The sequence below is a fragment of the Clinocottus analis genome, unplaced genomic scaffold (assembly GCF_023055335.1).
Source record: "Clinocottus analis isolate CAN_PGR_092001 unplaced genomic scaffold, fCliAna1.0.p SCAF_21, whole genome shotgun sequence".
NCBI lineage: Eukaryota > Metazoa > Chordata > Actinopteri > Perciformes > Cottidae > Clinocottus > Clinocottus analis.
Window position 1 is genome coordinate 9,476,547 of NW_027175943.1, and position 62,189 is coordinate 9,538,735.

General features: G+C 43.5%; 5 protein-coding genes and 3 non-coding genes across 10 annotated transcripts; 5 read left to right on the forward strand and 3 right to left on the reverse strand.

The window, feature by feature from the left end:
* Positions 1-2,142: 2,142 nt before the first annotated feature.
* On the forward strand, positions 2,143-8,615 carry snx15 (sorting nexin 15). The gene is made up of 7 exons (XM_068587886.1): positions 2,143-2,353; positions 2,925-3,081; positions 3,741-3,856; positions 3,970-4,252; positions 5,340-5,513; positions 5,974-6,171; positions 8,004-8,615. Exons 1-7 carry the CDS (start codon positions 2,255-2,257, stop codon positions 8,135-8,137), a joined length of 1,161 nt encoding a protein of 386 aa, XP_068443987.1. The 5' UTR covers positions 2,143-2,254; the 3' UTR covers positions 8,138-8,615.
* trnal-aag (transfer RNA leucine (anticodon AAG)) lies at positions 6,624-6,705 on the forward strand. Its single transcript has one exon. It is a non-coding gene; the product is annotated as a tRNA-Leu (tRNA).
* Positions 7,650-7,731, forward strand: trnal-aag (transfer RNA leucine (anticodon AAG)). The gene has a single exon. It is a non-coding gene; the product is annotated as a tRNA-Leu (tRNA).
* A 5,378-nt stretch (positions 8,616-13,993) lies between the features above and the next one.
* Positions 13,994-24,555, forward strand: prox3 (prospero homeobox 3). Its single transcript, XM_068587895.1, has 6 exons — positions 13,994-14,409; positions 17,827-19,676; positions 19,813-19,920; positions 21,027-21,139; positions 21,387-21,492; positions 23,315-24,555. Coding segments are annotated over exons 1-6 (2,352 nt in total). The 5' UTR covers positions 13,994-14,408; the 3' UTR covers positions 23,489-24,555.
* Positions 22,551-22,624, reverse strand: trnai-aau (transfer RNA isoleucine (anticodon AAU)). The gene has a single exon. It is a non-coding gene; the product is annotated as a tRNA-Ile (tRNA).
* A 2,896-nt stretch (positions 24,556-27,451) lies between the features above and the next one.
* tmem179ba (transmembrane protein 179Ba) lies at positions 27,452-30,854 on the forward strand. The gene is made up of 5 exons (XM_068588041.1): positions 27,452-27,568; positions 28,532-28,728; positions 29,107-29,244; positions 29,859-29,937; positions 30,081-30,854. The coding sequence occupies exons 1-5, from the start codon at positions 27,473-27,475 to the stop codon at positions 30,267-30,269; spliced, it is 699 nt and encodes a 232-aa protein (XP_068444142.1). The 5' UTR covers positions 27,452-27,472; the 3' UTR covers positions 30,270-30,854.
* Positions 30,855-34,592: 3,738 nt separating this feature from the next.
* brms1 (BRMS1 transcriptional repressor and anoikis regulator) lies at positions 34,593-39,212 on the reverse strand. 3 transcript variants are annotated; one of them, XM_068587748.1, is made up of 10 exons: positions 39,064-39,212; positions 37,491-37,707; positions 37,310-37,400; positions 37,052-37,179; positions 35,937-36,016; positions 35,738-35,834; positions 35,421-35,510; positions 35,188-35,252; positions 34,998-35,037; positions 34,593-34,909 (listed from the first exon to the last, which is right to left on the reverse strand). In XM_068587748.1, exons 2-10 carry the CDS (start codon positions 37,699-37,701, stop codon positions 34,902-34,904), a joined length of 810 nt encoding a protein of 269 aa, XP_068443849.1. In that variant the 5' UTR covers positions 37,702-37,707; positions 39,064-39,212; the 3' UTR covers positions 34,593-34,901. The 3 variants fall into 3 exon arrangements, with proteins under 3 accessions (XP_068443849.1, XP_068443850.1, XP_068443848.1); XM_068587749.1 differs by having other exon boundaries at positions 37,491-37,703; positions 39,064-39,208; XM_068587747.1 differs by lacking the exon at positions 39,064-39,212 and having other exon boundaries at positions 37,491-39,046.
* Positions 39,213-40,370: 1,158 nt separating this feature from the next.
* Positions 40,371-60,160, reverse strand: ppp1r14bb (protein phosphatase 1, regulatory (inhibitor) subunit 14Bb). The gene is made up of 4 exons (XM_068588368.1): positions 59,561-60,160; positions 43,630-43,713; positions 43,495-43,527; positions 40,371-43,348 (listed from the first exon to the last, which is right to left on the reverse strand). Exons 1-4 carry the CDS (start codon positions 59,759-59,761, stop codon positions 43,280-43,282), a joined length of 387 nt encoding a protein of 128 aa, XP_068444469.1. The 5' UTR covers positions 59,762-60,160; the 3' UTR covers positions 40,371-43,279.
* Between the last annotated feature and the right edge of the window lie 2,029 nt (positions 60,161-62,189).

The following is a 62,189-nucleotide window of genomic DNA, read 5'->3' on the forward strand; positions in this document are numbered from 1 at the left end:
ATTATGATATAATTATAATATGATCACATCAATGATAAATTTAAAAACATTATATACAGCTCGGAGAGCTTGTGGATTTTTCTTGTATTTGTTGATAATATGTTGTATTATTCATCTGAATCTGCAAAGTAACCTCAATTATCCAAACATGGAGTGTAAAAAGACCAATATTTCCCATCATAAAGATAGTAGAGTGTATTGTACCTTAGTACATTACTTGAGTTAAAGTACCACTGGTATATAAACACTAAATTGTACCCTGAACACTCACGAAACATAACCGGTTTTTGAATCTGCAACTGAGCTTGTCAGATTTTTTGCCAGTCAAGCCAAACCAGCCGTCTAGGTTATCTCAGATTAAACATTTACCTCATTTGTGTGCGTTACACGTGTTCCGTTCAATTTAACAGGCAATCACCGGAAAAGAAAGCAGCACCAGTGACCTTTGAGCTCCAGCTGTTAAGTATAAACTTACACTCAGGCTATATCTCGCTCAAGGTCTTGAGGTTTTGATGACATATTATAAAACACAGATAAGAGGATCTTCTGAATAGATTAACCATTTCCAGTGTCCTTATTGTGCTGTGAACAAATTAATTAAATTAAAGAAACAAATAAATCGAATGATGTCCTCTGACCTCAAAATGATTGTGTCGTAGTAGGACACAGCTGGGATATAAATAACAGCTTGGGAAAGGTTTGTTGAATGCACAGCTGGAAGTTCCTTTGCGTTAATGTCCGTGTTTGCTCTCTTTGTTGTATTGTTTCAAACAGGGCAGAGACGAGGTCTTTTTTTTATGTCCAGTTCTTAATTTAGCATCTTTGACACAGAGACGATTCATCAGAAAGGTATCGTCAAACAAAAGTTATTAAGAAATATGATTTATGTATTAGAGTGTACAAGGGCATTAACAATATATATATATATATATATATATATATATATATATATATATATATATATATATATATATATATATATATATATATATATATATATAGAGAGAGAGAGAGAGAGAGAGAGAGAGAGAGAGAGAGAGAGAGAGAGAGAGAGAGAGGGTGATTTCAACAGGTGTTTGACACAAAAGAACAAAAGTAGAGAAAGAGTACTGTCTTAAGGCATTGGTGTAATGACATGTTGTAGCTAAAATATTATTCAAAAAAGATTATCATGTCATTAACCAAGACAGTCTTTGATAGCATGGATATTGATGTACAGTGTGTTCTAGCTAAACATATTCATATGAATCTAGTGTCAATTTGCAACATCAAAACTAGATCTGGAGGTGTGCTTATTTAAACTTTGTTATAAACGTAAAACGGTATCTGTTTGCTACCACTGTTATTTAAATATATGGGTAAATTATATTACACTTTAGTGCCCCCTACAGTATTTAAATGGTCCTTACATTGATAATAAAAGTGGAGCAAAGACGACGCTGATGATGCCACATTGAGGTACATTTGACACATTTCTATAAATTTGACTTTTATTCTAATCAACCATAGTTTTGATACTACATGCATTCAGGAGGTAATTCATGGTTTTATATGTATTCTCTGTACTTGAAACATAAACCTTCAATTTCATGTGGCAAATTTAGGTATTTTGATCCATCTACTTCTGATATATTGAACTATGGTTCTTACAACTTGGTTGATTACCACAGCAAAACAATATGTCAGGCTCCGATTTTTTGTCTTGATTTACCCCAATTAGTGCATACATTGTAAATAATGGCTATTGTTTGAATGAGATTATCCTAATTTTAGCAGAACTTGAATTGCAAAGACACATTGACTGTATTACAATTACAATATAACAGAACAATATATACAAGTCTTATGCAACTTTGTAGATGTCAGTAAAGGAAAAGAAAACTGCATTTATTAGGTTAAACAAATCATGTTGTTTATATATATATATATATATATATATATATATATATATATATATATATATATATATATATATATATATATATATATATATATATAAATGTTAATGGTACTAATAATAAGAATTATATTCTGAGAAATAAAGGGAGAAAATGTTTTTAAATTGAACAAAAATGTAATGAAGTTGAACGTCACAAAACGTAATGACGCATTCGTAAACGTCAGCAACACGGAAGTGAGCGGACTGGAGGGACCGAAGAATCACAACAGAGCAGCTCCGGCGTTGACAGTTGTGTTTTGTGCCACTGAAACACGCTGTTTTTTATTTTGTTCCACCTGGCCAGCGATAACGGACATGTCACGAAAACCCAAAGATGAATACTACCGTTTCTTTACCGTGACCGACCCACGCACACACGAGAAGGGACACACTGAGTACAAAGTTACAGCAAGGGTTGGTTTCCACTCTTTATCTCTCTTTAGCTAGCGTCACAATGCCGGGCAGCAAACTATGTTGTCACCATACTCAATAACTAGCTTTTCCTGTCAAGCTAACTTTCCTGTTGTTTTGTGTGTTGTGCTCTTTGGACAGAAGCAAGTGCCGGTGTGTTGTATTCGTTTTATAACGCAATGAAGTCACGTCAGTAACGTTATTAGTCATATAGGAACAAACAGCGTAGGCAGACATATTCACAACGAGGCTTTTATTTGAGCCTGTGGTGCACAAAGAGCTCTCAAGTGGAGCAGAGCGAACTTGTGATTCGGTGCATGAGTTCCCCTCATGACCACTAATACCCTGTGGTCTGCACAGGCATGCACACAATATCAATATAAAGGTCACATCTTCATAGACCTTAGCCTTCATCACTCTCCTCCTTACATTTATACACAACCCCACTGACAAAAAAAACTGAACTGATGCACAGCTTGTAGAAAATGTGTACGCTAAATATATTTAAAATTGTAAATCATAAATATACAGTATATCATAAAGCTGGCGCCATCTCCCCTCTATGGTTTTGCAGTTTGTGTCCAAGCGTCATCCAGAAGATGTGAAGGAGGTGGTCGTGTGGAGGAGGTTCTCCGAACTGAAGAAGCTCCACGGGGAGTTGGCTTACACTCACAGGAACCTGTTCCGAAGACAGGAGGAGTTTCCGTCTTTCCCCCGTGCACAAGTGTTTGGTAAGAGGCGAGGAGGGCGTGATGCACCCAATCTCTGCAAGGTGGCCAAGTGCTACAACTGACTGGGTTGTCTGATTTGCTGCAGGGGCCGGATACAGCAAATAGCAGAAATAACTCAGAAATACAATATGTAGGTTTTCACACTGTCAGAGATAATAATTTAACTCAACTGTCTTCTTTTTTTATTTTTTAAGCTGTATTTGCAGCTTTTCTAAACAATCATCCTGTCAAATGTCCTTCAGTCATTTCTAGTGAGAACTGACTTTGGCAGTTTTTTTAGCTCTTGCCTATCACCCCTCTGCCTATTACCTCACCTTTCGGCGGTTACCAATTCGCAACTGCAAAGCCAGCAACATTGTTAAGTGAAATGCAGAGCGGCAGTCACCATTTGTTGTCAGTTTCAAGCTGCTGTGCTGCATTGGATGAAAGCACGAGGGCAAACTGGTTCTAAACCCTCGCAAATGCTCACTTGGTGGTGTATTTCCTCAACAACAGTGGAAACTACAGCCTGACAAATGACAATTAATTTGAATAAAAGCATCTAACAGTCTCCCCAAAAACATTCAGTTTATCTTCCATATGTTGTGTTTTCCATGCGACGTAAGGTCCCAGCGTTGTCATCCACAACGTCGTTCTTACATTTTCTGCCTCTGTTCCAGGCAGGTTTGATGAGGCCGTGATTGAAGAGAGGAGGAATGCCACCGAGGCCATGCTTCTGTTTACTACCAGCATACCCGCACTCTACAATAGTCCACAGCTTAAGGACTTCTTCAGAGTAAGATGCACACCTGAAGAAAGTGAAACGGATATTCGCACACAAAACATATGCTAGGCCAAGAGCCAATCTGTAAGAGTGTTTTCCTCCTTTTTCTGCTTCCTCTTTCTCAGGGTGGCGAAGTCACAAGGCCTCTAGATGCCACTCCTCTGTCCTCTGCCGGGCCTCTGCCTCCCCCTCTCATCCCTCTACCAAAGCGAAGGGACTCAGACTGTGAACCAGCAGAGGAGGAGGAGGGGAGGGAGGCTCCCACCTTACCCCAGGACCTGGGCACCAACCTGGACTTAGAAGTGGGAGAACCGGAGGTGGCGGCTGAGGCTTACAGCGAGATGGGAGGCTCTCCAAGAGAAGAACCAGAAGAAGATGAGCTCAGCGATACAGAGCTGGATGACAGAGGTACGGAGGGGACAAAACAAATAATAAACAGCCCACATTTAACAATGGTGTGTAATTTTCTTTCCTTTTTAAGTGTGGCTTCAGCAGCATAGGGTCAGCTGCAAGCACACTTTATGTTCTTCTGCTGGCTTATACTAAATCCAAAGTAATTTATATCTAAATCAAAGTAATGCTTAAGTTACGAAAACATTCACAGAAGTCTTGTGCTTATTGCGATTATGTTATTTTTGCGATTGGGAACCATGGTTGTCTGTCAAATACAATAATTTGGAAGACTGTTTTTCAAAAATCTACAGTCCGGTCTCTGTGACACAGTGACACAGGTGCATCGAGTTAGCAAGTCAGGCGGTCACCACGACAACCGTTGACACGCATGCACACAGGCAGGAGGAGCGAAGACAAAATGGCTGACTGTGTGTCTATGTACGCACACACACACACACACACACACAAAAGCAGACACACAGGAAGTTAACTACCTGAAATGGCTGACTGTTTATGTGTGTCTAAATGGGCGTGTGTGTGTAATTACGGTCGCGTGAACGTGAGACACAGAGAAGTTAATTTGATTGCTAGCATGTAGTTAGTTTCGTTTCAGACAAAGCTAACTGAATGTGTGTGTCTATGTGAATGTGCGCACACGAACGACCACCGTAGTCACGTGTGTGCGCGTGCATACTTGAGACCGAAGGGAATATAGCTATGAATTTTACAAATCGCCCTCTTTAAAAGGGAGCAACATTTAATGTGTAGAGTTATAAGCGCAGTGGTCGGAGCTACTTATTTCTCAGGAATAGAACTTGACTCATGGTTTTAAAAAGATTTACACCGCCAAAATGAATACTGTGTAAAGCCCGGCCACTCAGTCGCACAGGAGACGTTTCATAGGACCCAAGGGAATGTAGGTATGAATTTTGTCTAAGTCCTTCCCTGTTATGCTTCCTAACACACCCTGTAAACCAACCAACAAACAGCTGCTGGCCTTTTGCAAGCAAGTTCACTACAGCATGCCGTGATGTACCGTGATACTTGCGAAATTTTCTAGTTAATCTTGGTATTAAGTTTTGGTCCATGTTTCCAACTCCAGTTCCGACTCCTGACCAATGCCCAGCTAGAAACCACCAATCAGAGGAGTCACAAGAAGAATTTGATTCGCTGTTTGACTCAATGGCAGAAGAGCAAGTCCCTTCCCAGAAAGAGGAAGGTCCACCTCCTCTGACTGATAATGACTTGGCTGTCTTTGATCCCTGCTATAAACAAGGTGAAAACACATGTGAATGGATACACAAAACAATACCACTGCTCTAATTATAGCCTTCTTTTTCAGGCGTTGGTGGTTTTGTCAGAATGTTTCTGTAAGAGCTTCTACTTACAATTTATTTTTAATTCTGTGATAATGTCACACTGTATTTACAGACTGTCCAAATGTAAAATTGCTAATGTTGAGGCTTCCTGATACAACCTACTCTTGTACTAATCTGGTCCCAGTAGGTGAAAATAAATCAATATGGGCTCTGTGGTATGAATATTATTACTGCAAGCCTAAATAGTTGCTCGTAGGTTATCTTCTGCTCTCAAAATCACATCTTGGCAGAATCAGATCTTGAGTCTTGGCAGTGTAAAGCGCTTTCAACAACAGTTTTAACTCTGCTGTTGTAATTGTTCTCATTAATTTCTCTATTAGTGAATAACTTATTCTGCTCTCTTTCTACCTATTTCAGATACATCCAATTCCTCCAATGACCACTCAGAGTTGTTCTCACTGCCGCCGACCAGTCTGGACGGAGTGGACGTGGGTTACCTAAACCAAGCCGCCACTGAGCTAACAGCTGCAATGGCGAGGGAAAAGGATGGAGAGTTTAGTTCTGCCATTCGTGGCTACAGGACAGCGGTGGATATCCTAATCACTGGAGTGCAGGGTGAGGAGATAGTTTGGTGCTAAAATGTTCAGTTCAGCAGTAGTCCAGTATACTTCCATGTATTTATCATGCCCATTCCTGAACAACGGTCCATGTGCAAATAAGCTAATTACATAGTGCATTTAACTGTTAAATCTTATATACCATATTTATTCTGCGCTACATACTCTGATGTGTGGCTTACACGCTCCCACACTGACAAATGCAATGTACACAGCTGAGACACACGCACACACACAAATGTACGCAGACGAATGCACACACACAGACACACACAGGCAAATGGACACTATACTCAGCAGAGCATGTGTAACAGATGACCTCATCGTTTGCCCGAGTGTTTACTGTCCTGCTTTTGCAAAAGCAAACAACCTGTTGCTCTGCAATGTATCTATTTTGTCAATAATGGATAACTTATTCCTTGAGTTATCTCCATGGAAGTAATGACTTCAGGTAGCGTGGCCGAGCGGTCTAAGGCGCTGGATTAAGGCTCCAGTCTCTTTGGAGGCGTGGGTTCGAATCCCACCGCTGCCACTTATTTTCTTTCAGCTCTAATAGGCTTTCTGAGGAGCTGGATTTAAAGCTTGAAGGTTTCATCCCTATTATGCTAGTGTAACATTTTATTTTTTTTTAAAAGTATGAATGGCTGCAGATCATGTAGGTCATGGCATTTGAAGTAGCATGCCAAAGGCATTTGGGCTGTCTGTAGATTCAGATTAGTTCTTTCAATTCTATTCTGTCTCTGAAAGACACAGAAGCAAAGAATCATGTGCAGTTAAATAATCTAGAACCTCCAAACCCAGATTCTCAGGTGATTGGCCTTTTTTACTTTTATACAATAAAAGATTAGATAGCCTATTAGATAGTTGAAGATACATCTTAGGTTTCCAGTTTTGTTTTTACCAAGACGAAAAGATAGGAACAACATTGGACATCATCGCCAATAACATGTGAACACCAAACTACCGTAATAATGCAGTGAGGGGTTAGAGAGGTCCGGAGGGACACATTGCAACTAAAAAGTAAACAATTATATTATATTTTATTATTATATTATATCGGATACTCATGATAATTAAATACAAAGGGACTAAAGTACTTTGCACTTTATTTCTTTTGTAAATGACATAAGGACAATATTAAACAGGACGTCGCTATATTATATCATGCTGAACTAACTTCTGTGGATTTCTCAGTTTGTGAGAAGAAGGAGCACTTGATGGACACATCAATTGAACCAAAGAAATAACTCTGGACCTCCTGGAGCGCTGTCGACAACAGAGTCCGTCATGCACAGATCTAAACAAGCTTCACAGGCGAACATAAGTGTGCACTGTGCTAACATGTGACAACCCCCTAATGGGTTATCTATGGCTACTTTGGGCCTTCCCAGTGTCCCAGATCTATTTTCAGCCGGTGGAAACATTGACCTACCTTCCCCCATGAGTTCTCTGACAGCGAATTTGGCAGCGCAATGAGGTAGCGTGGCCGAGCGGTCCAAGGTGCTGGATCAAGGCTCCAGTCCCTTTAGGGGTGTGGGTTTGAATCCTACCGCTGCCAGGGAACCTTTTCAATACAAATATATTTGATGGCTTTGTTTATTTTTGCGCTGCCGTTTAAATTGTTGGATGACCACAAGTTATTTTGAAGCATCACGTTTGACATACACTTTGCTTTTTCCTTCCTTCTCTACCTCCTCCTCTCTTTCGTCTGTCTTCTTTACCCTTTAGCGGCAGCGGCTGGAACTCTGACCGGGACACTGATGCCATTACCCAACAATAATAATGAAAATAACCACCTTCATCTTCCTGTGTATGTGTCTGTCTGTCCAGGAGACCAAGATCCGATACGCAGGGACTCCGTGATGAGAAGGACAGCCCAGTATTTAAAGCACACTGAGATGTTGGTCGACAGGCACTCCTCACCCACACACCCTCACACACCTACACACACACAGGACCCTTAGGTGCACACACACGTTTTTATATACATTGTTCACACAGACAGCTCAAAGACAAAGAAGCTCAGGGTTGTGACATACCAACACACACACACACACACGCACACACACACACACACTCACTTTCCCTCTCTATTGAAGTACTCATAGCCATACTTTGGCCACAACACAGTAAGATACAGTATGTTGACACACGTACATGCAGTTGGAACACTTACTGATTCAGAAATACATTCAGGTGCAAAACTATCAACACACACATAAACACACACTCCTGAGGTACACACTACAAAGCAGACTGCTACTTTAGCGTCCTTTGCATAGTGAAAAATGTGTGATTTCTTGAATCTAAATATACAGCAACCGTAAACTTAAATGGATAAATAATCCTTCATCTCTTTCTCTTTTTTATAATGTTTTCTTGTTAAATACAGCTTGCATTTTGCACAAATAATGTTATGATTAATAAATGTGATTAATTTAAGACTGTAAGATATCCGTTTTGTTGTGGGAGAGGGGGGGGGGTTGCTGCAAGACCTTTTGATATCTGAGTAGGTCTAATCGCAATAGTTTTATGACAAATGGTGCTTCATAACACAGGAATTGCTAATTCATTTCTTATTTTATCAATAGCCTTAGCCCAATAATATGACTGTAGTTCACAGTGACTACTCAACAGTGTCACAGTGTTGCGGGTTTGAAAGCTTGCAGTAGCAAGGTAGTAACTTCGAGAGGCGCTGTTGTATATTTCATCTCGTCAGTTACACTCCAGTGCACTGACTCCTCACTCCTCTGTTCTCCACCCGTGGAACAGCTAAATCTCACATTAGATTTTCTCAGCTGAGCAATTTTCGACAGCAAAGCAGCTGTTAAGCTTAAGCACTTACTAGAAATAAGCCGTTGGACTGGTGAGCAAGCCTGGACCTGCTCTGTGGGTGAACTCTGTCATCAGCGACAGATATCAGCTGCAACTAATTGTGTGTGTTTTTCTTTCATTATGTTACACAACCCCGAATGTGCTGTAGCAAAGAGCTGAAAGAAAGTCCTCCAGTGCTGTTAAGTGGACATGTTGAAGAGGTTCATAACTCACTTTGTCAGGAAAATAGCATCACAAACATCTGCTGCTATCTTGCCATTATTGATGTTAGTTGTGTATGTTATTTATTGTGCACTTTATTTTCTCCTTCCATGTCCAAATGCTGCACCTCTTTCATGAATAGTTACAAGATACATTCATATTTTTATAAGTTTGGTCGACTTTGGGCTGTCGAAGCAAAAGAGCAGGGGGGTCGGTTGAAAGAGGGAAGGAAGTGGGACGTAAAAAAGAGGGAAAAGCGGAAAGAGATCAGTGCCATGCAGCAGAATCCCTTCTCTGGAGAGACGGATGGAGGGAGGACAGGAAAGACAAACAGATGGAGAGGTGACAAAAAAAAGGGAGGCCGGGTGTGAGGAAAAGGCTCCCCTTTCTCTTACCAGATGAGAAAAAGAGGGGTTGCGGCGAGCGAGAGATAACAGAGGACGGAGGAGAGGGAGAAAAGAAGGGACGTGATTAGAGGATAAGCAGGAGATCATCCCTCCATTGTTAAAGGGGATGGAAAAACTGACCCTCCCTCTTCCTCTGTTTTCATCCTCCCGTACCTCTTTTTTTTGTGTTACATGCTTTGTTTTGAGCATTGTGTGGAGCTTGAAGAGGATGGAGGGATGGCAGAGGAAAGGGAGCGATAACATTGCTCCATCCTGTTATACATCCCTCTTTTTTTTTCTTTCATCTCTCCTCTCTACCTTTCTGTCCATCTCTCCGGCTTTTTAGTGCTGCACCTGTGAAATGCAGAGGATGTGAGATAGAGAGGAAGATGGAGAGACAAAGAGATGGAGGGAGGGATGAAATCAGGGGGCGGAGAGGGGGGGGTAGAGCCTCGCAACATTAGCATGCTGAGAGTGTCAGCACTCTCGTCTTTTTTCTCTCTCCCTCCATCCCCATCCCTCTTTCCATCCTCCCTCTGTCTCTTTCTCCTCACTGGTCACTGCAATTATACCATCAAAACACTCCAGCCTGAGAGCATAATAGCTTCCCCCTGTGTGTGTGTGTGTGTGTGTGTGTGTGTGTGTGTGTGTGTGTGTGTGTGTGTGTGTGTGTGTGTGTGTGTGTGTGTGTGTGTGTGTGTTGTCATGAGGGATCAAAAGAAAGAGATGTGTGTATATATTTGTGCATAATTTAGTGCCATGCATGGTGCAATACATGTGCATGTATGACAGGAAGGGCAGCTGTTGGTGTGTGTATGCCAAATCTGTGTGTTTGTGTGTGCGTGTGTGTGTGTGCGTGTGTGTGTCAGAGAGAGAATCTATTGAGTCCTATCGGCTAGAAAAACTGCTTCTCCAACCTCTGACCAAACACACTCTTAAAACGCATGCTGAGAGACCCACTTTACATGCGTGTGTGAGTTTGTATTTGCACACAGACAAAAACACACGTCCACACATTCACACACTAATGGATGCACACAGGCATACAGTCACAGGCATACAGTCATGGCTTTGAGACACAAACCGTTATGACCTACATGCCCAGTGGGTCATCATTAAGCCAAACAGCACACTCTGACACCTTCGGCTGTCCACACACACACACAGACACACACACTCTCCCACTCTCTCCCTGTTTTTGTTTTTGTTCCCTCAACTTCCTCTATCCCTCTACCGTTCCGCCCCCTCTGTCTCTTCCTTTTTCTCTCATTCTCTAATTCGAACACACACACACACACACACACACACACACACACACACACACACACACGCACACAATCCCCCCTCTATGAGCTTGTTATCCCTCTCTGTCCGTTCGTTTCTCTGTGTCACCTTGCCCTGAGCTATTTGAGTACACTTCTGTCTCTCTCTCGCACTCCCATCTCCCTCACACACACACTCACATACACACACACACAAACACACACATTCTCTTTTTGCCTGTCTGTCCGTCTGTCCCACCCCCGTGCTCTGTTCCAACCTGTCTCTCTCTTTCTGTACCGTCAGTCTTGACATATGTCGTCTGTCTCTCGGCGTGTAGTTCACTTAATGCCTGGGCCTTCTTGTTCGGTAAACAGCATCACAGACATTTCCCTAATTTAAAGGAATACAAGCAATTCGTTGCCCAGTGCGGGTTAATGATTAAAGGGACAATCCACCGGTTTTACAAAATCGCACATTTTTAACAATGAACACTTATATATGTCGTCTGTATTGCAAACTTTGGCTGAGTTGGTTGAGATACGAAAGCAGTGAAAGGAGTGTTGCATTGTGGGAAATGTAGGATCCAATGGGTTTTTTGACCCACAGTCGGGACTGAAAGTGAGGATATTTCAAACCTCTGCTGCTTCGATTGTGCCCAAACGTGATCAAATGATCATGTGATTCAGGTTGGGTCCCTAAAGAATAAAAAACGAAATGACCAAATATGTATATTGTTATTTAGGATGGGCCACAAAGAAAAACATAAAGTGAAAACATTGATAAACTTTAAGTAGTGCTGATGGTTTAACATTGCAGTATTGATGCTGCGTGGTCTCCTAAAGATTATGCACAACAACCCTGTTTTTGACTTCTGTGTGTTATAACTTTAACACACAGAAGTCTACATTTTTTGTGTGTGTGTTTGTGACAACGAGTGACCCCTTTCACATCACACATCCATCTGACCCAGAGTTCATATGAATATATTGATTGATGCGGCTTTAATTAGGCCTCTATACCTCACATAGTCCCCGCTTTATGTATTGCTCTGACTTGTTTGCTCCTCCCTCTTTGTTATGGCTTACTCTCTCTCCCTTCCTCCCCCTCTTCCCGCTTCTCTATGCTCCCCGCTTTTCCTATCCCTCTCGTTCCCTCTCTCTCTCACCCCATCACTCTCTCCCTGTACATAAATCAATGAACATACACTTTATGCCATCTATTGATCCCTTCATATCTATCTGTCCTCGCCCCCTCCTGTTCTTGCCCTCTCTATTTCTCTCAGTTTTTCACTCTGCTTTCCCCCCATCCCTTTTCTAACCCCTTGCTGTCTCCCCTTTGAATGTCTAATCTCTCTCTCTCTCTCTCTCTCTCTCTCTCTCTCTCTCTCTCTCTCTCTCTCTCTCTCTCTCTCTCTCTCTCTCTCTCTCTCTCTCTCTCTCTCTCTCTCTCTCTCTCTCTCTCTCTGTCTCTCTCTCACAGTCCTTTTCTCTTTATATCTCTCGCTCTGGGACGTCCTATTTATATGGCTGGCACCTTCATGCTTGCACTGAAGTGTGTGTGTGTGTGTGTGTGTGTGTGAGTTAGAGAGTGTTTGATGTTGGTCTAAGTGGTTAACATAATATGAGCCCTCAGAGAGATGACGTTACCGCACACGCACTCTCACGCACAATTTCAGCCTTTTTGGGAGGCTTTTCTCTGAACAATTTGTGCTTTTTAGTATTCTCTCGCCTGTGCAGCGGATCCATGTATTATCCATCAATTGCATTCTCCCAGTCTGCCACTCTGTCCAACACACACACGCACACACACCTCTGCTTTCCAGAATGACAAAAACCTGGTATTATCTTTTGTTATTTATTATTGCAGGTGGAGCCATCATTCCGTGACCTCGCCGTCTCTCGCCCTTCTCCCTCTGCATATGTTTTTATTTATTCAGACCGTATACTCACTTTCCTACCCTCTCCTCTTCTCCGCATGTTTATTCAGACACATCTCCCTCTTTTTCTCTCCGTCTCTACCGACCGACCCCCCCTCTCTCTCTCTCTCTTTCTACCCGTGTGTCCAGCTTTTGTTACCTGCCTCGTTTCCATAACAACTGCGACCTTTCAGTCAGTGCCTAACCAAATTTTTAATCAGAAGTAGGAAAAGACAGAAATTAGATGAGACGGACAGAGAGCTCGAGAGGGAGTGAATTGTGAGGGATGAAGACATGAATCATTCTCAGAAAGAGATAATAACAGGAAGAGCGGAGCAACACAAAGTTAGATACTGGCCTCAGTTTGGAGGCTTAATGGGAACATTCCCAGCAACAGGTAACAGATTGCTGCCCAAGGTCAGGCAATCTACTTTAATGTTTTTCTGGAAACTAAATAACTCTGTGCCATCAAAGCAACAAGAATTTAATAACAAACTAAAAAATGTGCACCTGAACGGCTGTGACGAACAGGGTATTTTTATTTTGCTATTTCAATGGTCCATTTACTCTCACAACGTAGTGCCAAAGATGTTATATTCATACAATATGACATAGTTTAATTTGATGGCAGATCATCTGTCCACTTCTAAATTCATCAAATGTGTGTGTGTGTTTTTTTTTTAAACGAAACATTTGCAGTTTTCATGTAGCTTATTTTGTATCAAGCAAAATCTATTAGTTTTGACCTGTCACCTCAGTACTGGAGGAGCGGAAATAAAAAAAGTTGACATGTTATAAACATCTGTGATGACGTCTGTTCTGTGTCGCTTTCAAAGAAAATTCCCTGGAGGAGATAAAACTGTTAATGAATGACCAGACTTGTAATGTGTACTGTGTAGCATGAGAATATGCTAACAAAAACAAAGACATCAGTGACTCCACTGTTGTAACGTGCTTTCAGCATTCCAGACTTTGTTCGGCCTTTAGAAAGGCTCTTCGGCTCCAATAGGCTCTCTGTGGATGAGCCATCTGCAACAAACTGTTGCTATCCGGAATTATACACAAAAAAAAAAGAAAGAAAAAAAAGTTAAAACCATTCATTTGAAATCAGTTAGCGTTACTTCTGGCCATTTAAACCAGCCTTGTGTGCGTGTGTGCGTGCGTGCGTGCGTGCATGCGTGTGTGTGCACGTATTTGGGGGTCATGCCAACATGGGAGGGACCGGACCGTCAAGTGGCCAGCTCTCGAGCCCGGCCGCCCGCCCACCGCGCGCCACTCCACACCGGGAGCGGCGCGTGAGGATGATGCCAGCCAGAGATAGATGGATCGACGAGGGAGGACACACACACACACACAAAAAACCTGCACAGTGACACAACTCTAGAGTAAAGAGGAGGCGGCTGGTGAGTGAGAGAAGAAGTGAGAGAGTTGCGGAAAAACAAAAGACAAATAAAGAGCAGAAGGCAGCCGGAAACTCGCTGGTCCTTTTTCTGCCGGCACCGATGTCCGAGAGCCGCCGGGTGCCAGCGGACAGTCGACCGAGGCAGAGCCCTTAGGAACGGCCACTGGAGTGGAAAGCTCCGGGGGGGCTGGTGGGGGACGGACACCGCTGGAGCTCTTCTCTGTGACAGTGAGAGTGAGTCCATTTTTCATTTTGTTTAACTTCAAACACAACACATTGTTTGACATTTTACACGCTGAATGTGAGCTACGAGGGTCTGCTCCACTGGTCTCTTTGTGTGTTTATTGTTTTTTTTTTCCTTTTACACTGCGACATTAGTCCATCGCTGCCAATTAGTCACAGGACGCAACACGGGGGCGCGCGCGCGCGCGCGCGCGCACACACACGGATAAACTGACAGCTCGTGCGTCCGAATGGTCAAAGCGGATTCCTCTCGCGTGGCAGAACCGGCAGATGTTGCCACGCGGAGGCTTCAAACGTTATATAAATTATTCAAAGTAACGTTATTTCCACCAGCATAGATGGAAGGATAGATAGATAGATAGATAGATAGATAGATAGATAGATAGATAGATAGATAGATAGATAGATAGATAGATAGATAGATAGATAGATAGATAGATTATAAAGACCTGGCAACATGTGGAAAAAATATATAATTTAGAACAAAGTCAGATAACCTGTGTAAACCCAATAAAAACAAAAAACTGACACAAATAATGTTAATGCTTCTAATTAATTTGATTTGAGAACTGTACATTTTTTCTATTTTTCTACAGACCCTACTTACTCACGGTGCTATATAAACTAATATGTTTACACGGAATCATAATTTGTAATTAATATCAACTGCTTGAGTGCATTCGGGTTAACGTGATATTGGAGCCACATAAGGATAACCTGTTGGATATGTAACATTTTCCTTTGTTAACACATGTTATTAACATATACACCCATATTAGAATTTATAAATGTACATTATTAACAATAATTGACTGCAAGTGAGATGTGTGTGCTTTATTAAGCGTGAGTCCCCTCTCTTGTCAGTTTTCCAGTGACAGCTACAGCAGTCCAACAGAACCATTCTTAAGTCTAATCTAGTGGTTAATAGCTTTCATTTTCATTGCTCAGTGTTCATATTTTATGCAGCTTTCCTCTGGCTTTGAAAAGCTAATCTGTCCCTGATATAAGCGCATTGGCTGGTTTGCCATCTGGGCAGTATTATAGTAGAGGGGACAGGGCATTTGAATAATTGATATTTAGCTATTTATAGTAGGATTATTCTCTTCATGTTGCACCGAGGGACCAATGCACTGGTCTATCTATCTATCTATCTATCTATCTATCTATCTATCTATCTATCTATCTATCTATCTATCTATCTATCTATCTATCTATCTATCTATTTATTCATCTATCCATCAACTTATCCATCCATCCATGGAGTAATCAGCTTTAATTCTAGCACTGGCAATCAAGTAAAGCCTAAAATGCTAAATACGGTCTGTGTTCACATTTTGTGTGCCTGCTCTACCTCTTTTGGTCTGTCCTTACATCTGTCCATTTATCATCCATCCATCTTTCTGTTCAGTGAGCAGTAGTGTATCCATCTGAAGTGGATTAGCGGTGTTATCAATGCTAAGTAGGACTGCTGTTCACACACAAACACAGACACACACATTTGCGTGTGCACACACGCACACGCACACACACACACACACAGACACGTATACATGCTACTCTCACTCTATTTCACTCCCCAAGGACCATTGACCATTGTCAGCCCGCTCTCAAGCCTCTTTTGTGTGAATGTGTGTCTGTGTGTGTGTGAGTGTTTGACGGTAAACACTCTGATCAAACAGTACTTAACAAGCTGCCTGCACTGATAACAGAGAGGAGAGGCAGAGCGGACGAGAGAGGAATAGAGAGGAAGGAAAAAGGGGAAAGGGGCTTTGGGACAGAGAGGAGGTTACGTACTGGGAAAAAAAGGAACGGGGATGTTTGTTTTTGATCTGGATGAAATAGTGAGATGTACTGTTATTCAAAAGCCCAGTGTTCTTTATTCTGTTTTAAGCATTTTCAAGTACTGTAGAGAGGCCATTCTGAAGTACCTACTGAGGTCATTGTTTTCCAGCTATTTGAAAAAAATACATTTTGAGCCAAAATACTATTTTCGCACTGTTTTGTTATTGTGCTCCTCTGCAAGGTCCTTATCCCACACCATAGTGCCCCTCCATTTTGTCACTCCTGTTTTTATGACGTTTGCGCTCTATTAGACAGCACGCATTTTAGAGAAACGGGACAGATAGTTTTAAGAGAGGTGGGCGATATGTTGCAAAGATCGCGAGCCAGATGTTGACCAATGCTGCAGCACCAGCACATAGCCCGGGCCGCAGTCGCTTGACTTGCATTGCACCCTTTTCCTCTCTGTCTTCCACGGTCAGTTCTGCAGTGCACTGCTTCCTCCTGTGACATGTTAGGAAGTCACGGAGGGGGAATATCAACTCTTCGAAAAACTGTTTGGACCATTTGAAAAACTGAGCTCACTCAAAATGGTCCCAATGTTTATATTTCGCAGCTTTTACATTAAAATACATTTCATTGAGCTGACGCTTTGATCCAAAGTGACTTCCATTAAGTGCATTCAACCATGAGGACAAACTCAGAACAACAAGAATCAAGACAGTAAAATGTCCTCAAGAAAGCCAAACTACAAAGTGCTGTAAGTAAGTGACATTTAAGTGGCACTAAAGTGCTACTTCCTTTATTCAAGGTGTAGTTGGAAAAGATGTGTTTTTAGTTTGATGAGGAAGATGTAGAGACTTACTCGCTGGACGTGGCTGTGGCCTGCGAGAGGCCGCTGACCTGTTTTGCCGTCCAGTTTAGCGGAAGTCGTGTGCCAGTCGCGTCGTGATCGGCATCCATTCATTTGTGAAGATGATGTCGTGACAACTGCCAAACAGGAACATGATTTGGCATTATTTCTAAGTGATAGATAGCATAGCCCTTAAGTGCACTTAGGTGTTAAAACCCAGTTCAGTGGACTCTTTACTGGAATTACAAACGTGGTGAAAAAATATTCTTAGCTGAAAGCTCCTTTACTGAAGTAAAAGTAAGAACACACAAATAAAAGTCCTGTATTTAAGTCTTCACAGGACGCTGCCCGCAAGTATTAAAAACAAAACTACTTCATGCAGAAACAATGGCCCTTGTCATATTATATCATTAGGTTATTATTGCTAATGCATTAATAGCGAGGCAGGACATTACGGTTTAGGTGGAGCTCATGTTCAGGGCTGCAGATAATTATAATTTTATTCTAGATTGATGCTGGTGGTGATTTATTAATAATGATGATCGTTTCTTTTGGGATTCATAGATGAATTGTTTGGTTTGTAAAAAATCTGAAATAGTGACAAATGCCCAGAGCGTAAAGTGACACCTTCACCATGCTTGTTTTGTTCTTCTTATATCAACCCCGAAGAAGCCCCAACTAAATCAATGTATTGGTATTTTGCGGAAATAAATCTTCTTATGCAAAACAGCAAAAACTGTAACTGTGTCCGTCTCTGTCCTTCTCCGTCTCTCCAGTGATGGATTCCCCCACGGATCTTTTTGATGACTCTACTCCCCAGATGCACGCATTTGCTCCCACTCACAGCTCCACTGATCTCCCTGGAGTTCATCCTCAGCCCAGTGCCGGGCGCCCTCCTCCGGCCTTCCGGCCCCCCGGTTTCCCCCTCATCCATCACCTCCTCCAGCCCGGTGGAGCCCCCAGGAGGAGTGGAGGGCAGCTCAACACAAACCTGAGCACACACAGACACCTGGAAGACAGAGATTCAGAGGAAGAGAGAGGAGAGAGACAGGTGGAGCATGGGATGGAGGGAGGAGAGGACGGAGGGACGGAGGGACAGGACGGCATGCTGGGGGTGAAGAAGAGGCACAGCGATGCCGCCCTGGTGGCCGAGTGGAGCCAGGACGTCTTGAAAGTGAAGCGGATGAAGCTGGAGAGCCGACCCAGAGATGGAGAGGCCGAGGTGGGAGGCAGGAGGCGCGAGGGCGGGAGGGAGGGGAAGAGAAGAGAGAGGGAGGAGCTGAAAGAACAGCTGGAGGAGGCCAGAGAGAGACTGCAGGCCCTGCAGGAGAAGGTCTGGAGGGCTTTTGGGGAAAAGCACATGGCAGAGGAGGAAGAGAAGGAGATGAGGTGCATAAACAGAGGAGGAGGAGACGATGGAGGAGAAGGAGACGCTGGGATGATAATGGAGGAGGAGGACATCACAGAAGGGTTGTACGATGAAGAGGACATCGATGGTGGAGAGATGGAAAAGGAAACGTTCTCCCTACTTTCTGTTTCCCCTTTTGACAACTTCCACAAACAGAGGGAGGAGAGGCAAAAGGACAGAGGAGGGAGGATAGAGAGAGGAAGAGGAGGAGGAGGCTTGCACTTGGAAGGTGTGATGGAGGGAGCGGGGCTGTGGTTGGATTGTGGCGGGCTGGTACGGGGGGATTGGCATGGGGGGATGGAAGACGAGGGCGAGGAGGGAGGGCAGAAGTTTGCTCAGGCGCTGAAGGTGGAGCTGGGCAGCGCTGTGGCTCGAGTCATCGACCGAGTTCTCCGCCTCTACACTGAGGGGACAGATGTCACTCCCTCCTCTCCTCCCGCCGCCATCGCCTTCCTCCCGCCCGACGTGGGGAACGACAGCGGGAGGGAGAGGGGAGTGTGGATGGGACTGTTGACGAGAGGAAGAGGGGAGGATAAACTGCGAGGTAAGGAGGAAAAGACGGGACGGCAGGATGGAGAAAGGGAGAAGCAGGTGCAAAAAAGGAGCAACGGGAGCGTCCCGCCTCCGGGGCCGCCTCAACTCGCCGAACCCTCGGACCTGTCGATGCCATTGGCCGTCCAAAGGTCACCTGACATCCGAAAAGCCCACCCGCTCCTCGGCCCACCTCTCTCTGCTCACCTAAATCCCTCTCACCCCAACCTCTCCCTTCATCACCCGTCCCTCCCTCGCCCTCCTCCTCTTTCTCACCCCACCCTCCTGCCTCCAGCGTCGCAACCCAAGGACCTCTCCTTCCACCCGTCCTCCTCCTCCTCCTCCTCTTCCTCCTCGTCCTTCCCCGCGCCTCCCCCGCCCCCTCCTCCGCCCCCTCCCCCGCTCCCTCTCCCCCTTCTCCACTACTCCATGCAGCAGCTCTTCTCTCGCTCTCTTCACCACCACCAGCTGCCCCACCTCCCTCCGTCCCGCAAGGACTATTTGAACTCCGACCCCTTCCTGGAGTTCTCGTCTCACCCCTCTTTCCCGCCGCTCCCCTTGCTCGGCCACCTCGACCCCTCCATGGCGCGCCACGCTCACGGAGGCAGAGATAGAGGGATGAGGGGAGACGGGGGGATGAGAGGAGGAGGGATGGACGGAGGAGAGCTCTACCTGACGGCTGGGGGAATATCCTTTTGTCACCAAGGAGGAGTGTGTGTGTGTGTGTGTGTGTGTGTGTGTGTGTGTGTGTGTGTGTGTGTGTGTGTGTGTGTGTGTGTGTGTGTGTTCGTGTGTGTATCTCCTTAACTGCCCTCATGTTTACACCCAGGAGGGCTTGTCTCCCTGCCACCTGAAGAAAGCAAAGCTCATGTTCTTCTACGCGCGCTATCCCAGCTCCAATACGCTCAAGACCTACTTCCCTGATGTCAAGGTGTGTGTTCTCCATCACTGGGCCGGAACCAGAACCTTTCATTCTGACATATCAATATTCACGTTTTAACATAAGTGACATTAACAGTGAAATTAAATAATTTACTGCCAAGGATCACTTAAGATGGTCATTGAAGAGTTATAACTAAAATATACCGAGGGAGAATATTTTACATTTAACCCACATCTTATATATTGTTGAGTGTTTAAGAAAAATGTTTATTAATAAGATAAGGTTTTTCTAATCTTTGTCTGCAAAGTAACAAACAACTACAGCAAAATAACTGGAGTAAAAATACTTTCAAAAATAATATTTCCACCCAGAAATGTGGTAAAGTGAAAGTATAAAGTACAATTTGAAACATGGTGTGTATGCAACCTCCGGAGGTCTATATATTTATATTTGCTTCGATGGGCAATAACCTCCATAACCAGTAGTGAAACTCAATAAGCAATTGATGAAAGTGAAGGCAGTATTTTAGTCAGAGAATTTAACTGAGCTCTAAACTGGAGGTAGAGCAGAGACCGTGTGGATGTTATTACTTCACGGAAAGGACCACTCAAATTTTGTCATAAAATAATTAAAATTTACAGTGTAGCAGTAAACTTTACTATTACAAATAACAGTGACTGTAGACATGTTTTAACATAACTTTACTGTAAATGCAATCAGTAATATTAAAAGAAAATTTGGATCGAAAAAGGCCAAACACATACAATAAAAAACAAAACTTTGCCTTAAATAAATATACTATAATTTCTCTTAATGTCTTCTAATGTTGATATTGTTATAATAAGTCAATTATTGGTAAACAAAAAATCAAAATGGTATTGTGCTGAAAAAACAATGCTAAAGATTTTACAATCCAAAGAAATGAATGTTGTTCTCATATATTAGTATTATATAGATATGTAAGTATTAACACGTTCCTTTATGAAGCACCAACATGTTTTTCTTTCTTTCTTTGAACTACTGACTAAAGCTGTCTTTGAACTCCATTTATAATATGATTATTAGTGTGAAATGAACTCATCTAATAAGCGCCTCTCGCCTGCTGTCCACACTTGCTCACATCCTGTCCTGCTGTCTTCCTGTCCACTGTCTAGTTTAACCGCTGCGTGACCTCCCAGATGATTAAATGGTTCAGTAACTTCAGAGAGTTCTTCTACATCCAGATGGAGCGCTTCGCACGTCAGGCTGTCCGCGAGGCTCTCACCCGGTTGGTTTGAGTTGGCACCGCTTCACGTTCAGACTCGTTTGTGCTGCATAGCTTTAGTTTGACTGGTAGCTTGCATGTGGCCACTGCCTTTTCGACATTAGCTGACTGATTAATGCAATGCACAACCTCAGAACTGTCAGGAAATAGGAAACAGAAACAAAAATATGACTTGTAATACTATTAATAGTTGAATACGGACAGTACAAGTGAATGTAATTTATAATGTTTGTCTGTCTGTGTGATCCAGGGAGGGTGCACCTCGTCTGGGGAGAGAGAGTCAGCTGCGAGTGGGCCGTGACACAGAGCTGTACCGCATACTGAACATGCACTACAATAAAAGTAACGTCTACCAGGTAAGAAGAGCGTGTAAATGTTTATGTCCTTCGGTGGATGCTTTAATACTGTAATTTGCTGTCGGTGTCATGAAAGCATAGTGTTTTTTCTTCTTCTTGCTACATATTAATTATACCTGGCATCTGATTGCCTCTAAGTTTTCTTCAACTACAATAAGTTTGAGTGTTTTTTGTAAACATGAGAGCGCCCCAGGGTTACATTTGTGTTATGTCATCACCGTTGCATAATGTATAAAATAATATACAAATTGGATACACATCTCAAACTCACTGCTGTCTATAATGACATGGCCTTGGTTTGTCCAATAGCGATGACTGTGCTCTTCTTGTCTGTCAGGTACGAGCTGTGTGAAATAGTTATTGCACTTGAATTATTATTGTCTTTAGCTATCTACTGTGCAGAGTCATCTTGAATAATTCTTCCAACGTTTGGTTGTCATCAGTCTTGAATGATGACAATATAAGTTTAAATCTTTTTGAAATATGTATATGACTATTAATGTTAGGTGTACACTATGTGAGAATGGAGGGGCAGGAATGGCATATATCTTCCCACTGATGATATTTATGAGTCTCCTCAAGTGTTTCGTACAGTATGCATGATTTTTTTAGGGGGACTTTTTATATGGTGAATACACAATTCTAAATGAAGTAGCCGTATGGGGAATTATAAGAGGGTCACACTGATTTATACTCCCATTTATATCATGACATTGAATAGCAATTCAGTGGGGAATCATTATGGTACGGGGATAAATACAATGAATAGGAACGCAATAGTAATAATAATAATAGTAGAATGATAATATTATTAATACAATTTTCACAATGTGGAATATTTATAAAGAAATATTCCTCAAACATCCCCAAAACATAGAAATATTCCTTTGAGAATATATTCCTTTCCTCTTAACCTCAGTCGCTGTTGAAAATGTGTGTCTGGTATTTTAATCAATGACTTAATTCATTATATAGAATTGAAAGACTAAGGACAATAACTATATTGACGAAACCATGAATAACCTTGAGTTTCTTATTTAACAATCAATTAAAATCACTGACCAGTACGGGGATCGAACCCGCGACCTTGGCGTTATTAGCACCACGCTCTAACCAGCTGAGCTAACCGGTCACATATGTCAGGCTTTAGGATGGCTTCTGATTCGCTGAGGACTGATACTAGACACCATAAATGCTATGCTGGGAATGAAAAGAAGCAGAGAAGCAGCGCAGTTATTCAGCACTGTATCTCTATGACTTTAGCTTCTTGATAAATCTTTATATTTTTTACGAAGTCGAGGCTATGCCAAAACTGAAACGCTAAACTCCCCCTGTCGTGCTAGAAACCCAGTTTAATCAGATAATTATGAATCTGTAAAAGTGCAGCTGTTACAGACCCCCCCCTCCCCCCTCCCCTCACTTCACTACACAGGTGTTTTGAGTTGACTGGCTGATTAGTCTTCTGCTCGGGTTGAAGCTGTGCGCTCCACTGCAGACATTTTGGTGTGTCGTACAGCAGGACGAGCACGGGTGTAATTAATAACCCTAATTATGTCCGCGCGCTCCATCAAATAGGGACCAGGTATTGTGCATGCTTTCTCTCAGGCATGGCTGACTGTGACGCTTCATGGAACAGAGGCATGATACACGTTAGTCTGCACACCTGTGCCGTTTCTGCAACGGTATGAATGAATGTCATGGTCCAAAAAAAATACCATGTCCTGATAAGAATTGAAGGGGTGTCTGTGACGGGGGAATTCCGGAAATATCGAGACATAATTTAAAGTATTTTATCCCTTGATATTCACACTTGTGTCTGCAGGTACCGGAGAGGTTCATCGAGGTATCAGACATGGCCCTGCGGGAGTTTTACTCAGCCATTTGGACTGGGAGAGACAGCGACCCCTGCTGGAAGAAAGGGATATATAAAATCATCTGTAAGCTCGACAGTCCTGTTCCAGATGCCTTCAGGCTGCCAGGTTGTCCTGTTGGCTGAGAGACAAGTCCCTTTCAGCTGGTGCATGTACACACATGCATGCATGACACACAAGAAGGGGATTTCATTAAAGCGTTCACAAACTGTACAAATCCCCACCGTGAGAACTGTTGTGAGGAAATCCTCAATTCTACTATTCGGTTTATTCATAATTCATTCATTTATTTTTGAAAGAAGATAATTTTAGATGTATTTAGTTTTGCATAGTGTGCAGGGAAAGAGGTACATGCTCTAATGGATGCATAGCAGTGCAGTGGTAAGAGTCTTGTGACTGCACTTATGGAGGAACCTGACCGTGCTATTGAATTGAAACAGGACGGAGCAGGAATTCCCTCTCCAAACATTCTATCGACATTCAAACACTCTTCTGTGCTGCAACAAAGGTTTGATGAAGCGGCAACAGAGGTGGAATGGACTGGTGTTTAGTAACGATGTCATGGAAATATGACTTGCTGTGCATGGTGTGTTACTGTGAGACGGCTACACATCGCTCATTCACTTGAGAATATAAGATGCATTCCCTTGTACACACACACACACACAAATGTACTGCTGCTGACAACTGTTTACCAAGCATGAGTACTGCACAAATACATCATTTACATTATAATAAGATATATAACATGTTTCCAGATACTTTTAGACAAAGAGCCCACCTATCTGAGCATATATATAAGATTCCCAAATTAGTTGCCCCATTTTCCTCTTCAGCCCTTTCACTTGTGAGCTGAGAGCAGTGTTCACAGATTCCTGGTCCCTTTATTTTTCAGAGAAAGACATAATATTGCAGATTAATCAATCGTGAAGCATTTTTACACAAATGGCACCCAGCTATCGCACCCAAAAACATTTCAATGCCGCCTTCCCTCGGGGGGTGTTCACGGTTTTACATCAAACACTTTTCACCAAAAAAAAAACATCTAATACGGTTGTTGTTTTCTTGTGTGTGGGCTTATCTTCTCTGAAGTAGAAGAAAGAAGTAGCTTTTTTTGTTAGCTTTTACATTTAAAATAAGCTTTCCCGGTTATGAGGAGGCTTCTTGTTTGCATTCATATATATATATATATATATATATATATATATATATATATATATATATATATATATATATATATATATATATATGTATCCACTTAAAAAATCCGGCTTGGAAATCTTTGACGAAAACGTGAGGACCAATCACAGTTAATGTTAAAAAAACGATATTGTAACTTTTTGGTTAATTGTAAAATTTGAAAACATGGAGTTGCCCTTGTTTTAAACTACCAGGGCAATGGTTACTGTCACTGGATCATTTTTGCCTGTATATCCATCTCTTTGTTCAATATTGAATTATTATATGACCTTTTGTACATGATGGCACAATGAAATTAAAGTGTAATTAAAATTCTGCCAAAAGGGGCAATATATTGAGTTTAAACTAGTCAAATGAATGTTTTGTTGTTTCCTTGCCGTACTGTTATCGTTAAAATATTCACTTCTGTTTTTGTATTCCTTTAATGTGATGCAAAACTAAATACGCCGGTTGTACAATATCAACATTTGTTTCCCAAAGGTATTGCAGTAACTTTCACTCCACCTTCTATATATCATGGCTCTTATATCGGGAGGAAACTTAGGTTTCTGTCCCTAAAAAATGTTGATCGGCGGCTCCAGATGAAGTGCTCCTCTGGATTATTCACACCTCTGTAAGACCGAGGCTGTGTATATAACTCTTCGTGACGTGTTTTCAACTGCATGTTTCCTATATTTGCATTACATTTTGTATCGTAATCCCCTTTTTCTCTCGTTGCTTTCATTGGTTTCTCTTTTATACTGTACATATTTAAATCTGTGCCTCGTACAGACTTTGGTGATTTTGGTGTGTTTAAACTTATCAGTAAAATTAAAGTGATACCAGGCTTGTGTTGTGATGTCTGCGTTCACAATCACACACACACACACACACACACACACACACACACACACACACACACACACACACACAAGCTCTTAGTGTTCAGGGCCTGTTAGCCAACACTAATACCATCATACTTTAAGCCTTTAATCTAACAACACTACCACACTACAACACACACATACACACATTCTCACTGACACTAATATTTGGATGATGGCTTTAAGAGGCTCAGCTCTGGACTAAGTCTAGCCACCTGAGACAGCACACACACACACACACACAGACACACACAGACACACGCACACACACAGACACACTGGTATAGAATGCATCTAAACCACAGAAGTCTTGCAAAAAAAGCTTATTTTTTTTGACGGACACAATGCGTCCTGTCCCGGTGGGCCTGGTTAAGTCTATAGATGCTCCACATACTAGTTTTATTTAGCATCTTGAAGCGACAGGCTGCACTTTGTCACAATAAACACAGAACACACATGAATGCAAATGTTCCCCAATTGATTTGTTTGGGGATTTCTCAACCATCAACGCGCTATTGTTCACTGGTATCTAGGAATTCTTTAGTCAGCAAAGCTGTCAAATAAAAATGGCCTCTGTGGATAATATCGTGGCATCACTTGGTCCGCTTCCCCCGGAGACAAATCGATCACGGCCGTGGAATTGGGAATGCACCACAACAAGAATGCTTGTCACATTTTTAATAGAAAGCCTCACAGCACAAAACATGTGTATAGTCTCCAGAGGCCTGACACAGAACGGACATGCAACTTAAAGCCTGTAACCACCGACAGTATATACAGGAGATTCATGTAAATCACATTAGCTCTGAAGGGAAACTCCATCTTGCTTTATTCCACTTACAGAACCTTTTCTTCTTCTTCTTTTCTTCATCATATGACGAGTCTCTCTAGAGCAGTCTAAGGTTTTACATATTACTTGGAAAAAACTGGACTAATGGGACACGTTCCCTGCAGGTTTGGATGTGTGTCAGGGATTAGTTTTTCTACTGCAGGAGGAATTTAACAGAAACTGTGGTCCATAGATCAGCAGTGCAGAGTCACATGACTCAAGTCACAAGGTTTGTTTAAGCAATTGGGGATGAAGTGCCACTTGCAGCCACTTCAATCCTGAAGTAGACCAAATTTTGACTAAGTCCAGCCACCTGATGAAATGTAACAAACAAAATGCATGTACATCTACTATTATCATCGTGGATTATGGGATTCATAGTGGGAACTTTTTTTGTTATACATTGACATTAATAAAAGAAAAAAAGCAGCTCGATCATCCATTCACCAGGCCTTCTTTCTGCTTCCCACGGCCATAAGTTTATCGTTCTGGGTTTTGTCGGTTGAAACATGCCACCGACCCGGAGAAAATTGCTCTGTATGACAACCAGTGTTGAAATTCCACAACCCATCAGTGTGACAAATACACGATTTGTACGCATTTGTGAGCAGACACGTCTATCTGGTGGAGCTCAAGAGCAGCGGTAGTGTATGGAGAGGAAAGCAGAAGGTCAGGATCGGAAGCTTCTCGCACCGCAGAATTGAGACAGAAAGAACCGAGTGAAGGCGATTGAAAAGAGCCGAAATCACGCCGGAAATCAAACATTGTGGGGCTTCAAAATCGTAGCGCGGCATTGTTACGTTGCACAAAGACGAGACAGGTGAGTTGTGGAGGATCAAAATTATCTCAACATCATGTTTCCCCTCCTTTTTCTGTATCATATGACAAAGTTTAAGTCGTCACGATTTTTCTGGAGTTTTTAAATTTATTTTTTTTGCCAAAGAAATCACCTTATTCTGACTAAGTGCTTTCTTTCTTCATTTGCCAATTGCATTTGAGCTTTTATTTGATGTATCCAGTCGTACTGTTTCTACAACTCATTCTTCAATACATTCTGGTTATTTTTATCCCACTCTACCTCAAATCAGTGACCGCTGCGACTTTGCGCTCGAGCTTGGATTTTATTTTGAAACGCACTCTACCGGAAGTTTCCTTTATTTCGCAGCGGCTGCCTCAATGCGTGTCTCTTCCCACACAGGAACTTGGCCCGCAAGACGATGGCGTTCCCGGGGCTGCTGCTGCTGGAGCTGGCCCTGTACGTCAGCTGCTTCGTCTGTGGGATCGTTACCGCCGCGGCCATCACCATCGTGCAGGTGACTTCACCCAGAAACTAATAAACAGAATAATCCACGTGCTTCTTTTATTTCCATCCCCTCCCGGATGCGCTCACGTTTTTTTTTATTTCAGTACGTGTGATTGAAAGTTGTAAGTTTAGCAAAAACGAAACATCTCTCCAGAGGTGCTATTTGCATTTATTTAGTTGGCACTTATTTGTCCATTTAGTTCCATATTTTCGATTAATTTGTGTTGTCTGTTTCTTTAAGAAAAAAAAGCTTAACAGGCCATTGTTCTCTTCTTTTCCATAATCAAAACTGTTTTACTTTAATTTAGGATAATTGTATTGTTTACAGAAATTATGTCCTGCTTGTTACGTATCAGTGTCCAAACTTGAGCGCGAGCTCGTAAAAAAAACAACAACAAAAAACGCTCACTTTCATTTTCTCCTGATTTCCTGCCTGCGGTGGGTGTTGTTGTTGTTTATCGGACATAAACGTCACAACTTTTGCCCCCGTGTATTAAACCCACGGTGTCGTCCCGCGGGGAGAGCGAGGCTCAGGGAACAACATCCTCAGCACGCGCAGCACGACGCCACTCATTAGCTGCTAAATGTGAAGAGAAAAACAAAACACGCATCATTTTGAGCCTTAAAGTCAAAACGTTCTCTTCTCGAATAACCAGGAACTGCGTGCGTGTGACAATGTGCGCGTCACCGTCGATGTGCACTGCTCTCATCATGTGATTTGTTGGTCCTCGTGCCCAATTACTTTCGCTCTCTCCTTACAGGAGTCAGATGCTGCAGCGTGTGTGTGTGTGTGTGTGTGTGTGTGTGTGTGTGTGTGTGTGTGTGTGTGTGTGTGTGTGTGTGTGTTCTGTTTTTTTCATTTGTTGCAATTCCACAAGAGATGAATATTAAGTTATTGAAACAATGTAATAAACTATCCACCATGTAATTGTAGCTGAATGAAAGTATCATAATCCAACCTCCTGTCCGTCAGGGTAACTTCGGGGGCCGGTGCATGCTGTATGGACTCGTCGAGTACAACGCCACGGCCGGCCTCATTGGGATCCAGTCGTCCACCTCCTCGTCCCTGTGCTACTTCGTGTCGGCCATATCGGTCACGGTGGCGGTGGTGTGCTTCTCCCTGTCTCTGTACTGCGTCTACACATTCTGCATCGACGGGGAAATCATAAGGTATAGCGACACGTGACCTGAAACATGCTTTTATAACTGTGATCAAATTGTTCCCCTTTCAGCTGATAACTCAATCCATCACACAGGAGTTTCTAAGCTGATGCCACTTTTCTCAAATTGATCACAAATGTGTATAAAAGACGTGCAGCCGCACTAAAAGCACAAAGAATGACACCACAACTGGCCTAACAAACAGTCAAAGATAAAGCTGGACTCATTGTGCATTGTAAAAAAAACAATCAAAAAGAGGACATGGATGTGTTGCGTAACATGGTCACATGCGAGGTCTGACATCATTTCCGTGTTTGTTTAGAGGTTGAAGTGACCCGTCGGTTCAAACTCCATTTCTCATCCCCCTGTCCCGTCCGGTCTCCACAGGGAGCGCACGTGGACGAGCCTGATCATATCTCTGAGCATCGTCTTCCTGTTCTTCCTGCTCATCACGGGCTGCATGACGAAGATCGGACGGGACTCGCTCTGCAACTCGATCATCCAGAGCGTTCCCAACGTCACCAGGTGGCACATACACACTCTCTCTCTCTCGCTCTCCATCTCTCTCTCTCTCTCTCTCTCTCTCTCTCTCTCTCTCTCTCTCTCTCTCTCTCTCTCTCATCTCTATGGCATATACAAGCATATAGCTGCTGTTTGCACTAAAACTAGGTACTAAACATTACACCAGTCTAGTGATGTTAGGCAGCAACTGTTTATTATTATGCACTATTCAATGTTCGCCTAACTTATCGTTTGCCTTTTGTAAAATATGTTTATAGTTTCTTCTTATAGTCTACCTACATTTAATGCACAAATCAACCTGTATAATATGCACAGATTACCTCAATTAACCAATCTGTAAATTCCGTCATTATATCTTCAGTTCCACTTTAAACGCTAACTTATTCTCTGTATATATTGACACTTACTACTATTGCACTTCTGCTTGGATGCTAAACTGCATTTCGTTGCTCTGTACTTGTACATGTGTAATGACAGTAAAGTTAAATCTAATTTAATCTAATATACCAATGGCTAAATAGCTCCTCTTAGCTGCCGTGATGCCTGCTCAACAGGACACTACAGACTTGTGACTATCAGTAACTTTTCTAACATGTAATCTATTTCTGCTTCTCAAGCTGTGAAGAGGCCCAGACTAGAAAATGGGTCAGTCCACTTAAAGGGGGAAGATTCTACAACAGTCTGTACAAAGCCGAGGTCAGTAGGCCTCTTTTAGTGTTGGACACGTTGCCCAGTTGCTTGTAACCCTCTGTATTATATTGATGAATGGAGCAACTAAATCGATGTGACCTTTTTAAGTATCACTGAGTCGTTTGTCTCCTCCCCTGGCTCCCTCTCAGACAACGGTGTGGGTCAACTTCTTCCTGTGGCTCATCATCGGGGCGCTGGTGGTCTTCCAGAGGCGTCAGGGTTCAGGGTCGAAGGCCATCGTCGGAGGGCAGGGAGGCTACGGCGGGCCGGCCGGAGGGCTTTTCGACGATGCCGGGGTGACGGCTGCAGAGACGGAGCCATTTTTTAACCGTTCCTGAAGGCCACAGTGAAGGAGGGATGGGGTTCGAAACCACACATGCAGGGTTTACCTTCAATGCCTTCAATGTCACGCCTTTGTCTGACCACATGATGCCAAGCTTGGCCTGCTGATATGCACATTCATCTGTTTCTCACTTCTACCGTGTTTCTGTTTACATCACAAGAAATGGGAGAGTGTTTTTTTGCAGGCTTTTTTATTTTATTTAAAAAATGGGCTCATATTTTGTATTTTTGATGTGACAGATTTGTCCTTTGTAAACAGACAAAGTATATAAATTGTCCTCAAAAGCTTCTCTTTTGTACTTTTGTACTTGGTGTTTCTACGATGTGCCCAGCAGTTTTACAGTTTTATTTTTAATGAATGGTTTCCTTGGAAATTGAGTCATTTGTGTGTCATGTGAGCTCAGATAGTTCAGTCCAACTATGTGAATAAAAGACCATAAAGAAACACTTGGTACGGCTCAAAACGGGGGGAATAACAATAACAAAATGCTAAATGTCAAGCTATGAACTACTTGGTTAGCAGTGATGCTACTAGACGCTCTACTTTTTTAAACCAAATAAACCAAAGAGTTAAAACACAATGACCCAAATGTGCTTTTTGTTCATGCGTTAGTGTTGAACTGTGTCTCCCTCTGCTGGTTAGTCATAGGTACTAACTTGTGCCTTTGTCGTGTCCTGTTGCATGTTAGTGGTGAGGAGTTTCATGATAGCAAATGCAATCCTTTCTGAGTACAGTAAAGTTATACATTGTGTGGTGAAACAGAAACCATTGTTTGGCCACCAGACTCCATATCTTATAAATAAACAATAACAACAATTGAATTTCCTATTTTGAAATAGGTAAACACAACTTGTGTTACCAGCCGAAGTTATCTGTCAGGTCAGAATAAACAGCTTACTCCTGCTATTACAACATGACTCCTTTCCTCTCTCCTGAACTGTCTAATCTCTGTGGATTAACTGACCTATCTTGAGCCCTGAAGGTAGAAGACAAAGTTATCCGAACAGAGAGAGAGAGAGAGCGAGAGAGAGAAAAGGAGAGACTGGGAAGAAGGAGACGGGTGAGGGAAGAACTTCACCGGTTCTGTGAGTCAATTTCCACCGGAGGCCCCTGGAGTTACTGTCGCAGTCTGGGGAGGTCGACGGAGAGGAGAGAGAGAGCTCTGGAGGACGGTGACGACTTTCTCACACTCGAGACTCAGAAGAAAAGCACAAAGCTTGTGATTACTTTGACCTTGGAGTGTATGGTGAGACCTTTTCCCATCCTATTTGGCTGTTGTATTGAGCTATCGATTTGGAAATAAATAAGCTGTGTGGCTACGAAAGAAGAAAGCAAAGTAAAAAAAAAAGGGACAGCGCTTGATGGTAGGAGAGGAAAAAAGAGAAGCAGACCAGAGCAGTGGCCACTGTAGACTGAGCTAAGCCGTGATAAGCCTCTTTAAGCTACTTCACTCTCTACAGATCAAATGCTCCGTTTAAAACCTGGTGATCTGTGCTGGACTTCTGACCGGCTGACAGCTATTGATTCACGTCATCAGATTTTTTTTTTTTTTTGGCAGGACAGCGGTAGTTCACTGCCAATTCAGAGACCAGAAATCAAAAAGATACGGGACAAACATTATTTGAAGTCTGTTTTTGAACCATCTTCTATAGTTAAAAGTCCTTGAGCTAATCTTTGACCCCCTGACCTCCACCCCTCTATCTCCGTCCAGAACATGTCCAACACTCAGTGTGAATCGGTGGCGTTGAGCGTGGAGTCCCTCCTGAACGACGCCAAGAGGATGCAGACGCAGTGCCGCGAGCGCAGCGAGCAGCTCTCCATTGCCGCCACGCAGCTGAGGGTGGAGTCGGCCGCCCTGAGGGAGCAGTGCGAGTCCGCACAGCTCGACATGGCCCACATCCGCCGGCAGCTGGACGACCTCATGGATACCAAGTCGGCCTTCGACGCCAGGGAGAGGCAGGCGCGTAAACTCAGCAGGCACCTGTGAGGACAAGAAGACGGGGGTACCACTGGACGAGAGACGAGAGAGAGAAGATAAGAGAGTCAAGGGAATAAGATGCACCCAGCATCAAGTTAAAATGTGTACTCGGAGTGTTGGTATCTACTTAAATAGTTCCCAGAATGCAGCTCAATTCAGAATGTTGTTTAGGGCAGTGGTTCTCAAATGGATGCACGTGAAGGCCCTCCAGGGGGTGCGTGAGATTTAACAATAACTTTATCGATGTTGACAGTCCTTCTTAGCTTTTGCTGCACTTGCAACAGACACACGCGACTATGCACAATAATGTAAACCTCCCCCCCACCCCCTATCATGTCAAATAAACCACGTTCCAATAAATGCTCGTCTATTGCTATTACGGAGGATGAATTCTCCTCATTAGGCTTGATTCATCACATTCTGTGTCCTCGTCTGAGAGTGGGACAGAGAAGTAACAGAGTATAGGTGGTGTTTCCTCACGCCACCCTAGAGTGAAGGAAAGGAATGATAATAGGAACCAGTATAGAAATTCCAATTAGCAGCACAGTCACGTTGCACATCTTTTAACTGTTTATGAGCCAGTGCAGCCTGGACCTTCCTGCAGTTTGTTAGTATTTTGTGTTGACATGGTATTAATAAAGGTTTTTCTAATGGCGTCAAATATATTATTCTCCCCTACATGTGACATTTTCATAAGGTATGTATACTACAGTAAATCCATTAAGTGAACAATTGTGTAACAGATTTTCCAAAGAACCTGGCTAGTCATAATAGCAGCTTTATCATGTAAAAGGAACCAGCACAGCTAATTTGACTTCACTAAATTGACAATTTTGTGGAAAAATTAAATTAAAAAAAGGAAAAATTCCTTTTGAAATCCATTTTAATTCCAGGTTGTAAGGCAACAAAATAGCAACAAGGGTGAAAAAAGGCTTTTTTTCAGAGGTAGACTTCTCATGCCCCAAAAATAAGCCGCTCTATATTTCATCCTCTTGCTTTGTAAGTTGAGCATTTGCTTATATGTTGATGTGTCAGACAGGCAAAATAATTCCAACCCTTCAAGCTGTACACCATATATTGATTTCCGACTTAAACTGGTAAATTGGTTGTGAAATGAATGTATAAAGCTGCTAATATGACCACTGGGGGAACAGTCTGAGCCGAGTGTTGCAGCAGAGGAGGCGCTTGCATCCAGAAAGGGGAGAAACCCTACAACTGCAGCGTCTGCAAGAAGAGCTTCAGTCAGCTGTCATAAATGAAGCCACGCCTGTTCTCTCAGAAAGGAGAGAACCATTACCAATGCAACCCACGCAAGGAAGGCTTTCCGGTCATAGCACCTGGTGCAACAACAGCATACTCACTATTAACAAGGAGCAGGATAATTACTTTATTAATCACCTCAAATTAAGACAGACCCAACCTGTTCAGCTAGCGTGGGAAAAGGTGCTCGAGCCAACTGTCTCGACTAGACCAACGGAACAGATCCCGGGAGTCATACCGGGGGAGAACCGCCGCTGAAGCTTCGAGTCAAAATTCCACGAATGTGTTGGTGTGCGACCGAGAAACCGTACAGATGTGATAAGGCTGGCCAAAGCTACACAGGGGCTACAAAAACTGTAACACTGTGAGCTTTGCCTGAAGAGCTTCGCCACGGATGTCTCAAGACGCATCAAACAATTCATGCGGAAGAGAAACCATACCACTGAGAACAAATGTGGGAGATGCTTCAGCCAGCTCGGGGCAATGAAGAACCATCTCAGTACACTCACTGGAGAGAAAACTCTGCTGACGCTCGATGGGCCGAAAGAGCTTCAAGTAATCAGGAGGCATAAAGAGAGATGAATGTTCTACTAAGAGAAAATATGAGGAATTAAGGTATCCTGGTCCATGTGGATTAATGAAGTATATGTTATGCTTGTTTCTTTACCAAAGTCGTTATTTTGTCAACTTGTAGGCAAAAAAGTGGTAATTTAACTTTTTCTTTGCTACTCACATAACATGTTGCATCAGTGTGAATCAGCAGCTGCAGTAGAGAAGAAGCTGCTGGTGTGTCTGCAGCCACAAGAGGGCAGAGCTTTCATCCAGGTGAAACTATGCACTCAGCTGACAGCGCAAATCATACATGTACTAATGTTCTGTGTATGTTCCCTGTAGCATTGTCAGGGGGTGTTAAGGGAGAAGGAGAGTTTAAAGATAATACATGCTGAGACTGTAGATTCTCATTCAGTTGGAGTGTTTTTTTTGTGCCTGTTTGAACGTTTTCTTTAGGTGGCCTCGTTTTTACAGTGTGTGTGGTCATAAAACACGGAACAGGAATCAATGGCAAGAACACACAAAACCTTTTGTCACAAAAGATTACAATTTTAATTACTGTTATATAAATCATTCTATAAATACATGGTTGTCGCATCATTAGGAACTTATTTTAAATAGCAATAATAACAAACAAGCAGCCGGGTGGTTGGTTGGTTGCTGCGGGTCAAAAGCGAGGAAAAGGACATCACAACAATCTTCTGGGTCTTGAGGAGACTCAACGTTAGTGGAAGTAGCTGGGAATGTTATGTGTGTGTATGTGTGTGTGTGTGTGTGTGTGTGTGTGTGTGTGTAGTTTGGTTTTTGCCACTGGTCTTAAGTCAGTTCCTCCTATTATCACCGTTCTAAAAGACACAATGAAAATGGATTACAAGAAGAAAAATCTCCCAACAGCATTGGGGTTTAAATATTCATGGTTTAATATTGACTCACTTTCAACTTTCTTCTTTAATGGTGGCAGTGCTGCTTTGGCCTGAAAAGCACAGAGACAAATTTACCAGAATATATCTGTATCTATGATGCCTACTTGTTGTGTATGAGTGTATGCAGCGTTCACATTAGATCATTTATTCACCTTAATTTAGTGAAATGACTGAAATGACATTTTAAATGTTTTTTTTACCTTCTTGATAGCTGTCCAGTCTTCAAGGATGTCGATGTCTCTTAACATGTAGACGATGAAAGGCCCTATTAGACAGAGAGGGAGTAGCATAGCATTAAATCAGCTGACAGTGGTGCCTTAGAAGGAGGAAAATTGACTGAAACGCGCTGCTTCTGTCAGAAATCAGAGCTAAAAAGAAGGGGAATGATGAGGTCGTCAGGTGACAAATAAATAAGAAAAAGGTGACGTTTTACCTGAAACCAGAGCTACTTTCTTTCTCCTCTCCGACCCACCGAGCAGGTTCTTTCGTTTACACTTCTTGCCCTTCATCTCATCGCTCCACTCTGGAATGAGTAAATATATCTGTCACTGCACAACTCGTCCTACTGCTTATATTTATTTCTTCTGAGAATAGAAGCCGAGAGTGTAGCGATTGTTGTCTCATAACCTTGCCGTATTTTATGTAACCACTGATTTTTTAGAAAGATATTAATAGTGTTTTGTCCAAACATTGATAAATCGCAGTCGATTTCATTCCTTAAAGATACTGATGAGGTCATTTTCTCCGTACCTGAGGTGAGGTCTGTATTCTGTCGGTCCTCCTCCAGTCTTCTTATCTTCTCCAGCAGTTCAGTCTTCATGGCATCAAGCAGCAACGTCCGCTCACTCTGTCACCCACAGACAGAAATCCAGACAGTTTCAAGTTTGCAGTGATTTTCTCCAACAGCAGTGTGTCTGTGTCTGTGTGTGTGTGTGTGTGTGTGTGTTACCTCCAGGTGCTGCTTTGCTCCTTGTTGTTCACACTCGTATTTGTGTTGAATCACTTGTAGACACAGCTCTCTGTACACTCCTGGAGATAAAGACAGTGTGGCAACTATGAGATTATTTGGTGTTTCTAACAGCGACGCAATACCTTTTATTAAACTATGGCAACACGTTTCACTTATTTATGGTTTTCAAGGTCGTCCTTTGAAAACCTTTTTATTACTGGCTGTAATTGTCCCATTGAACACAGCTAATGGAACTGTAAATGGACGGAATAGGAAACACAACAGGAAGACTTTGTTTTGGGTGAAGAAGTAAGACATTAATTAAGAGAGACTAAATCAATTAATTTATAGTTTATGCTACAATCACCCCCACTCTGTATGTAAATATATTTTTAGGACAGTGTAACCTCCAAACTCCCCTCACTTTGCTTGAGAGAAGTTTGTTTGTTAAACAGCCCCATCTAGTGGACAGGTGTTACTATTTATACTGATACTATTGTGTTCTTTTATATTCTTATGCTTTGGCAACATTGTTTTTACATGCTAAGAAAGACACATTGAATTAAATTGAGAAAACACTTCTCTATCTGTACCCGAGACACAATTATCTCTGCTGGAAAACACATGTTTTTGTTTTTGTACACATGTGCTTCCTCGCCTCAAGTTTTCATGAACCGTGTCTGTCTGGAACAGGTCCTGCTTGCTACGATGGACCGTGGCTGTCTGGAGCTCATTCCGGTCACATGACATCTATTGCATCTGTCCATCCAGGGAGAGGGAACCTCCTCTGTTGCTCTCCCTCAGGTTTCTTTCATTTTTCGCTGTGAAAGGGTTTTTACTATCTTTATTTTGGGGAGTTTTTCCTGATCCAATGTGAGGTCCTGGGACAGGGATGTTATGTGTACAGCTTGTAAAGCTCTTCAAGGCAAATATATATAGTATTTGTGATTTTGGGCTATACAAAATAAACCAAATTGAATTGAATGTTGCAAATTGTGTCCTAATATTGGCACGTATTGTGGGGATAGCTTGAGCGTCATTCCTCTGTAAGAAAAGCACAAGCTGATTCAAATCCAATTTCCTTATATTCCGTTTTCCCCGTGCGTTTTACTTACCAGCCACTTGTGTTTGTATCTGCATGCTTTCCTGTAGTGCAACGAGTGGTTCTCTGTATTCTCCAGCCTTCCCCGTCAGCACCTCGTCCAGCTTTACTTTCACCTGGTTCTGCCGCTCCCGAAACAACCTGTAAATCACACGGTGAAGTCAGTCCTCCCTTCTTCTTCTTTTTCCTCCATTTTTATGATTAATATGATTTCAAATCATACCAGGGAGACATGGTGTCAACTTTCTTCATCCCTCCTGTTTCCACTTACTTCTCTTTTAGCTCCTGAAATTGTTTTTCCAGATCCATCATCTCGTCTAGACATTCCCCTCTCCTCCGCTCACAGTCTTCATCATCCATTTCTTCACAGAGAGAGAGACAGAAACAGTAAAATAAATAAAACGACAACAACATAGCCGTGCTCGGCTCTTTACTTTTTTTTCTCACTTTACCTGAACTCTCCTCCTCTTCTTCCTCCTCTTCACTGTCGTCCAGATCGCTATCCCGCTCCTCTGCGCTGTCCTCCATGGCCTCCTCTATTCGCTCGCCTCCTCTGTCTCCCCCTCGCAGCTGCGCCACCTCTCCGTTGGCCTCAGGGAGTTGTGACTCTCCTTCTGCCTCCATCTCCTCCTCCGGGTCCCTCACGTGAGGTTGGGCGGGCATGGCTGACTGAGACACATGCAGACACACACATACATACATACATACCACCATGTGTCTGGATGAAGGTTTAAAAGTCACCTGCATCGTGGCTCTCCTTCTCGTGTTGAGCTGATTATTTGATCACAATTGCTGATTAGTGAAACGTTATTGTTAAATTTTGAATGATGGTGAGGTCTCTTGTTGTGTAAACATGTTTCCCACCAAAACTTTATATAAACAAAACATATTATGCATTCACTACTGAAGAAGTAAATGAACTCAGATTACAAATTATGAGTATCTACATTTGAAAACATTGCAGGCAATAAGTTTAAAATAACTATTTTAGCTTTGTCTTCTACTGATATCATTCACTTGTGATATTCCGCTCAATATGGGCGATGTTTACGAATGACGACACTGCAGATGGGTTGCAATTATAGTAAGCCACGAAGAAGAGAACAGAAAGGAAACAAATGGATCAATTTTACAACTCTGTTTGCAAAACAGAAACCCGCCCGTGGTTTAGTTGTGGATGGCAGATTACTGTGTAGTTAGAGAATAATTTGAATAGAATAACACCGGGAAGCCCGCTGTTCAGCCAGCTACCGGGTGGCTTCCGGAGATCCGTCAAGCAAGCGAGAAAAACACCGCACAAGACGGGAAATTGCACGATTATGTTTGAGAAAGGCACACAAAAACAGAAGACAAAAGTCTAAGAATTTTGCCTCACATTGTAGTTGTAGACGCATTATGAAAAAACAACTTCAAAACTGTGTATATCCTTTAAACCTCTTCTACATTCATGAACAGGACCTTTATTGTGTCGCCGGACCGGAAGTGCAGTTTCCGTTGAGCCGACTTGACCACTGGTAGCTTCCGTGACGTCATACAGTAAAACAGTAAACGTTGTGAACTCGACGGCGGTGTTTCGACTCAAATAACTACCCGAACTGAGCTGCAAGCTGCTGTACTTCCTGTATTGTTTTCACTCACAACCCCAAATGAATGTAACAAGACTCGTTGTGACGTATTCACGCCACATAACTGGCACACAAAACGCGCAGAGAAGTCAAGTGCATCACTAAGCTAACGACTGAACCCGCAACAGGGAGGAAATGACTGCCCGCTCCTCTCACTGTCAACACTGTTTCAACTTGATTCATTCACGGATATGTGCCCGAGGCGTTTGATAGTTAACGATACAACACGCGTTTGAATGCCATGAAGCACGCTGAAGCTCCGGCAGAGTCTCTTTCTTTCTGACCGTATCCTCCAACTGTATAAGGATTAACAAGTAGCGTTGTCCGTCCGTGTCCAGGCGAGCCTGTCGGTCAACATAACCCTCGCTGCACCGGACCAGACGGTGACGGGTCTGCTCACCTTCTCCCTCCGCTCGGCAGTAGAAAGTTAAAGTAGCATTTTCTATATTTAAATTTTTTAAAAGTACTTCCTCTTCACTTCGGTCTCCAGTTCGACACTTTGCCGGACTCTACAAGCCGTGGATATTAACCAATCAGCACCAAGCAGTAGTGCCGGAGTCGGCATGACCCATAGGAGTGATGACCTCCAACCAATCAAAAGACTTCAGCAGGTTTAGTGGACCAATCACGATCCAGTATAGCGCTACTAACTATTAGAACGAACCAATAGGCGGGACCTTAGAAAAATACCGCGTATCTCCCTTTTTTCAATCTCAATATTCCCAGTGTACTATAATATAATATATTATAACATAATATAATGATGTTGCCCAGACCTCTCAGGTGATATTACAACAAATATAATGATTACAGACTTAAATAAAAAATAAATGAATACAACACATTAATATCAGAACTAAAACAATGCACATTTTGAATGTATTTCAATACATTAATGTGTATATAAATATATATATATATATATATATATATATATATATATATATATATATATATATATATATATATATATATATATATAGACTTATATATAGACTTATAAAGCCAAATGTCAAAACAGGTATATGAATTTCCCCTTGATTCTTGGAGCATCATTAGCTCATGCAACTCAGCCATCTGGGATTCAGCTACTGGTGTGCAGCAGCATCTTTACTTGGGTTTACATAAACCATCCTGCAATTAAAGGGGGAATATACAGACCCACTCTTGCCTGAGGGTAAGAGTGAGTGCAATCAACCACAAGATGGGGCCAACATAATACAACATGTCCAGAGAGCCATTCAAATGATAATGGTGGAATTCATATCATTTTGACAAAAGGAAGACATTTTAGCATGTCATTGTAGAAAAGCTCCAGGTGGAACTAATAACATTAATTATGGCTGCACTCCATTTCCTAATTGTGTGTATGCTAGAGTTTGAGAGACATTTAATCGAACAGAGACAATGTTAAAGTTATTAATTACATCTTTCAACAAAATGGAACATGGATCATCTTGATAACCGTGGCTGGGTTGTACATTTTTTTTAATACAAATATTAGTTGAAAAATGTCTCCCATGAAAAAAGGTCTAGAAATGGTTCAGTTAAAAATAAATCTTTACAACCGAACATACTAAAGGACATCAAATTCAAAGACTTGATTGAACTAAATACAAGCTATCATAAATAACACGCTGTTGTATAATCATCTACTGTTTAAGGCTCTCTGGGAGGAATTGACAAACACAATAAACAAAGACCAAGTCCCTTTTACATGTTTTTATTAAAGTTGCATAAAAGTGTAACAAAATTGGGCAAAAACAAGACCTGTTGTTGATATTGCTACATTTGTTTGTTGGTTTAATCGAATCATTGTCCAAAAAACATCTCCGCGCCTTCAATCCGTGTAGTTTAGCTCTTGTTTTTATAGCCTCAATTTTATTAATCAGTATATATATTTTTTTGCAATTTTCTCCAACAGTAAAAAAACAGACTTTTCAATAACAGTCTAAGAAGATATAATCCAAACCCGGATTTAGGAATTCAAATCCACTCAAATTCACCTACTGATTGAGCTTGCCTGGTGCAATCCGATGCCTCCAAAAAGGCAGATGATGCTTGATTTGGGGAAACCCACCAGGAAGGCAAAAGCAATCGCACCACAGTGATTCTGAATGGATCTTTTGTTCTACTACGTGGTAATCCAAGGCCGGGCATCAAGAAGTGTCATGAGCACAATAAAAACAGTATTCAAATGGTAAATGTAAAGAACATTGTTTTATCTAATTAAAACCACTGTATCAAGGCCTAAGTATTAAACACTCACTTCTAAAAAAAACAAACAACAGAATCTCATTTTGTTTTTCAAAAAAAAAAAGAAAGAAAAGGAGCGACACAAGATCCAAGGTTCTCCACACGCTGCAGTTCTGCTCAGTAACACGCGTGTTCAGCAGTTTACGTAACCTTTAAAAAAAATGAATGTCTCCCATATATTTGGTTTGTGTAACATAAATAATACCTAAGGCAACATCTGTTTTTTTTTTCAAAAAGGGAAGGAAACTGAAAAACATTATGGCAGGGAGGAGGAGGAGAGAGGGGATGCTGGGTAGAAAAGACAGAGCAGCAGAATAGAAATGGGCCAGTGTGTGTGCGTGTGTGTTGGCAGTGGCAGAGAAAGAGACAGACAGCGGAGGTCTGCTGTCACCGCAGGTGTTCACGATTGGTCGCAGGAATCACAGCAAATTCTCCAATAGGCCGGTTGGCTTCGGTCTCTGATCCGATTGGCTCAGGATGAGACACAGATGGCTTATTCTGAGAGATGATTGGCAGCTGCAGCGGGGAAAGACAGACCTCGTGACAGCTACAGACCCCCCCCCCCCCTTTCTCTCTCAGCACTTGGTGTGTGTGTGCACATCTGTGTGAGAGGCAGCTGTGTTTGCTAATACATTTCCGTTTTCTCCGCCCCAGGGGTGGCCTGTGTGTGTGTGTGTGTGTGTGAGAGAGAGAGAGAGAGAGAGAGAAAGAAGAAAAGGAAGGGTGAATGCTTCAGTGTAAAACAGAGGCCTCCATCACCCCCATTCAGACGTCTCATTGACATCACAAAGTCTCGCCACCAACACGGAGCTCCAAAGACATGTTCAGCTTCCATGTGTGACTGCTCTGAGCTGACGTCTGCCAAACACAAGTAGTGGACCGAATCATTTCTATGATAAAAAGAGAGAAGTGTGAAAAGGACACAGAAAGGGACTAAGAAACAAAAAAAACAAGGCAGCTTTGTTCTGGATCCCCTTGTTGGACTGTCAGTGTGTGAATGTGTGTGTGTGTGTATGTGTGTGTGTGTATGACAAAATGCATCCAGAAAAACCCAACAGGAACCAGTCCTATACTAAAAAAATCAAATCAGTCGAACAGAACAGCAGAATATACAGGCCAGGAAAAACACTCCTATCATGAATGTTGCTGTACATTATGTAGCAACACGCACACGTAGCATTTAGCAACACACACACATACGTATGCGTGTGCAGGCTGGACAGCACAGGCTTCTAAGGAACCACTCTTACGACTGCACTACGCATTTGAGGAAAGAAAAACATACAATTTTCCCCAATAATTGGATTTCTATACAAGCACACCCGACCTAAAAGAACCTACTTCTACTCGAGCCTCACAGGGAGAATGTGAGTCTATTGGTTGGACCGCACGACCACAACAGCCAGCCAGCGACTTTTTTTTAAGGTTCAACCACTTTTTCCAGGGATCAAATTTTCCCTCATTGTTGGACTAAAGATGTAGCGCACGTTATTCTTCGTAGTCAGGGGTTCAGATTTTTCTTCCCAAAATGTCGTAGTGCAGATTTTTCAACAGATCCACACACGCAAAAACAAAAACAAAAACAGTCTTTAACTGCACCACTGTAGCAAATGTCTCTGACTGTAAAAGAGTTACAAAAGAACTAAAGTCAAGTGAATGACCCCATGCCCTCGGGCTAAACTAGAAAGTATCAAAAAAAGGTTGGTTGCTGGATCGTTTTACAGGTTTAAACCCCTCACAAAAAAACAAAATAAGGAATCTCATTGGGACAAACGCAATGATTAGGCCCTGCTTGGCTGATTCCGCCTTCGTCATTTACCCTCCCACTCTTCTCTTGGCGATTGCGGACTCTCGTTGCTCTTCCCGCCTCACAGACGCCCAACTGTGGAGTAATTATGGGACTCATCTCGTCTCTGCTCCTCTCCTCTTCAGACAGATGGAGGGTGGTATGAGGGAGGGATGAGGAAGAGTAGTGAAGCCAAACAAAGGGGCGAAGGAGGAGCAGGAGGGAAAGAGAGACGGAAGAAGAGTGCCTGGGTGAAGAGCAATGAATCACTTGTTGTTGTTCTCCCCTGCTCCCTATTATGCCTTCTTTGCTTTCTCTTCTTCGCGAAAGGTTGAAAACAAATTATGGAAAATGGATCCAGGCAGGGAGACGGATAACAGGAAGGGGTTCGGAGCAGAGGGGGGGTTACGAAAGGAGGAAACGAGGGCTGGTTAAAGTATTTCATAAAAATACTCAACGGAAGAAGACCGACATCAAAATGGAAAGATGGAAAGCATGGCAGGAAGACGAGAGGTGAGGGCTGAGGTGGGAGGGAGGACGGGGGATTTGAGGAGGAGGAGAAGGAAGGAGGTCATCATTTCTTCTGAGGCGTGGAGAGCTTTTGCATCCCTCGGATCTTGTCGAGCAGCTCTGAGACAAAGACCTACGGGGATACAGGAGAGACAAAACACATGAGGGGAATTCAGAAATATTGATAGAAATAATACACAATGCATTAATCTGGGGGTAAAGTGTCAGGGGGTAGGAGGATGGAAGAGAAATAACAAAAAAACAAAAAAAAATTCTTACCTCAGTCGGTTTAAAACAGTCAACCACTAAGTCCTGTAAAACAATAAAAGACAGTCTGAATCTCTGAATATATATTGTGTCTTTTGCACACGTGTGTGTGTGTGTGTGTGTGTGTCTGCTGCATGCGTCTCCTACCTTGACCCTGGCTCCCCGCTCAACGTCACTCGGCATATCCAGCAGCTCGTCCACATCTATCTCAAGCTCTGGGATGGCCTCCTCCTGTAGCACGTGGCATAAAGTAAAAGCACAAAAAAAGAGGTTAGCATTACTGACACACACACACACACACACACACACATGTCAAGCTCTTTTCATTGGACACATGGACTAAGAATAGCACGGTGGATGAGGGTTTCTTTCCCTGTGTTTATGTTGTGTGGTTTGTCTGCAAATAGGCCGGCGCTGCTGGCCTGTCTGTCTCGCTGCGTGACGCGCTACAAAGTGGTCGAGCAGTGTCCGTTTCTGAACACTGGAGGGCGACGTCCCTCCATTATCCCGCCGTGTTGCACACGACAGAGAGGAGAGACAAAGAAACAGGGCGAGTGGACGGAGACATGAACAGGTAACAGCAGAAAAGCAGTGCACGTTCATTTGCACACCCGTATGAGGAACTGAGACACTTTTAAGCGGATCACAAAGTAGACGGATCAATGTCATACGGCAGCCGGTGATTGGAATCGTCAAACTGTTACAATGACATCAGCTAATATCCGCAGCACGTGCATGACTGATGCTTGTTGGCGGCTGACTTCCAGGTCCTGAAAGTAAAATGTCCAAATTGTCTCCTTTGAATCATCGTTGATGTTCAGAAACTGCACGGAGAGTTAGAGAACGACTTTATCCGCTTGAAATTGGCTTAAAACAGAAAAACCTGCAATAAATGAAAAAATACGCCCTTTTTTAAAACTCAAGCAAAGCAATTAACGCCTGCTACTGATAAGCTGACTTAGTAAATGATTCAAAGTAGAAACTGAGTTCGCCTTGAGTTCATCTTTGTTCCTTTCGTTCCCTTTTCGCGCCACGCCTCCTCCCTGGAGCCAATCAATACTTTTTCTTCTGATTAATCTGTCGCTCTGGAAACTGCTTTGGTAGTTTTCCTCTCTTTCTCTCTTTCTCCATCTGTCTCACTCAAGCACACTAGCTCAGTGTGTGCTATCAAAGCAGTTCACCACTGGCAGCAACACACACACACACACACTCACACACACTCTCGAACAAACACTCGTTTCCCCCTCTTTTGCTGCTCAATTGCCACCCTGCATTCATGTCATTCTCTAGGAATCTCTCCCTCGCTCTCGTCCTCCCCCTTGGTAAGGGTTGCCCACACCAGCTGTCTCTGCACCTGCCCAACTGCCCCCTACTCCTTCACACACACACAATCACACACACACACACACACACACACACACACACACACACACACACACACACACACACACACACACACACGCACAGACAGACAGACAGACAGAAACAGCATGTTGTGTATGCACATTAGTCACATTAACCAAATGGCACTTTTCTTTTTTCCAAGTGACAAGTCTTCAACCTCACACACACATCCTTTCTGTTACACACACACACACACACACACACACACACACACACACACACACACACACACACACACACACACACACACACACACACACACACACACACACACATCTCTCTCTCACACACACATGGATTAAAGAATTATAAAATGAGCATTAATAAGTCCAAGCTGGATGAAGTCTGTGTGTGCGTGTGTGTGTGCGTGCGTGTGTGTGTGTGCGTGTGTGTGTGTGTGTGTGTGTGTGTGTGTGTGGAAGGCGGGGTACGAGGATTTATTAGGACTGCCTGGATGTGTGAGATAGAGACTCGAGGTGACAACCAGACTTACTGTCAGCAGAGTAAAAAACACACACACACACACGGACTCACAAGCAAGTTGCCGTTACACACTTGATGTAAGAAGCAAAACTACTTAAACACAGACACATACACACACTACGAACACACTTATTCACACACAGACACATAAGCTGGTCTCTTACAGAATTTCAAAATTTAAGCTCTGAAAGACGGACACAAAAGTGCCCACACTGCAGACATGCTGACGCTGTCTGTTACTGACACACACACACAGACACACACACACACGCACACGCACGAATACAGGGGGTGAAGTCTGACACAAAGACTGATCTGCACACCATGTGGGCTCCATGTGCTGCTACTACAGGCAGTAAAGGAAGCTAGGACAGACAATGTGAGAAAGGCGAGGACACAAAGGAGACAAAGAGATAAGGAACCGCTTGTTCAAGATTAAAGAGAAAATTAACATAATTGTTTTACTTCCTAACCATTCTTCTTCTGCTATTAGCAGCATTTAATTCCTGCTACGCATGTGGCGCGCTCACGAGGTGAATGTAACGCACCTATTGTTCCTGAAGGGCGTGAGCGACACACTCCTATTTACTACAGCTTAATTTGAGAGACAGACTGTTCAATCTGAAAAGAGGGGGAGGGGAACGGGAAAGAGGAAGGAAGGTAAGAGGTTAAGGAGCAGCTCGAAAAGAGGGAGCAGCTGAGGGGGAGCGGGGAGGGAGGGATGTTGAAAAAGGCCGGAAGACAGGCTTCAGAGAGGAGACACAAAGAAAGCAGGGAATCACGAGGGAGGATTTTCACAACAATCCTCCAGACTGACTTACTGAACTAGTCTGAGGTCTGGAGGGGGTTTTACTGTTGCTGCAGATGTGATCTGGACTGAAAGGTGCCTACAAGGTATTGGCGCACGCCGGAGGGCCGTAAACAAAGCGGTGCAGCGTGGAACTGTTGAAAGAGGAACCAGGAACCAGTTGGTAAAACGGTACTGAAGGAATGAGCAACACCCTTTTAAAAAGAGATATCTCCAAATCTTCTACAGACAATGACTTGGTTTGTTAACAATGAGCATGTATCGCAGTTAGGGAACAGAAGTACGGCTTATCAAGCTGTGCAAGGTTGTTAACCACCAAAGATGTTACAAGTTAGCAAGTGGCCCAGTATGTAGAGGCCAAATATACACATGGAATTTGGTCGAGGGGGGGAAACATAGCGTTACACCAGCAACAAATCACCAGCAAACAAGTCACTATATGCTTCCAATTACATTATCTGTGGTTGTGTACAGAAGGTCAAATACCATGCCATGGACTCAGAGCGGCGACTTTATTGAGTTTTAAAATGGGAACCACACACACGGGCGTCTCAGCAGTCCAGTTGAATAAGCCCTGTGGTCGCTCGTAGTGGCGGCAGCTGTTGGAAACGCTAAAAGAACATGCAGGTGTCTTTCAACAAAACCTTCGATACCATTCTTTTCACCACGTTAACCTTGGCGACTCGTCCAACTGTAACACCTGTTGCACCCGAAGCGGCCGCGAGCCTGCCGGCATCCCGTGGAATGGCAACTCTGACCCCTAAACACGCGACGATCAGACATTCTCATTTAAATCCATGTTTAAAGAGCGCTATCTCTTCTGGGTGGCTGGGGCAAAATGCTAGCAGTTGCCAGCATGTGTTCAGTGAGGTCGGTCGTAAAAGGGTCTGTTCATAACAGTTTGTTCATCATATGACGAAAAAGCAGCTAAGGGATGAGGGATCGTCGATGATTAATCCATTTATCTTATTATCGTGATCTTTTTTCCATGCTTGGACTACCGAACAAAAGGCCAACAGTATTTAAAAATAAAGGCCCATGCAATAATTCCTACACTTTTTTAAAGCCTTGGCGGTGATTTCTGTGTATTATTCCTGATATTTCAGCAGTGTGACAGTATCGTGTGTGTATTTCCCCTCGCTGTAAATACCTTTTCACAGTTTACTCTCGCCATATTGAGTTCTGTTGATGTTGCATGTAATCAAGAAGTCTGCCCTTTTCAGCCTGAACCACCGGCGTCCTCTGGGAAACAAACTGCTACTATAAACCGGCATATAGACCCATTTATATTTGCGGTCTTTGAATTTAATTATTCTCTCCCCGACGAGCCTGTGAATATGATTCACACGCCGACACAATGAGGCGGACGCGCTGTCTGTCTGGAGGCTGCCTGCAGGACGGAGCAGAATGCGATGTGACAGTATGAGAGCGTGTTTGTGTGCATGTCGTAGAACTACTCCTCTCACAGGGGGGCGGGTGGAGCTGCTGCAGGCTCGGACAGATCAAAAAACCAGATCCAGCTTCCTCACAGGACAAAACTTAAGCTAAACACACACACACTCAAGTAGGTCAGCGACCCCTGTATCACAGCAAAAAGGCCCACCATGGCTTCTGTAAATATCTCTGAAAAGGGGAAGTGATGATGGAGAGCAATACGACCGAACACAAAACTACGCTGTGTGTCAACCGCTGTCATCTTAGATTGCCTTGAATTCACAGTACTCTTCGAATCTGATTTAAAAAACTGATTCACGCGCGAGACACATAATGCGGTTGCAGGCTACACACAGTGAAAGATGAACTACGCTGATATGAAAACAAAAAAAAAGGAGGATGTGAGTGTAAAATCAGAGGAACAGCCACTAGAGAAATAGCAGATAGCACGTTGTAAATATCAGCACAATGAGTGCGTAGACGCACGGCGAATAAAAAGAAGTTACAGGGGGGGTATTAAGTGTATTATAGTGGATGTAAACCAATGGCGTTAAAGTATAGGAAGCACCGTGTGTAAGTAGGTCACTGAGGCCACCTACAAGGATTACGCAGCAGGTCTTCCAGTGATAACACACCACAAAGCTGATTCCTGTGATGAGATCTGTGTAGACTGTGTAAGAAAGAGAGCCAGAGGGAGACCACGCAGAAGAAAGTGACTCAAATGTAAAGAGGCTCAGCTCCACCAAAAGCTGGATGACTCGTCGTGATAAACACATAAACACACACTTTTGCTTTTTCCTGCTGCCGCAGTAGCACACCAGGTTAAAAATAGTCAGACTTCAGGATGGACAAACGTCTGTTGGGCTACAAAGACCACACAATGTTTTGGCTTGGTACAATGAAGGGATGGAGGGGAGGAGGAAGTGATGGCTGCAGCAGGCAGGATGGAGGAAGGAGGATGGAGTAGCAAAAGTAGGCCGCGTGGCGCTGAACAATGTCGCCGCTCACTCCAAGCTACTTGTGCGTGCGCTTGTTTTGACTGAATCAACCAGACTCCTTTTAGGCAAAATTTCACTCACTACCTGTATGTTCTTTGCTTGTTAATCTGTTTTATCGAATAGCTGTGGAGAAGCAAAGCACAGACGCAGACAATGTGATCTACATGGAACTAATTTGCACTAATAAATTGCACGCTGCACTAACACCACGTGACTTTCCAATTCTATCTGCACAGTCTAAACCGCATTGAGGTCAGTCCAAGTGGGGAAAGTGCCTTTGCTGAGTGTTTAGACTTGTTTGCATAACGGAGTGGGAGAGTGTGTGTGCTCCATTAAGCTTATTACCCCCATGCCGGTCGACTTGGCACCGTGACACAGGTACAAAAAAAAAAGTGTGAGCGCCGACAACGACAAGTTGCGGACCCACAAACGGCCTGCAGGCGGTGGGAGCGCAGTCATCGGCTGAGACGGTATCGGCTGTCGCCGTGCGTCTTCTCGGTTCTCTCAGGTTGAGAACCCTTGTGAGTGACGGACAGACAAAGGCGACGGTGAGAGAAGAGGGAAGTGCAGAGGAGGGCAAAGCGGAAGGCCGGTGAAAACGCTTAGTCGAAGGGGGAAAAAAAACAAATATTTTAGGGGAAATATTTGATCACCAAAAAGAGAAGAGACAAAAAGAAAACGCGTATCCGTGCATTGCTCAAGTTCAACAAGATTGGCTTATGGATGAAACGTGCTTCTGCAAAGATTCCCATGATTATATTTGACTAAGGGTGTAGGGGAGGTTTTAAAAGACAACTGCAGCTCACAGATGAGCCGATGAGCACACCTTCAAATTCACATCCGTATGCATGTGCAGGCCTGTTTCTTGAATAAACACTGACGGATTGAGCCAGAAATGATCCCATGCAATAAAAACCATGGCACGGCGTGAAATGGAACTAAACCATTAAAACAGGAACTCAAAACTATATGGAGAAGTGGAGGATGTTCGGGCTGATGATGCGCAACACCTTTGGGAAGTATGTTATGGAATAAATGACGACGTGGCCCGCTAAGAAATAAATGACACTACAGAAGCTACCAAACCCCTTTATTGTCAAAACATTAAAATTGATATTCAAAGTCAAAACTGAGCTGTAAATTTGCCTGCAAAGCATCTCAAGGTGGTAATTCACGCCACCCACCATGATGACTGATCTAATTTGGTCTTCTGTCATCTGATTAACACACACACACACACACTAAAACCAGCATGGCAATAGTGGAATAAATACTTGGCGTGGACCCACTTCCTGCCATGCTCTCCCCCCTCTGTCTCTTTATCTTTAGGCCTCTTTTGATGCCCTTCCTGTCTGGTTGGCATTACCGCTCACCGCTGCTCTCCCATAAAGCCCACAGAGCGGTTCAGAGCGTTTGGGCCACCTCGCTGCGAGGCTCTTACGAAAGGGTCGACGAGGGTGCGGTGGACTCGGTATACGCGTCGCGTCAGTCATCGCCTGCTGCTTTCTGTCTCCCTCACCCGATTGCATATCAGGGATCTGCAGCTCTTTGAATAACAGACATAGCTGGCCTCCCTCTCGACCCCTACCGCTCCTCCCCTTCCTCCCAGAAGCAGACGGGCTCACGAAACGCAGGGCCCCCGGAAAATAAAGATAGGATCGGTTCTTCTCTTACGCAAAGAAGGGGTTAAAACACCAGAGCACCCGGCGACTTCCTGTGAGGCCGCGTGAACAGTTGCGATAGCGAGGGGGAGGGGAGCGCTATCTGTGGGAAACTGTTGAGGAGGACAGAGTTGACGGGATGTGTGTATGTGTGTGTGTGTGTGTGTGTGAGTACACAATTAATGTAAGTGCTGCTTTACACACAGACATAAACCATAAACCGCCGCAGCGATCCATAATCAATACAATGCAATGTACTTAATCCAGTCTGCAGTGGGAACGTAACTTCACGTGGGTGTGTTATTGTGCACCTTTTGTTTGTGTGCGCGTGTGTGTGGAGCTGATTATCATCTCTATTGCACGTCTAATGAGTTGAATGTACTTCCTCCCGGGAAGAATGTGATGTCCTGTTTTGAATCTTATGAAAAACAGAGAGAAAGAGCCGCAGGCAAAACAGTTGAACTGAACCAACCTCTTTTCAGCCGGGAAGGAGACGAGAGAGTACAACGTAATCGTTTCATCAGTCATACATGCACCTACGTTGCACCTCGGTGGAAGTAGAGCCATGCACACGCAGCTCCTAAATGTTTTTTGTTCTATTTAAAACCCCTCGCTGAGCACATCCGACCAGAGCCTCCATATGCTTCGACTCTGCAGCCTTCCTGCTGCCTCTCGTCCTGATGAAACAGCTCTGTCACGTAAAGTAAAGGGAACCAGAGCCTCCAGAGCCTGGTGGTGGGGACGTGGGCCTGCCATCGCGTCCCAGTTTGTGTATGTATGTATGTGTGTGTGTGTGTGTGTGTGTGCGTGTTTGTGTGTGTGGGTTGCTTCAGATAGGAGAGAGCCAAACCACACAGGCTCCAAGAACACAGAACGCAACTTTACATGATGCCAGGAAACATTCATCGCTATAATTAAGATGCAAGCACAGTAGTTTTAGTAGTTCGTACACTGTAATTAGGCAACAATATCATATATATATATATAGATATATATATATATATATATATATATATATATATATATATATATATATATATATATACATATATACATTCGTAGAGTTGAAATATATAGATTTATATATCTTGTAAAGCTGAGCAGCCAGTGCACACGCATATTTGCGAGAAATCTATTCGAGGCAAAGTCTTCATTGTCACCCACCTCGGGCCCTCCAAAAGCTGCCCAAAGTCCTGTTCGCAGCACGGCTGAATGATCTCACATGGGCTTGTTTGGCCCGACTCAACGGTTCAGTGGTTTCCGCGTGTTGACTGGACTTGTCTGTGCTGCAGCCTCTTAGGGGGAAAACACTCCGGCCGGTCCCTCGGGGTCACAACCAGCCTCGGGAAGACTCGTACTGGCAACCGAGCGGTGCCGGCTAACGACTGCAGGGTAACAGATTGCCGCCCAATCTTTCATCCAGCCGAGAAAGGTCCAATTTAAAGCAAGTGTTTGTTCATTTGCTACAGCATAGCCGCAGTATTAGCGGTGTGGCTTTGGCATGTTTTCTTGTTTTAGGGGAATGACAGTTAACTTTTAATCTTTTGCTTTTCCATGCAGCTTTTAATGATTTGTAGAAACAATACAGCTTCCCTCACTCAAAGATTCTCTCCCTCTCTTTCTTTCTCTCGTTCTCTCTGCCTTCCCTTTCTTCAGCCCACTCAAATTACAAAATGCCTCGTGCATTCATCTGAAATACGCGATGCGGGCCACATCTCGAGTGCCCGCTTTCACCCTCCACCTCCACTCTGCATCTCCTCTTGAGCCGGTCACTTCTGCAACAGAGGGACCGATCATCCGAGGAGGAGATCGTGACCCTCCACAACTTCACACACGGGCCGATATCGACGTGTGTGTGCGTCTCGGGAACGCCGGGAAAAGTAGCCTGAGGTGCACTGAATTGATTTTTCCCGTTCTACCACCAATCGCTAATTACCATGGGAGCAAAGAAGTAAAAATGAAACTCAACAAACAGAAAAAGAGTGCGAGGAAGGCCCAACACACACACACAAACACACACACAGCTCCTCTCCAAGCCATTACCACTACAATTGGACTGAAACATGAGATTACGTGGAGATTAAATTAAGAATGCATGCAAAGGATTACAGCCGATTATCATGATGTCACTCTTGGCAAGTACTAAAACAATCAAAGGGGCCCGGCGTTCATTTTTTCTTCTCTCATGTCATGAGTTAAATGATTTACGCTGTCGTTCTGGCAGTTTCAGTCAGGAGTGTTTTTGGTGATCCTACACGCTAGTTTGAGTTCTATCAGAATATTTCCTCCATTTATCTTCACCCACTTTATTCACGGAGCCTTTTAATTCATTCTGCCACCACTGAGACATAATCCCTGTGGATTTGAAAAGGGATTAGAGAACATTTTAGTTCTTTCATAAAGATCAATCATCAACACAACCGCCGACTTCTTGAACACTGGCAACACTCGAGGAAGTAAAGGCTTTGGTTCAATTCCATATTGGGTCAGTTACAGATTACTCCAGCAGATTATCACCTGGAAACAAAAACAAGACAAAGGTCTGAAACAACACCCGTGATGAGAAAGTGGATGTCCCAACAGCATCATTCATTTGTTTCACTAACTGATTTATTCTTTTAGCTGCCGGGCAATTCATTTACTCTCCTCTGAAGTGTGTTCAGGAGCAGGATTAAACCGTTTTTTAGGGTTTCATCATTTACAGAATCCGACGGCTAATGGATTTCAGCAATAATCCACACACAATCTTATAATATAGGTTTCATAATATGGAGCGCAAAAGAAAAGAGGTGAGTCACTGAACACTTGATGTGTTGATTTGTTTATTACAGCTCTTAATTCCAACATAATGAGAGTATGTGTGAGTGTGCATGAGGAAAAGCATGACTCCTTTCCTGATGAATCAGACATTTCTTAATCAGACTATTTGCCCAAATATGGTCAGTTGTTTTTTCCTCCGCACGAAAAGCAACTTTGTGTGTCAAAGTTACTTTTCAGACACACGTTATTACAATTAGTACACGATCTACATAAATCATTATTTTAATATATTATAGTTAATAACAGAAGGGAATATTACCATTATTTCTCTGCCTCATTCATCAGTTTGACTATCATCTCTAATGCCAATATATATATATATATATATATATATATTGTTTTAAATAATAATTTAATAATTAGTCTATCTGCCTGCCAGCTGCCTGTCCATCTGTCCACACATCTTCCATCCATCCGCTTCTTCCCAAAGCCCTTTCAACCAGAGCGGTTTAATTAATCGTACAAGAATCCTGTCACATGACCGAGTTTGCTTTCACACAACAGCGAAAGTCCCGTCAACTTCTCTAAAATATACAGTATCAACAGGACACATGTTGTGCACAGCTCGGTTATTGACGCACAGAAAGGTGCAATAAACACACACGCACAATTAGAGAAAGTGAATGAAGCCATATACTGACGTAAGCTTGCCTGCAGCAGCTCTAATGCACCTCCTGGGACTAAAATACCCTCCTGAGTGGATCCGTGTTACCTCACTCAACCTGCAGGCAGTGGGCATTATTACAAAGAAACCTCCCGATGGTAACTGCTCCCCATCGAGGCTGCTGCCAACTGCAAGCATATTGGAACAATGGCTTGTTTCATTATTTCAACATGGAGGCCAATAAAGAAAATCACCAAGACCTCATATTCATAACATTCAAAAGTATTATTACAGCTACAACACCCTGGAGGTACGTATGGTAATAACACTGGCCCGCGTACTAGACGATGTCACTATTATACCCATTAGCACTTTTAAAAGAAACGTCCTCGGGGTGCTGGAGCTTTTACAGAACAGCTATCAAAAGCCCATGTACAGTCTTAAAATGCATCAAAGGACAGTGAATAGGACTTTGAAGAGTGCTTGTCTGTAGCTCATTTGAAAAGAAGAAGCGGGGCGGCGGCGCAGCGCTTCAATACATCACAGTTGTCATATTTATGGAAGGAAATATCTTTACAACGAGAGTATTTACTGGACGGCTAATACAATATACACAGCTGTTTTGCGGGAAGATGCGTATGAAAAACTGGCTCTCGAGTCTGTAAACTGTCCCTCAACATTAAACAAGCAATTAGGTCTGGTGCTTGGAGTTTCATAATGGATCTCCAAATGCGGCCCTCTTGCCGTGTGATCCATCCATTCATTCCATCCATTATCTAAACCACTTATCCTGTTTTGGGGTCGCGGGGCGCTGATCCCAGCTGTCGATGGGCGAAGGCAGGGTTCACCCCGGACAAGTCTCCAGTCCATCGCAGGGCAGGACATAGAGACAGACAACCATTTCACGCTCACATTCACACCTACTGGCAACTTAGAGTCCAATTAATCTAAGCTGCATGTCTTTGGGCTGCGGGAGGAAGCCGGAGAACTCGGAGGGAACACACGCTGACACATGGAGAACATGCAAACTCCACACAGAAGACCAAACCACGGCCTGTCTTGCTGTGAGGCGTCAGTGCTATAGCCACTACCCCACCGTGCAGCCCTGTGATCGTTACGGGGAAATGGTTTCCTGTAAACCTTTTACACTCGGCTGACAGCCCAACCTGTGTGACAGGGCGATGGAATGACAGGCTCATCAGGCCGAGCTCGCGCTGAACATAACAGTGAAGGGTTTTACATGGTGGAAAGGTGTTACGGGCCCAGGGTAACAGGAAAGGAATCCGCACAAAAGGTTACGCACACCTAAAGATATTCACAATATGTTACTGTGGATTACCGCTTACAGTCCTGCAGGCTCACGTATTAGGATACAGGATGACATGTGACGAGCACGGTCTGATGCATGCTTGAAATTTAACCAGACTGCTTCGTGAAAAGGATGCTTAAACACTGCGCTGAAAACAAATGAGCTTCATGGGAGGATTTTGAGAACCTGGAGTTCCCGTCAGCGAAAAGCACAAATGTGTTGATTACATTTATTGATCTCTTATCCTAACATTAGGCAAACCCTACCTTTTAAAAGTGATTCCCGGACAAAATGTTGTGTGGTGAGTGTGTGAATCAACAGGTGTCTGCATTCATTGTACTTTTTGGGGAAAGTTGTGTGCTAATGTAGTCATTTATTGTCCTCTGAGCCGTATTGTGTGTGACTCTCACGCCTTTGATAACATGCATTAAACATTCCCCTGGACGACTCACGCCCCTCGTTCTCTCTCCCTCTCTTTCTTTATCCAGGCCTTCGCTTGCCCGACGTTCTTTACTTCCTTCCGGTCTTACTCGCACTTTCACGAAAAAAAAACAAAAAACACACACTCTTGTCCTCGCCCACACCGCAATATCCTCTCCAGCTTGTTTTTTCTTTCACTCTGCGTCTTAGAAAAAGGCTCACATGGTCAGTCAGTGGGTCAGCTTACAGCGTGCTGACTCACCCCCAATCAAACAGGAAAAAGACTGTTCCACATAGAACCGTAGAACCACATGTGAGCTATTAACACAATGTGGGCATGCCCATGTCTGTGTGCAAGTGTGTGCTGGAGTGTGTGTTTTGTGTGTGTTGGGTGTTTACAAAGACACACTGGAGTCTTTCACTCCCGCTGTGTAACAACCACTCTTTGTAGTCACCCTCTTACGCACACCGAGTGGAACAGGAGAATACTGATTGGTATGCAGACCTTAAAGTGTGAGGTTTAAGCAAATGTCCTGTGTGTGTGTGTGTGTGTGTGTTTATTTGCATGTGCGTATCCGTCGGCCGGAATGACTCACTTGAACAGACATCCCAGGATGCATGTTGTGTTTTGTTTTTTTGGAGGGAGGGACTGGGGGAGGAGGGCTTGCCCCCGATGTCCTCTTCAACTGCCTGTTGTTGCAGATTGAAAATGATCCGTTTACACACATTCCCGCAACTCTACTGTCTCCTTGATGAGTGAGATTCATTTATTCAGCTGTCGCGAGTCTCCGGATTGTTTTCAGCGACTGATCAATCACTGCTGCCGTCAAAAGAAAGGGACACTCTAAGCACTGCTATCATATCACTGAAATAGCAGAGGACACATGTGAGAAGAGCACGTTCTCCCTCTCTGACATCCCTGCCTCCTCCTCCAACTACTTTTTCCTTCTCCTCTTGCCATCCCCTCCAGTTGTTTTCCCTTCTCTTCCCCCGTTCGTTGCATTCCTGCTCGCCAATCCTGCCTCTGTTCTCGCTCGTATCCCCATCTGTGTTTATGTGCGTGTGTGTGTGTGTGTGTGTGGCCACGTAGGGCCCTGGAGTTTGGGGATTGGACCGCCCACTCGCCCTACTGTTAACTATGTAGCTACTGGTCAGCTCCAGCGTAGCACAGGAAACAAAAGCAACGTGAAGGGAGAACAAGCCTTTACTGACAAATTCACATTTGCAACAGCACGATTGCCACTGAAATGATACGAGGGCTAGTGTGGAAATATTTTCTACGTGAAGTGGCGTTGCGGACTCGAGTGTAACCCCCACTTTCTCTTTCCCCAGAGTGCCGGAACTCACTTAGCACCTTATATACAGCGCCAGTAATAGAGTGGAGGCGCAATGACAACAAAGACAAAGGCCTCTATCCTTAAGGAAACAGCCGGTAAATCCCCTGAAATACAAACACTTGCTGCCACTTCAGTGTTTATGCTTTCACCCTAATACCGTTCACAGTTTGGTTTATAACATAAGCTGTGAAGTGAGTGGGACTCAGAGGATTTGGAGGTTCTGTTGCAGTGCGGTTCCCGACCTTTGTTGTCCAATGAACCCCCTAGAGCCCTATGGGATGAACTCAAGCAACCCCTCCACGAGCACTGGGAACCACCGCTCCACTGGACACGCTGTAACAAGCAGAGGAGCGTTCCTTCAACAAAGCAAACGCCACATTCATTAACACCCGCCTGCAGGAATTCACGAAAGCCCGGTTAACACAATAATTACAATCCTGCATTGAAAGCAAACAATGAAAACGAGCAGTTTTTTGGGAAAACAATCATTTTACGAAGCTTTGGCTACTACCTTTTTTTTCCCCTACTGCATGATTAACCAACGTAAACATTTAAGCCTTGTTGCCATGGCATCATTATCAAGGCTCGACTCCTCACTATCACCCGCAGCCTCTCTGACTGATACGCGGACTAAGTGGCTGGATGAATATCTGACACGCTGGCTGGCAGGAATGACTGGCTGACTGCTTGAAGCATGTTTAAAGGGATTCTATGAATGTGGGAAAATAGCACATTGGGAATTCCCTGTTGAACAAACTCCATGCCTGTTTTATGCATCCAGGAGAGAAATAAAGGGAGATAGGAAATAATGAAGGGGGTGGAGAGTGAAAATGTGGATCACGGCATGGAAAAGAAGTGAAAGGTTATGCCACAAGGAGGTGGAGGAAGAGGAGTAGCGTGCTCAGGGATCCGGGTTCTCCCACTGACCGGCTGAAGCTGCCTCTCCAGTTACACCATGGAGCAGCACGTGCTCCACCATCTCCCCGTCTAAACGAGCCCGATGTGTCTCCATCAGTGAACCGACTGTAAATTAATCTCTTTGTTGTCTAACAGCCGAGGCAGAGCCGGGATCCGCACAATGAGGAGCAAAGAGGGGGAAACACTGGGGATGGAGAGCAAAAAATAGACGTAAAATAAATCACTACATCCCGTCCCGCGATTATCTGCTGTATCTGTGATCTGACGATAATAAATCGTCACATTGATTCTCGCTGTCACTGCGACAAGCATTTGTGAGGCTTTATTTTTGGACCCTTTGTGACCCCGAGTGGAGTCGTGAACGAGAGATGGATGCGATACGGCTATATATGTAATAAATGAATCGACGCCGATGAAGAAAAAATTCTCGTCTGCTGAAAATGTACTTTTTCCTTCTTTTTTTTCACACTGCAAAGTTTTAATCTACAGCACATCAATCCATCATTGGCACACAATCACAGCACATTGATTTTAAAATCCTCTCCAGGCCATTTATCCGCCTCTGCTGGCATGTGAGCCTCTGTAGTATCCCGGCTACTTTATTATTATTACGACCCTCGTGTCATGGGATATCCCTGCACCCGCCGGTAAAATATCAATACAGTACAGCGCAACCTGGTTCTCACATAAGAGAGGTATCCCTTTCAAAAGATGAGTGCTTGGAAACTGATTTACACTCTTGTTTAACGTCGGCGTGGAATAACATAGTTACGATTAGGTATAGTGTGTCAGTGGATTGGATTTTTGGACTTCCAGGTGTAAATGTGGAGACCGCCAGACCTCCTGAAGAGGCTGTTGATGAATGCCAACCTGTCTCAGATGCAGCCGACTAGAAATTCTCCAAACCTGTTAAGTCGTTATATTCCTCGCGTACCAGGAATAGAATGTGGGTCAATGCCAGCTCAGGAGAGTTGACATGAGCTTACCAACTACTGACGCCAGCAGCCGCCCGCCAGGTTACATTAAAGCCCCGTCTCACCACCGCCACCGGTTTGATGTGTGACGGTGTGATTGTGCTCAGTCATCAGGTCGCAGCCCCGGGAGGTCATAAGGCCCCCCGTCATGACTGGACCCCTCCACCCAGACTCATCCGTATCGCTGCATCCTGAAGAAGGTATCGCCCTCACCTGTTGCTTCCCTTAAAGGTTTGCAATTACACAATAGACATGAGGGAGGGGTCATGCACACAAAGGGGCTCGCAGCCCAGATAAACCAAAGACCCACAAAGAGCTATGTTCTTAATTTACATATTAAATAACAAAACAATGCACATGCTAATTGTTCAGCAGTTAATTGTCTAACGACACAGGTATGATTTCCAGTGAGCTATTAAGACTTTATTAAATGAACTCACAGGTGTGCTTTAAAACAGCTTCAGCCAATCAGAGGAGAGACCGGAAGAGGCTGTCTGTTTCACCACAAGGTAATAAAGCTGTATCAGCTACATTTGGCCTACCTGTGGATGGGGGGCTGGAGTTAAAACCACAGCGGCTGTATCTAACATTTACAAAGAGCTGACATGCATTCTTTGTTTCTTGCAGCTCATGATGAGCTTCCTCACACTCCTAGTTTGCCATCTTCATTACCTCATCCTCCTACTTGCATATGGCCCAGATACTATAGGTTAGAACACGCGAGGCTAGGCCAAAAGCAGCCACAAAGGGCCCTATTAATTTGTATTTATCAACAGTTGTGGACAGACAGCGCAATCCTCGGAGCTGATCAACTGAGTTATGGAGCCCTCTCACTCAGCAGAGGCGCCTGATCGATACGTTCGATCGCTTTTTGTTGAGACCGGGTTTTGTATGGTTCGGGTCTTTACCTCACAGTCGTACAGGTCCGTTAGCTGGTTGATAATCCACTCCTCCAGGTTCAGCCTCTTCCTCAGCTCCTTACGGTCGTATTTGACGGTCACGCGTCCCTGTTTCCGAACCGGGGTCTCCGGCTCCTCCTTGTTGCCGCCCGGCGTCTGGAAATAGACCCGCGGTTGAGGGCTCGTCTCCGGGCTTGTTACAGCAGCCATGGTCGCTCTGTTTGAAAAAAAATGTTAAAATAAAAAAAATAAAAAAAACGGAGATGTGGAAGTGTGGAAAGGGCGACGGCAAAAGGAGTAGAAGCGGTCTGTGGACGCGCGGCTGCTCGCTTTTCCGCACTAGAAAAATGCCGACTGATAAAACGTGTGACTTGGAATCCCCCGAAGAAGAAGCAGTAGACCTGATGCTTTTGTTGTCCAGAGATCGCTTAAAGGGATATTGACTGTGGCCGCTTCCTCCAAACAAACAGGAGCGACAGATCCGGAGAAACGTGAAGTGTAACCGGCTTAATGGGCTATTTACAGCATGCAAACTCTGCTCCGAGAGAAAAAAAAAGCGAGGTGAGCAGAAGCAGAGCCGGCCTCAACTCTTCCTTCAGTACAAAGAGAAATCACACGTCTCTCTCTCTCTCTCTCTCTCTCTCTCTCTCTCTCTCTCTCTCTCTCTCTCTCTCTCTCTCTCTCCCTCTGTCCCCACGAGAGGTGCGTGCGCGCTCTCTGACTGGACTCAAGCGCACCCGACGTCGCGCTACTGGGGGAAAAAATGTCAAAAGAAGAAGAAAAAGAAGAAGAAAAAACAGAGGCAAATTTTGTTTTATTTTTTTCCAACTTTGAAAATCAGTTCACTCTACCTTTTTTCGTCCCCCTTTCCCTCCCCCCCCTCGTCTTTTTATTATCTGTCCCATGTGACCCCCCCTCACTCCCCCACCACCACCACCACCCTCCTCCTGGAGCCCACTGTCCTTATTTGAACACAGTTCAACTCACTTGGCACGAGAGGAATATGCTCTACCGCTATCATATTCACATCAAATGTGTTTTTTATGTTCACTGTTAGAGGAAAACCTTCACCTGCTCAAGAAGACATGTAGAGCTGCAGTGCAGAGTCATGAAACTGTGTTTACGCAAATTGCTAGTTTGTCTTCAGGGACCTTGACGTCTCCAAATACTTCTTGGTATGTTGTGCTGTTTGGACTGATTCGAAGCACTTGTCTCCTCTGGAATGTGTGAAATGTATGCAGATACGATTTCACACATACATTTCACAGTTTATGAAAAAGATAAGCAGTGTACAATAAATATCATTGTATGTATTCCATGTTTGCTAAATGTCTTTTTCTCTTCCAAGGTCACACGCTGGAGGGGGAAAAGCAGCTGGATTTTGGGACTTCACTTTTACATTTCATCCTAAAGCTTTAACATACATATATATATATATATATATATATATATATATATATATATATATATATATATATATATATATATATATATATATATATATATATATATATATATATATATAAACGACTGGAAGTGTTCCATTAACAGGAAAACAGTCCCAGTTTTTCACAGTCTGTCCATTGTGTTGTCACAGTGGGGAATCCCGCACCCCGGCGAGGCTGGTTAATAACAAGAGTTTTAATAATAATAGTGTGAAGTGTAGGGGGAGGTAAAGAGAATTCACAATGCCTGTCTCTCTCGCTCGCTCCTTTGTAGTCCATGGGGGTGTTCACATCTGTCAACATGCTCATATTGGTGTGTGTCTCTGTCGGTCTGCCTGCCTGTGTGTGTGTGTTTGTGTGTGTGTGTGAGAGAATGTGTCCTAACCGTTTCAGACAACCATGGTTACAAGACTTTAAAATAAAACCTGAATTATTCAGTGAGTATGTCTGAAACTTACAGTTGAGTAAGCACAGACAGGCCAACACACACACTCGTACACACACGGTAACTTCAACACACACACATATAGGTGTGCAGTCACTCTTGTGCAAAAAAAAACAACCCAATGTGTCACCAGGTAAATGAAGAAAAGGCACACGCAAACTAGTTGTGTGGACTTGAGCTGTTTGTTATATTTGAGTCTTTCCACTTTGCGTCAGGCAGACACAGACCACCGAAGAGGAAGTCAGCATGATGTTTGTATGCCACATTGAAACGGCTGCGGCCTTGTGGGGAAAGTGAAAAGGTACAAGGCTCGTACCCGGTATAATGCACGGTGTGAGAAAATGCCACATAATGAGCTCAAATAATCTCACTATGAACCTCAGGTGTGCAAAAAGGTCCATTATTGTTGTTATCCTCATCAACATTATTATCAAACTGCAGTCTAAAGAGTACATTTAAAATCTTGCATTTAAAATAGTTGCGCAAAGACATAGCAGCAACACAAATGAGTTGATCTCAACTTCATCCTCCGCAGTGAGATCGTACGGTATTTTCCCCACACACAGCCCTTACCATGGCGCGACGCTGCAAACCAGACCCTCCCCTGCTATCGATTTATTTTATTTATATTGGAATCCTGGAGCTTCATTTGGAGGACTCCTCTCAGAGCTCTCTGCTTCGCCGCTCACAGGGAGCCAGGAGTCGAGGAAGTCATCCACCCACACGGGGGGACTGTTGAGCACATTCA

Coding starts and splice junctions, on each gene's coding strand:
- snx15 (XM_068587886.1), top strand. CDS start 2,255: ATGTCACGAAAACCCAAAGATGAATACTACCGTTTCTTTACCGTGACC. Junction 4,253..5,339: donor TACAGAGCTGGATGACAGAG/GTACGGAGGGGA, acceptor TTCCAACTCCAG/TTCCGACTCCTGACCAATGC. Junction 6,172..8,003: donor CCTAATCACTGGAGTGCAGG/GTGAGGAGATAG, acceptor CTGTCTGTCCAG/GAGACCAAGATCCGATACGC.
- prox3 (XM_068587895.1), top strand. Junction 19,921..21,026: donor CCTACTTCCCTGATGTCAAG/GTGTGTGTTCTC, acceptor TCCACTGTCTAG/TTTAACCGCTGCGTGACCTC. Junction 21,140..21,386: donor GTCCGCGAGGCTCTCACCCG/GTTGGTTTGAGT, acceptor TGTGTGATCCAG/GGAGGGTGCACCTCGTCTGG.
- tmem179ba (XM_068588041.1), top strand. CDS start 27,473: ATGGCGTTCCCGGGGCTGCTGCTGCTGGAGCTGGCCCTGTACGTCAGC. Junction 29,245..29,858: donor AGCGTTCCCAACGTCACCAG/GTGGCACATACA, acceptor CTGCTTCTCAAG/CTGTGAAGAGGCCCAGACTA. Junction 29,938..30,080: donor ACAGTCTGTACAAAGCCGAG/GTCAGTAGGCCT, acceptor GCTCCCTCTCAG/ACAACGGTGTGGGTCAACTT.
- brms1 (XM_068587747.1), bottom strand. CDS start 37,785: ATGCAGGTGACTTTTAAACCTTCATCCAGACACATGGTGGTATGTATG. Junction 35,511..35,737: donor GAATACAGACCTCACCTCAG/GTACGGAGAAAA, acceptor TACTCATTCCAG/AGTGGAGCGATGAGATGAAG. Junction 35,038..35,187: donor ACTGGACAGCTATCAAGAAG/GTAAAAAAAACA, acceptor TGTGCTTTTCAG/GCCAAAGCAGCACTGCCACC.
- ppp1r14bb (XM_068588368.1), bottom strand. CDS start 59,761: ATGGCTGCTGTAACAAGCCCGGAGACGAGCCCTCAACCGCGGGTCTAT. Junction 43,714..59,560: donor CGGACCTGTACGACTGTGAG/GTAAAGACCCGA, acceptor CACGTGCTACAG/GAGGAGGCCATCCCAGAGCT. Junction 43,349..43,494: donor ACTGTTTTAAACCGACTGAG/GTAAGAATTTTT, acceptor GTATCCCCGTAG/GTCTTTGTCTCAGAGCTGCT.